Raw genomic sequence first — 72,089 nt, forward strand, 5'->3', positions numbered from 1 at the left:
CAATACTTGCTCTTGAACTCTTATCTTGAATTTGTTGGTTTCATAATATGAATTTGGGAACCAAGGTCATTGACTGGAGATATGAAAGTTTTTTCCAATCCACGCCCCTTGTATAGTATATGTCTCTCACTTCCTTCATTCTCTTTTGCCTTTTATCTTTGTCTTGCCCCTGGTATCGGTTATAGCGCTTCTAGATAATCCTCTTATCCTCGAAATGAGTTTATTTCGCGCTCTTTTGGAGGGTAATGCATTTCCAATTGGCATTTACTGGATTAAAATTTATGTGCCAATGTTTATCATTTTAATTTTCTCTTTGAGATGCTGGGCCCGGCACTCTTCCTCTTGTTTGAATATATGTTGCCAATCAAGGGGAGTTTCGTCGGTATCTTTTTCCTCATTTAAGGAGGGAGTCTCATTTTTATTTATTAAGATAAGAAACAATCACTGAAACATTATAGGGAAGCAAATTTCATTTAATAGAAAGACACTACAAATGATGACCTATCAAGATTCACAATTTTTGGACTTGAAAATAAATGCAGAAAAAGACTCACCCGGACTAGGTGTTGACTAACCTTGTAAGACTAGGCTCAATTTCTGAACTAACATATTGACCGACTCAACACAAAATAGTAAATGACTGAAACTTTAACTTTAAACGCTGCAAAGGTCTGTCTTTGTAGGCTCGGCAAAGGCGGCTCATGACTGGTACTTTCAACCCTCTTCCGCAACTGGACCTGTGCTTATTTCAACCCTGGGTTGTCTTAAATATTGAGATTTGCCGGCGGCGGTATTGCATGTAGGGCTGGCAATTTCACCCGAAAAAGCGGGGATCCGCCCCGCCCCGCCCCGTTTGGGGAGGGGATTCCCCGATTTGAAAGGGGAAGGGGAAGGGGAAGGGGAATATAAAAATTCCCCGGTGCGGGGAGGGGAAGGGGAAGGGGATGGAGTTGTCCCCGCCCCGCCCCGCTAATCAATGCCATTTTTTTGTAAATTTTTAAGTGTTTTTTTTAAGGAAAACTACTAGAAACTCTGTGGATCGGCTACAAGATTCCCCCAAACATAAACTTAGCTTGTCTTTTCCTTTTAATTAGCTTCTGAGAGCATTTTGGGAACTATAATAACCTTTTCACAGATGTTGAAATAATAAAGACAAGCTGAGAGCCTGAGACGCTGAGTGTATGCAATTATCAAAAAATCGTAGTGCCAACAGAATTTTAGGGTTGGATTGCAGGTTTTAATTTTCAACAAGAAAAATTTAGCTACTAGAAATTTGTTTTATGTCAGCACTAGACTGAATTGCAGTTAAAGAAATAAGTCATTTGTTGATTTTGTTCTCTTCTCCATTCTCATTTCTCATGCTCATCTGGGGGTTAACATGCTATACAGAATGAACTAATGAACATTATTTTGCGTGTGTGAGCGCCCACTTATCGACTTTTAAAGTTCATTGTGACTACTGAAATAGTTACTTTTTGCACATTGGCTGCCTGTTAATGAAGGTAATCCTGGTGCTCATTTCGTATTTATCATTCCATAATTTATGCAGAAAATTGCTGAAAGATGAGGTCCTGTTGTTATTTATGTTTGTTGTCTCATCCATGCATTTCTGATTTTGTCCATCTGTTTGTTGATCACATGAATAGAATCATAGCATTCATCACAATATTGTCTGTAATGGACGTAGAAGAAAGAAGCTCTGTTTGCTGGTTTGGTTGGGTTCCAAAGAGGGGGCGGGGCGGGGATTTTGTCCCCGAAGGATGCGGGGAGGGGAAGGGGAAGGGGAAGGGGATTAGATATTCCCCGCGGGGAGGGGAGGGGGATTCCCCATCATCCCCGCAGAGGGGAAGGGGAAGGGGAGGGGGAAAATTCCCCGCAAAGGGGAAGGGGAAGGGGACCCCAACATCCGGCCCCGACCCGCCCCGTTGCCACACCTAATTGCATGAGTCGGCATAGGATTATTGATGGCGTTCGGCCTCTGTTGAAATGCCATTTTTTTCTCATCAATCAACTTCTGAATCACATACTTCAAGGCTATGCATCGATCAGTGATGTGGCCCGGGCCTTGATGGTAATCGCAGTGCTCATGTGCTCTCCAACTTCGGGGTAAAGGATTGGGAGGTGGTCTAATGGGAGGCAAAATGATGCGTCCTGAGGCTAAACAATCTTGTAGGATTTTAGAAGGTGGAACAGGTAGAGGATCAAAATCCTTCTTTGGTTGCTACTGGGGTATGACCATGGGTTTATCATAATCCATGACTATAGGGTTCTGAGGTCTCGGCAATTGAGGATTGGCACGAGAGACACTGCCAACATCTTTGACCTGTGCGGGTCCAAGCTTCTTAAAATATCAGATATTATGATTGCTTCGGTTATACACCCCTTGTGACATTGCTTCTTCAATTTGTGTGCCAGCATTAATGAGGTGCTCAAAGTCAGGATAATACTGGAGAGACATGTGATAATAGAGCTGAGGGGACAGGTTTTTATGTATCATCTGAACTTGCTCTTTCTCAGTAGGACGGTCAATCATCTGTGCTGCCAACCCCCTCCATCTTTTCACAAATGTCAAAAAAGACTCCCTTGAATCTTGTTTGGTATTTTCCAAGTCTTTCTTAGTGATCTCTGCCCTGTCATCATACTTGAATTGCTTCACAAACTGTTCAGCAATGTCTTTCCATGTCCTATGGTGGGTCTTGTCCAATCCCAAAAACCACCTCCTGGCTACCTTAGTTAAAGAAATCAAAAAAAGCTGGGCCATTTGTTCAGGAGATAAGTTTTGAGGTTGGCACATGATAGTGAATATCTGGAGATGGGAAGTAGGGCACCCCGTGCCATCATACTTGTCAAAGTCTGGCATCTGAAAATTCTTCGGAAGCCGGATTGTCGTGAAGAGTGTGAGATCATTTAAGTTAAAGGCCCCTTGCTCTTGAATCTGCATATTATCGACATTCTTTGTTAGCTGTTCCAACTTCTCCATAACCGACTTATCAACTGGCAATGAGACCGGGTTGTAGTTCTCCTCACCATATTGTTCTTCATTAGTAACATCAAATGGACCTTGAGGAATGGGAATCACCATAGGCTTAGGATGAAGTTCTGACATGACAGGATTCATGGGTTCTTTACCCTTTGAAGGTGAAGGAAATGATGGACCAAACTTCTCGGCGAATTGGGCTTTAAGAAACTGATTATCTTCTTTGATTCCTTTCATTTGTTCAAGGAGTGCGGCCATCATAACTTCAAGGTTATTGGTCTGAGGGTTCTCAACGTGTTCTGCCATGGGCGTAGATGGAGATGATGGAGAAGCTTCCGAAGAAGATGGGGGAGGTGACTTCCTGACCAGATGAGAGTCTATTCGAACCCAAGTTGCTTGAGCGGGAACAATGGTGAATGCTCCTGACATGGAAACAATAAGTACAAGGTATAAGATTGAGATTCAGCATGTATTTCTTCTCAATGATTAGAGATGACTGTGGCCTTTGCAAGCAATGGGATGACAGAATGAATCCTGAAATGAGCAAGGTATGATAATTGCGACATGATAGTAAAGGGGAATGCCACTAGTCTAAGGACTATGAAAATGAACACTCAGTTATTAAGAGAGAAGATTTGAATAATACCCTTAGTGCAAAGTAACATAATCCTATACTAGGAATGCAATGAGCTCAAACTCGGGTGTCATGGAATAGACTTTCTTGACTAGAATGAGACCAATGAGTTCTTCTAATACAGCCTTAGGTATGAGAGACGAATAGACAGCCAATTGAGAGGAAATGATAACCGTGACAATGATCAGAACAAAGACTGACGAGGTAATAGACCTATGACATGGGCTTTCTAAACCTCAAGATGATGAATATTAAGCAAGAAAAATTTAGAAGATAAAACTAATGAAAGCTACGGGATCAGATTTAATGGGACCATGAATATGGAGATAAAATCATCGTTCTTGATAGATGGATCATTGATGAAGAAGGATACAATCAAGATGAGATCATACATAAGGGATAATCTAAGAAGATAACTTATGAGATCTTGGAAAAAGATGAGATTTATATCCTAATCTCAAAGGGAAATTTTTTTAATCTTTTTACATTTTATTCAATGTTACCTGAAGGCATCAGGTCCTAACCCTGGTCTAGCGGAGTGGAGAGAGGATCTCGACTCATGACTTGTTTGTGTACCTAAAACTGATCACAGCCATTGGAAGATGGACTGCGGCCTAATGTTAGCCCAAGGGTTCAACAAGTACTCCCATTTAAATGTTTTGATGATTAACAAACTCAATTTGTTATAAAAAAAAGGTTTTATACACTAATGATTTCCATTGGCTAAGTTATGGTGTTCATAGCGTAGCATCCTCAAGAGTGAATGACAAATGGCAAATCATTCAAGCTCAAAGTGATATCAAAGGCATGAAGAAGGCATCACCATCTCAAAGGTATTCAAAGATAAGGTTGAACTCTAGCCTAACAAGAATGGCAATCAACTCAAAAGTTCAAGCTTGGCTCAAGCATCAATGGAGTTGAGTGAAGACATGTCAAAGCCTCTACAAGGTGCCAATAAGATTGAAGACCAAGTAGAATTAAAATATAAATGGTACTTCATGTATAATCTAGGTCTGTGGCACAAAGGAGAGTTAAAATCAAACTACGTAGAACTTAATGGGTTTGTGAATGTTCATAGTGGTGTCCCAACAATGTTGGACCCTCATGACATTCCATTTAACTTGATAAATTAAAGTTCCAAAAGCCTAAACAAAGTCAGCAAAAAATATAAGGAAAAATTGTTGTGCATAGGCTTCTTGGAGCTCCGAGCTCGGAACTCTGAGAAAATTCTCGAAGCTCCGAGAATGGTTCCAGGTTTAAATTTAAAGGGATTTCGGTCCACTCGGAGCTCCGAGCCCAGAGTCCAAGAAGACTATTGGGGAGCTTAAAAAAGGTGTATTTTCTCCCCTCTATAAATATAAACCTTGGGACTTTTGGGGAACCAACCAAGGAGTTCAAAAAATATTCTAAGAGCACTAAAAGGCATTGATTCTCCTTCTCCTCAAGATTTTTCACTCTCCATCTCTCTCATGTGCCTTTACCTTAGATTATTTTTGAGAGACTTTTGGGTTTTCATTTGTTGATCATTTTCTTGTGAGAGTGAGTGAGCTTTACTTGTAATTAGCCTATCTAGAGGCAAGCAAGCTAAAACCTTTCATCTTCTTTGTATTTGGTACAAAGGGCGCCGTAGAAGACCCTTGGAGCTTGAAGCTCGATTTGTACAAGGCGGAAGGAACGCCGTATTTAAGTTCCTTGGAGAAGATAGTGGAATTCTCAAGGAGAGTAACTTGAGAAGAGTGGAGTAGGTCTTGAGCTAAGACCGAACCACTATAAAAATTCTTGTGTCAAAGCTTCTTTGTCTCTTCAGCTCTTCTCTTGTGGTAAGCATTTTACTATTGCTTTAAATAATATTTTTGATTTCTTATTCAATCTAAAACTAGTGCAATCTAAGTTTTCAAAATCCTTAAAATTTGAAAAGACACCCAATTCACCCCCTCTTGGGTTGCTAAGTGGAATTTCACTTGGTATCAGAGCATAGGCTTTTACATAGGATTTCTCTTTGAAAACCTACAAGGGAAAGATCCAAATGGCAACTTTTTCTCATAGCAATGAGGGACAATCCACTACTAGACCTCCCTTCTTCAATGGCTCAAACTATCATATTGGAAAGCTAGAATGAAAGTGTTTTTCAAATCTTTAGATTTTGATGTTTGGAGAAGTATCCAAAATGGATATAAAGAACCTAGTGTTGATATGGAACTATGGGATGATAATGAAAGAAAATAGTCCACTATCAATGCAAAAGTAATGAATGCCTTGATTTGTGCCTTATCTCCCGAGGAGTTCAATCGAGTTTCTACTCTTGAAACCGCTAAGGAGATTTGGGATATGTTAGAGATGGCTCATGAAGGGACAATCAAGTGAAAGACTCCAAGATGAATCTTCTCTTTAGAGAGTATGAACTATTCATGATGGACCCTAATGAAACCATTGCCGAAATGCATACTAGGTTCACAAACATAACAAATGGTTTGAGATCATTAGGTAAACAATTGTCCAGCAAGGTCTTAGTTACCAAAATACTTAGGTCATTACCTAAAGATTGGGATCCCAAGGTCACCGCCATTGAAGAACCAAAAGACGTATAAAAAACGGGCTTAGAAGACTTAATAGGTTCCTTAATAACTTTTGAAATGGTTTTAAAAGGAACAGAAACCTTAAACAAACAAAAGGAAGATACAAAAAGTAAAGGAATAACTATTAAAGCAAGAGTTGTGAGTGAAGAGGAAGAGAGTGAAAAAGACACACAAGATGATGATCTTCCTCTCTTCACCAAGAGATTTAAGAAATTTCTCAAGTTCAAGAGAGGAGGCAACTCTAGCCAAGGAAGAAATAGGCCTTCAAGCAAAGAGGAGATGAGATGCTATAAGTGCAACAAGGTTGGTCATATAAGGCTAAATTGCCCACTCATCAACAACAATGACAAGGATAAGAAGAATAGAAGAAATAGCAAAAAGGCTTTGTGTGCGGCGGCTTGGGATGAAGGGAGTGCTTCATCCGGAAATGAATCCAACGGAAAGGATGAAGATGACCTTTGCTTCATGGGACTCGCCGATGTGACACAAGACATCTCCGTATCCGAGGTAAATGATGCTGATGATATGTCTCATGAATTCTCTAATGATGAACTATTATTTGCTTGTGAAAAATTTCATGAAAATTTGGATTTACAACTTGCCAAAAACAAAACAATGAAAAAGTTATTACAATATATAACTAGGGATTTTGGGTTCTTGAAAAAGGAATTCGATTTGCAAACCAATACAAGTGAAAAATTGATTTTGGAAAACAAAGCTTTGAATGAAGAAGTAGACAAATTAATTTTTGAAAACAAAAGCTTGAAAGAGAAAAATGAGAAACTTGTTTTGAAATGCAAATAACTTGATTTAACGTTTAGAAAATTCTCATGTGGCAAAAATAAACTAGATGAAATTCTTGAAAATAAGCTTGTCTCTCTAGAAAAAATTGGTCTTGGTTACAAACCCCTTTCTAAAGGAGAAGCCTCATTCAAAAATAAGTTTATGATGAATTCCTCCCACATCCATGCTAACACTAGTGCTTTTATTCCTACTTGTCACTATTGTGGTAGAATAGGACACTTAAGGTTTGCATGCAATGTTAAGAAATCAAAAGCATCTAAATTTATGTGGGTTAAAAAGATGAGCTTTACGATGTTGCTAACCTTGAAGCACCCAAGAAAAAGTGAGTACCTAAAACTTCAATATGAATTTTGGTTCTTGTAGGTGTGCTTAAAAGGAAAACCCTCAAACGACAAGTGGTTCTTGGATAGCGGTTGCTCAAGGCACATGACGGGAGACGTAACCAAGTTCGCCTTCGTCACCATGAGTCATCAAGAAAATGTCACTTTTGGGGATGATACAAGAAGCAAAATCATCGGTGAAGGTACCATTAAAATTAAGGACATTAAAGTTGAACATGTTTTGCTCGTTGATGGTCTTTCATTTAATTTGATAAGCATTAGTCAACTATGTGATCTTGGTCACAAAGTTCTTTTTGAAAAAGATAGATGTAAGATTTTGAGTGCTAAGAATAATGAAGTTGAATTTGTTGCACATAGAGATGGCAATATGTATTCATTAGCATTAGAAGACCTTGAAAATCAGAACATCCAATGTCTCTCCGCCATGGATGATAACCCTTAGTTATGGCATATGAGACTTAGTCATGCTCATCTGAATTTGATTTCAAGATTATCTTCTAAGAATCTTGTGAGAGAGTTACCTAAACTCAAATACATTAGAGATAAAGTTTGTAGTGCTTGCATTCATGGAAAACATGCTAAAGACTCTTTTAAACCCATAAGTGTATTATCTACCTCTTTTCCACTACAACTCCTTCACATGGACCTATTTAGTCCCATGAAGACTCGTAGTAGAGGAGAAAGTAGATATGTATATGTGATTGTTGATAACTACTCTAGGTTCACTTAGGTGTTGTTTTTAACTAGTAAAGATGAAACCTTCAAGAAATTTGTCAACTTGTGCAAGCAAATTCAAAATGAACAAAGGGTTTTCATAAATGAAATTAGAAGTGATCATGGAACCGAGTTTGAGAACATTGAGTTTGATACCTTTTGTAATGAAAATGGAATCAAGTACAATTTCTCGTCTCCAAGAACTCCCCAACAAAATGGGGTAGTTGAAAGAAAAAATAGATCACTTACTGAAATGGCTAGAACCATGTTAAATGAGCACAATGTTCCAAGAAACATTTGGGCGGAAGCCGTTCACACGGCTTGCTATCTTTTAAATAGAGTGCTAATTAGACCTCACCTTAACAAAACACCTTATGAACTATGGAGTGGAACACCCCCCTAAGTTAGCTATTTCAAAGCTTTCGTTTGTAAATGTTTTATATTAAACATGAAAGACACCTTGCACAAGTTTGATTCAAAATTCGATGAAGGTATCTTCTTAGGCTATTCAACCCATAGTAAAGCTTATAGAGTCTATAACAAAAGAACTCAAATTGTGGAAGAATCCGTACATGTCAAATTTGATGAGTCATTTGAACCTCCTAAAGTCATTAATGAAGATGATGATGGTGTCAATCTTCTAGAGCCTCATAGTCAAGTAGAGTCCATTATTCAACCCTTAGAAAATCTTGATTTAGAAGGTCAAGCTATAGAAGAGCTTGAAGTAGAAGGTCTTCCCAAACATAGTAGAATCATGTTTAGTCACCCTTCTACTCAAATCATAAGTGAAACTTCACAAGGAGTCAAGACAAGATCTCACTATAGGAATGTTTGTGCCAACATGGCCTTTATCTCCCAAATAGAACCTAAGTCCATAAAAGAAGCCTAAAAGGATGAATTTTGGATGGTTGCTATTGAAGAGGAACTAAACCAATTTGAGAGAAACCAAGTATGGAGGTTAGTTCCTAGGCCTAATGATCACCTGATTCGATGAGCATGGAGATATTCAAAGGAATAAAGCTAGATTGGTAGCCCAAGGTTACAACCAAGAGCAAGGTATCGATTATGATGAGACCTTTGCTCCGGTTGGTAGATTGGAAGCCATAAGGATGCTACTTGCATTTGCCTCCCATAAAAACTTTAAGTTGTATCAAATGGATGTGAAGAGTGCATTCCTAAATGGGTATATTATGGAGGATGTTTATATTGAACAACCTCCCAGTTTGAGGATTTCAAATACCCGAATCACGTATATTGGTTGGACAAAGCCTTGTATGGTCTAAAGCAAGCTCCTAGAGCTTGGTATGAGATGCTTAGCTCCTTCCTATTAGAGAGTGGATTTCAAATGGGCACGGTTGACAAAACCTTGTTCATTAAAAGAAAAGGAAAAGATATGCTTATTGTTCAAGTCTATGTAGATGATACAATATTTGGTGCTACTAATGATAAGATGTGTGAAGAATTCGCACAATCCATTCAAAAAGAGTTTGAGATGAGTATGATGGGAGAGCTTACCTATTTCCTACGACTTCAAATCAAACAATGTAAAAATAGAATTTTTATCAACCAAGAGAAGTATACTAGGGAACTCTTTAAGAAATTTGGCATGGATGGCTTACAAATCAAGCCAACTCCTATGAGCACTTCCACCAAATTAGAAAATGATGAAATTGGCAAACCGGTTGATGAGAAGAAGTTTAGAGGAATGATAGGTAGTCTATTATATTTGACCGCTAGCCGGTCGGATATAATGTTTAGCGTGTGTATTTGTGCTAGGTTTCAATCGGCTCCTAAAGAGTCTCATTTGAGTGCCGTTAAGAGGATATTCAAATATCTCAAAGGAACTCCTTTAGGTTTATGGTATGAACGATCGAATGAATGCAACCTAGTAGGATTTTCGGATGCCGACTTTGCCGGTTGTAGAATTGATAGAAAAAGCACAAGTGACACTTGTCAATTTCTAGGAAGGTCTCTAGTGTCTTGGTTTAGCAAAAAAAAAACTCGGTAGCCTTGTCTACTACTGAAGCAGAATGCATTGCGGCCGGAGCTTGTTGTGCACAAATCCTATGGATGAAGAACACTCTCATGGACTACAATCTTGCATTTAGTAATGTTCCAATCCATTGTGATAATAAAAGTCCCATCAACTTGACAAAAAATCCAATTCAACATTCTAGAACTAAGCACATAGAGGTAAGGCATCATTTCTTAAGAGATCATTCTCAAAAAAGGGATATTGAAATTAAGTACATCCACACCAATGAACAATTGGCAGATATCTTCACAAAACCCCTTAATAAGGATCGATTTTGTGACCTTAGGAGTGGACTCAACATTTAGAGTTTGGATCAAGTCAAAGAGTTTGCACATGAAGCATGAATAGAGGACAAAATTCTCCTTGTATATATCTATATATATCTCTTGTTTTGATAGTGACTACATGGTTTCAGATGATCCAACCCTAACTCTAAAACTCACTCAATTGGTACTCATAGCCCACTTCATTTCAAGGGGGAGTCGGTACCATCACCCTTAATTAAGATACCTAAAACTTTGGCCATGTGCCATCATCTAAACCTTCGGTAAGTCATATATGTGATTCATGCATTGGATCATGGTTTGAACTTGCAATGTCACCTATATACATATCTATCTATGTGTATGTGTGTATAGTATTACAAGTAAGTGAATTTGAAAAATCACCTTATGCATATGTAACTATGTCCTCTTTACATTAAAATAAATAAATTCTCGAAACTCCGAGATTTTGTCTCTGAACTCCGAGACAATTTCTCGGAGCTCCGAGATTTCATCCAGGTACTCCTCGGGGCTCCGAGAAAATTTCTCGGAACTCCGAGATTCGGGACAGTAGAAAATAAAAATAAAAACCCGTGTGTTCTCGGAACTCCGAGATTTTTTCTCGGAGCTCCGAGAATCGGGCCAGGAGCGTTAAAACCCTGGACCCGGTTCAGTTTTTCTTATTTTTCTTCTCTTCTTTCCCTCTTCCTTCCACTTCTCTTCAAACCCTAACTCCATTTTCTTTTTTTCCTTCATTTTCCCCCTACATCTTCCTCCAAAACCCTTTTCTCCCTTCCAAATCCCTATCTTCTTCCTAACACCCTAGTTTTTTCCTTTAAAACCCTAGGATTTCACCCCTTTTTCATTTTTTCTTTCTTCTATTTCCTTTCTCTTGCCTATCTCCCTTTCTCTCTCATTTCGCTCTATGTTCCTCCATCTTTCTCCATTCTCTTTCTCTATTTCTCCTGTTTTTCTCCATTTTAGGGCTATTTCTCTATTTTTCTTTAACACATTATTTTTCTCTCCACCCAAATTTCCTCTCACCATGCCTCATAAAACCAAAAATCTCAACATTTGAGGCTCCTCCCAAGTTGCAAACCCCGAATACGTTCCTGAAGACTTTCCCGAGGAAGAAGGCGAAGGCCAAGGCTGTGGCCGCCGAGGTTGTGTCCAACTCTTATTTAATCGGGGATAAGGCCAAGAAACTCTAGGGTGACGTCGGCACTAGGGGCATCCTCACCGGTAGGTACATTGATCCCCTGGCCTTCAAAATTTTGATTAAAAGGCCAAATTTGATGCCCTTCATTGGACACCCATCCTTCACCTCAACGAACCAGTTTACCCTTGATTGGTACGTCTCTTCTATGCCAATCTCATCATTTCCCCTTCCTTCTTCAAAATCGAATCTAAGATCAAGAAAACTGTCATCAAACTCACATATCACACTTTTGCCACACTTCTTGGGATTAGCCATGAGGGCTTCTTACACTATTTTTGGCCGGCAGATGAGACACATTCACTTGATGATATTGATCATAACACTGTCTATGGTCGGATTACACGGAGCTACCAACCTAATTTGCCCGTACAAGCTGCCGACCTCATTCCGGTTGCGCGCATGCTCCATAACTTCATGTACGACATCTTCATACCTCGTGCTGGAATGCGTGAAGCCCTAAGACCCTTAGAGGTCTATATGATACTACAGCATCCTAGAGGGCCGCCAGCTTTGTCTGCCTTATATCATAGTTCAGACCCCTGGCCGCTACCGCTCTTCCTTGCCATATGGCATGATTCTCACCCGTGTCTTCCGTCACTTTGGCATCATCTTGGATGGAGAGATGACCATGACTCCTACTGTCCCGTTTGATGATCAGACCTTTAACCGCATGGCTCTTAATCAAGCAGCGATTGACATTGATTCTGACGATGGAGGCGGCTACAAAGCCGAGGACCAGGCTGCACCGGCACCCCAGCCGTCAAGAGATACATCTCAGTTCTGCACTCGCCAGGATTTGGCTCACATGCAGGAGGCCATTGAGCGATCCATGGCCTCACAGTTTGAGCGGCTGTCTACCCATGTCGACTCTGAGATTTCTACTCGCTTCCAGACCATAACTACCCACATTGATGACCAGTGGACCGCCTATTATCGCTACCTTTCCAGTGGCCAGTGGGGCCAGGCGCCGGGTAGTTCTTCTCATCAGCCACCTCCTCCTCCAGAGCAGTAGATGGCTCTCGTTCTCTGATGATGGATCCCGTTTTGCTCAGATTTCTCTTTATATTAGGCTTATCTATATGTTCCTATTTGGCTTGGTCGTCTTTGGATTATAAGTTGGTTGTATGGATCATATTTAGCTAGATGTTCTATGGTTAGTTGGATCTTTTTGGGATGTATTCGGTTTATATAATTCTGTCACTGCTATAATGTGTCGTGGATGCTATGTCATTTGACTGGTTGTATGCACTTCTATGTATGCCATTTCACATCATCTATATATATATATATATATATATATATATATATATATATATATATATATATATATATATATATATATCTTGGGTTTACGGTGCGGTGTGCTTCTCTATTCTATTTTTTTTTGCTCGCATACCTTGTCTTATGCCTGCTTTCTCTATTGCATTGCAATTCACTTGTCTCATTGGCTCTCACCTACCATCTTTCCTTTTGTTCCACCTTTTTGGTGATGACAAAAGAGGGAGAATATTTGAGCTCCTAAGTCATAATAATATGCATATATTGAGGAGGAGCAAAGCTCCATGCTTATAATTTTGCAATCAAATTTCCATCATTAAAAGTAATGCTTTAAATGTTCAATTAAATCAAACTCTTAGGGGGAGCACAAATTGTTTCATTCATCCCTAAAAGAGGAGCTCCTACCCTCAAACAAATTATGTTTGTCATCATAAAAAAGGGGGAGATTGTTAGCCCAAGGGTTCAACAAGTACTCCCATTGAAATGTTTTGATGATTAACAAACTCAATTTGTTATAAAGAAAAAAGTTTTATACACTAATGATTTCCATTGGCAAAGTTATGGTGTTCATAGCGTAGCATCCTCAAGAGTGCATGACAAATGGCAAATCATTCAAGCTCAAAGTGATATCAAAGGCATGAAGAAGGCATCACCATCTCAAAGGTATTCAAAGACAGGGTTGAACTCTAGCCTAACAAGAATGCCAATCAACTCAAAAGTTCAAGCTTGGCTCAAGCATCAATGGAGTTGAGTGAAGACATGTCAAAGCCTCTACAAGGTGCCAACAAGATTGAAGACCAAGTAGAATTAAAATATAAATGGTCCTTCATGTATAATCTAGGTCTATGGCACAAAGGAGAGTTAAAATCAAACTAAGTAGAACTTAATGGGTTTGTGAATGTTCATAGTGGTGTCCCAACAATGTTCGACCCTTATGACATTCCATTTAACTTGATAAATTAAAGTTCTAAAAGCCCAAACAAAGTGAGCAAAAAATATAAGGAAAAACTGTTGTGCATAGGCTTCTCGAAACTCCGAGAATATTCTCGGAGCTTCGAGAATGGTTCCAGGTTTAAATTTAAAGGGATTTCGGCCCACTCGGAGCTCCGAGCCTGGAGTCCAAGAAAACCGTTGGGGAGCTTAAAAAAGGTGTATTTTCTCCCCTCTATAAATATAAACTTTGGGACTTTTGGGGAACCAACCAAGGAGTTCAAAAAATATTCTAAGAGCACTAATAGGCATTGATTCTCCTTCTCCTCTAGATTTTTCACTCTCCATCTCTCTCTTGTGCCTTTACCTTAGATTATTCTTGAGAGACTTTTGGGTTTGCATTTGTTGATCATTTTCTTGTGAGAGTGAGTGAGCTTTACTTGTAATTAGCCTATCTTGAGGCAGGCAAGCTAAAACCTTTCATCTTCTTTGTATTTGGCACAAAGGGCGCCGTAGAAGACCCGTGGAGCTTGAAGCTCGATTTGTACAAGGCGGAAGGAACGCCGTATTTAAGTTCCTTGGAGAAGATAGTGGAATCCTCAAGGAGAGTAACTTGAGAAGAGTGGAGTAGGTCATGATCTAAGACCGAACCACTATAAAAATCCTTGTGTCAAAGCTTCTTTGTCTCTTCACCTCTTCTCTTGTGGTAAGCATTTTACTATTGCTTTAAATAATATTTTTGATTTCCTATTCAATCTAAAACTAGTGCAATCTAAGTTGTCAAAATCCTTAAAATTTGAAAAGACACCAAATTCATCCCCTCTTGGGTTGCTAAGTAGAATTTCACCTAATCTTGACACAAATGGGTAAGATATCCTAAACTAGGCTCACACACGTGATGCACGTGTGTTCGTATACTATATGCATGTTTGAGGTAATCTAGGGGTAAGGCGAAGAGTTCCCTTAGCGTGAATCCGTGCTCAATATACTGTACTGGTGTTCGGCGTATCAGTACGTGAACAAGAGATCTGTTTACGCACCATAAAGGTACTAGGCTAAGAGTGGAATGCCTCTCTAGCACAGGGCACCAAGTGATGAAATCCCAGTCAACCATGCTAGATAACACTCCGGGTTCTTAAAATAGGATGTGTGTGCATGTGAGATGCAAGGGTTTAGATGCAAGTGATGTAAGTGTGTGAAATAAGTTTGCGCAATCTGTGATGCCTTCAGATTTTGTTAGATTAAATTTAACTATGATGTGATGAGAAAATAAAATATAGAAACTAATCTATCAAGTATATAAGATATAAGATAGAGTTTTCATGAGCCAATTAAAATTAATTCAAATGAGTTATCCTTTCAAATTTTAATGAAGTTAGGTGGTACCCAGCAGAGTCGCCAGTCTATGGGACCCGATCCCACGAGAGGGGCTCTCTTGGTCTCTCGTACCCACGCAAATGGTGTGTGCCATTTTTTATTATTGATTTAATTTATCTTTTCCGTGAACTTGGGATCACTAAAGCAATCCAAATTTCACGCAAAAGAGAATGACAGAGTCGCCACCTAGATGAAAGATCTAGGACCTATAATTGACCAGAAATCTAGATTCGTTACCTGATTACGAGAATGGAATGTATGGGGAGTTACCACCACATGCACCATTCTTGCCCGATAATCCGGTCTTCAATTTCAAAAGTTAACTCTCTGAATTTCTTTTAAATGGCTCATTTAACTCTATATTAATGTGCGAACTATATGACATGCATCCTAAGATCTAATTTGAATGCATTTTCTAATGTGTATCTTGATTTTCTTAATTCGTATGGATTCATTATCTATGTGAATGTTCTCCTAAAATTCTAATTTGAGAGAAATCTTATATATTTAGTTAAGAATTTATAAAAAAAAACTAATATACAAAACCCCACCATTTATGGTGGGCCGACTCGTGCTCGGTATGCCATTCAAAGCATCCAAAGTTGCCTACGTATCCAAGCCTCACTGGAATCAGAATCGATCATAGTTCGGTGCCTGAACTAAGTTACATGCCTAAGACATCTAGAACATCAATCTAGACTGGAATAACTGTTTCAACAGTTTAAGAGAGATTATTTTGTTCAAGTTGAGTAGATTTTATTATCCTATGACTTCATCTAAAATGCTATACGGTCCTATTTAAGTGCAAGACAAACCTTAGACTATTGCAGGTGAACCTACATCCTAGGTAACTAGGCTTGACCTATGGAAATAATGGGTAATTAGTATAACTAGATCTATGACTCAATTGCTAATAATAGCAATCGGTCGTGATGAGGCTGAACTCCCTAACTTTAGGACACCCTAAAACCTAGGACACAACTTGACGTAAGTGTTCCTAATTGGTTCTAAAGGTTCTTACGAAGTGATACCGTTATCTAACAGTTCCAAAAGCATGGATCAAATGATCTTAATTTATTAATAATGATTTTTAATTTTTCAAAGATTTTCGATTCCTAACATTTAAGGAATACCAATGGGTTTATTATTGGCAAGTTTCAGCCTCGAGCTGCATTCATGGAAGGGAATCGTGCTTTCTACCCTTGCATAATTTAACACGTAAGTTATAGTATGTTATTGCCTGGCTTATTTCTCAGGATTTTCGTGGACAGTGGACCTCGGAGCCAACAACATACTATAATTTAAATGCTCAAATTATTAAGGATTGATCGCAATTAAGATACAATTATGAACGCAATCTTGGAGATTAAACTATCATAGCATTGTAAATTTACAAAGAAAATCAATAATTCCTAAGGTTTCTGTTTCAATAGTTTAAATATTGAATACATGATGTGGTATTAGAATTCTTTGGAAATTTTTATAACAAATTCAATTTATTTCGATTTTATTAAGGATTTCAAAATTTTCAGTTCAAATTATAGATTTACACATTAACTTATAGCAAATCTGTTCGGATTAAGCTGAAATTTGTACAATAGCTTTCTCTTAATCAGAGAAGATTACTGTAACATTTTCATGGATTACAAATATGTTTTCCTATCAGATTTACAATGTTGAAGGGTTCTGTCCAGATTATTGATTTACACAGTAACTCATAGCAAATCTAATCTAAATAAGTTCAAATTTTTACAGTAACTTGATCTTATCCAGACAAAGTTTCTGTACAATTTTCATGAATTGCAAATGTGATTTACTATCAATTTTTTATTTTAGAACGAACTATCCATATTATGAATTTTCAAAGAAATACATAGTAAATCTAATCGAAACAAGATAAAACCTTCACAGTAGATTCCGCTAGACCACAAAAGATTACTGTAAAAGTCTCATGAATTTTAAAGATGATTTACTATCAATTGTTGATTTTAAAAGTATCTGTCCAGATTATGAATTTACAAAGAAACACATAGTAAATCTAATCCAGCTCAATCCAAACTTTATGAACACATGTATTTACAGTATTACTTTTCAATAAAATATTTTCAAAAAGTTTCATTATAATTTGCTATTTTTGTCCAATTTACTATTTCATGCTTGATTTGGCATAAAAAATCATAAACAAGTATCTAACAGCAACCAAAAATCTTGAAACATTTACAGGCAATTAGACCAAGTCTTAGTTACTTGTCATCTAAATTTCATCTCTGAAAAATCTATATATCTTTCAAAAATTAGTTTTATCCAAAAATACCCGTAGGATTAAATAATTCTTTAAACCCCTTAAATTAAATAAAAAATTCTTCAAAAAATTCTTACTGTTTCAAAATATTACAATTCTATTATGATTAAATTTTCATTGATTTTTTATCTGTTTTGACATTTTTTTAAATTCGATCTTGAGAATTTTACCCCTTTAAGGGTAAAGTTTAAAAGGTCAAATCGTGGTCAAAACGGAGTCAAAATTTCTGAAAATTCTAGATTTCTATGCTTTTTAATACACAAAAGACTCAGAGATTAAAAAATTCAAGAAATTTCAAAGGTTTATTAAAGTTGCTTTGTAAAGTGAATTTAACCCTCTTGATTTCAAAATTTGGATTTTAATATTAAAAAATAGATTTTCTAAGAAAAATTTTAGATTATGAAATAACCTAAACCTGATCTCATCTCCTCAAATTTCACATGCAAACAATTTCATATTCATAGCTTTTCAAAGAAAATCACAAATTCAATCCTAGCATGCTTCTACTTTAAACTACATGAAAGAGGGTTTTAGAAGGCCAACCTTGCTAGCTCTCATTTTCTCTAGGGTAAGTAATGCTTGGATAAACGCTCTGACTTACCCTTTTAATCGCAAAAGAAACCCCAATGAATCATAAACTAGCCTCCAATATGTTGATTGTATTGAATATGTGAAAGCACTTTATGAGGAACCAAGTGGAAGAGATGAGCACCAAAGCAACAAAAGAGAGGAATGAATTCCGAGGAAGAGAGAAAGGGATGAATTTCCTAGAGAGATGCCAAAGGTTGTGCTTGCTTTGTTTTTATAGAAAAAGTTAGGGTTAGATTGGATTTGGAAGTTTCTAATGTGAGGACTCCTACCTTTAGTTAGTTTCCAATTTGTGCTTTGACTTTCTCATTCTTTGATTTTCATATTGAACTTATTTCTAAACCTTGTTTCTTGCAAGCTAAGCAATGCTAAATTACACAATGGAGATCCTTCAAGATCAATCTAGAAGCCTTCTCTGTAACGACCCGGATTCTCAGGCTAAATTTTGAGGCAATTCTGAGCCTAGCTCTTTATAAAACAGAGCAAACGAGCCCCGAAAATCCGGATTGCTACGCCTCTCAAAAAAATAAAAGAGGCACAAAACACATTCATTCTTTCATACAGCGGAAGTCTTAGTTAAAAACAAATCATTTATTTAATGAAATAGAGACAGAAATAAGGGAAGATAAATTTTATTCCATTAACCTTTAATAATAACATCCACGAATTTACCAAATAATATCTCTAAGTCCAAAGGACTTTTTAAAAGAAAACTAAAAGAAAAGAAAATAACAATCTAAACTCTAACATCTCTCCCCATCCCTTTTTGCCTAGGTCTGTTCATCAGCAAATGCTCCTTCGTTTTGATCGATTTGCTGGTTTTCCAGGTTATCACCGTTAAAGTCTGTAGAACAATTTTAAGAGTCAGGATGCAAGAATAACGGTTATGCAGTGTAATAAAACTTAACTAAGACAATTGAAAGATTTAAATATATAATCATCTCATGTTAGAGGATATCAAAGAATTTGCAGTACGAAACAAGAATATGATATTTGGCTTTTAATGTGAATCAATAATATAAAGGAATTCAAGTAATTTGAATAAATCTTCAGAATATGGGTTTTTCATGCAATTGGTAGGGTAGAACACTTTGTTCAATGTGAAATTCATTAGAGACTATTGCTCTAGAATCGTTAGAAACTACTGTTATGAAATCATTAGAGTCTATGCTCTTCCCTTTCCTTCCCCATTAATTCCTATACACAATGATACCCATGTAGAATTATAACCTTCGCACTGTTTTTGTACGAGGATACCTTTCGCACTGTTTTTGTACGAGGAGTTCACGTGGTTCTTTGACCTTCTCGTCCCTTTTCGGGTACGAGTGAGATGGTATCAAGGGTATATGAAATTATGGCCTTTAATCATCTCCATTATAGGGTTTTGGTTTTCAATGAAAAATCATGATTTGGATTCAGGAATAAGAAACAAAATCATAAGAGGTTTTATCTAAACTTTCAAGAATTCTAGTTATAGTGTAGATTACAAAACATAATCCGAAATCTTGCCTCTGCCTTTGAATGGATTGGTTTGATTGATGTGATTGATTACTTGAATTGAGAGAATTGAATGAAGCTTGATGGATCTTGGAGTTGAAAGCCCTTCCTTCTTCTCCCTTCCCTTGAATTCTCCTTTTCTTACTCTCCTTAGGTTTTAGGGTTTTGATTTATGAAGAACATTAGGTTATGATAGTGTATATATATAGTCATGAATCTTTTTAGGGTTTGTTTTGGTGTTAACTCACCCAAAAAGGACGGAAATCGGCACTTCATAGAGAGTTTGGAAACTCTCGGATTCTCAATCCGCGACATTCTCGGAGTTCCGAGAATTCTCGGAGTTCCGAGAAATGCTCTCGGAGTTCCGAGAACCGGATTCCAAAACTACTGTCCGATTTCTCGGAATTCCGAGGTTATTTTCTCGGAGTTCCGAGAATTATTCTCGGAATTCCGAGTTTTTTTTTTTTTTTTTTTTTTTTTTAGGGTTGTTACATTCTCACATAGGAAACTAGCTTTTATGAATGATTTTCGTCCAAAAAGGGTTGCCCGAAGTTTGAGCTCATGTTTGACCTATTTAGAAGCTGATTCAGGAAAAGTCATAAACTAGAAGTTGTAGATCTTTTCGAGACGTTCGAAACAAGTATAACTGCAAATTGTTTGAATTATAAGGTAAAACTTTATGGCCATTTTAGTAACCTAATCATACAAGCCCTTTCTAATTATAACTCTTCCTTTCTTTATTATTTTTTCAAAATAAATATGATGTCACCAACCACCTCATCCCATGTTGGACGTTTTTGCATGTGACCTCTTCATATGAGGCGCCCACTTATGTGGCCAACCCACATGGGTGGGTCCACATGGACCCCCACCTTGTGGGCTTTAGCCCAATGGTACTTATGACATGTATTTTGGGTTTTTTTTTAATGAAAATTCAATAAAATCCTTGAAATTTAAATTTTTTATTGATGAACCCAACCCATATGATATTTATGGTGTACCATCAACATATGGTCGAACCATCCCCTTTAGAGAAAATAATTTTTCAGACCAAAATACCCCTATTCGACCATTACACATCCAAATGCGACCAAAATACTCTCAAATTGGTTCACCCCTTAAAGGAGAAAGTTAAAAATGAAAAGTCTCTGTGGTCAAACTTCAAAAATAGAAAGTTTCAAAATTGAGTCCTTTTGGTGGGCAATATCAAACAGGATCATTTGGTACCCTTTGAAAATACCCAAAATGCACTTGACACATAAAATTTCCAAATCAAACGAAACCCCTGAGAGGTTTTAAATTTAGCAGGTTTTTCAAAATTCATAGAATCACTCAAGATTTCTCAGACACAACCCGGGGGTAAAATGAAACAAATTGGAAATGACCAAATTACCCCTATGGTGCAAACATTGATAAAATTAGGGAAAATCCTGAGAAATTTTAAAAATAGCAGGTTTTCTTACTTGATTGGAAACATGAATTCTCATCTTCCGAAGACTAATGGAACACCCTAGAAACCTTTAAGATTGTGAAAACACCTAAAATGAGATGAAATCTACCCTAGAATGCATAAATGCCTAATCTATTGCAGAATATCGACTCGAGACTAAACAAACCTTTCACTTTTAAAGCGTAGCAAAATGGGGGTGTCTACAGAAACTCATCAGAAACCGGACCATGTCCAACAAAGTCCTATTTCTACGTTCTGAAACACCATTCAATTCTGGTGTTGCAGGTGGGTCCATTGAGAGATTATTTCATTTTCCTTTTAATTAATCTCTAAACTCATTCGAGAGATACTCTCCATGTTTATCAGAGTGAAGAGTCTTTTTTCTTTTTTTTAACTAATACTATACTTCATTCTTGAACTCTTTGAACTTTTCAAAGGTGTCAGACTTACGTAGCATATGGTACAAATATCCGTACCTTGAATGGTCATCCGTAAAAGTCACGAAGTATATCGGCCCTCCTCTTGTCGGATGAGAAATGGGTCAACGTACATCACTATGTATAATCCCCAACAAATCTTAGGATCTTCCACTCTTGCCCTTGAAGGGAATTTTGGTCATTTTACCTTGAAGACATGGTTCACAAGTTGAAAAAGGTTCAACTTGGATAGAATCCAATGAACCATCTTTTACCAGTCTTGTAATCCTGTCTAGGTTAATATAGCCTATTCAAAGATGCCATAGATGTATGGGATTGGTCATATTCCTTGCCCTTTTGAGGTTTGGAATATTCTGAATAGGAATATCCTCAATGTTACTTGCATTTTCTAAAGCATTTACTATAAATAATCCGTCAACTAATGTACCTTCTGTGATCAAGGAATTTTCGTGTTTGTTAAAGAACACTACTTTTATTAAAAGTTGTTGAATAACCATCAATCAAAAGTTTAGATACTAAAATCAAATTCCTTCTAATGGAAGGTACATAAAGACAATTATTTATTATTTAAACGTAAATATCCTCCTGAAAATGTTAGTAGTAGATCACCCACAGCTTGGACTGCAACTGTTGCCTCTGTTCCAACCTTTAGGTAGAGTTTGCCCTCAGTCAACCTTTCCATAATGGAAGCAAGCATCATTGGTCTTGGTTGACTTCTTCTTGAAAGTTTTCTTGTTCTTGACTTTGAAAATATTTTTCTTAGAACGCTGACCTCTACTCTTTCTTTTTCCCTTGCCTTTCGGTTTGGGAGTTGAGACTACATTAGTTTCAACTAAGAAAGAGGATTTTTTATTCTTTTTTTGAAGATCCACAGTAGATTGAAGATGATTCAACAACTCTGTTAATGTCATTAACAATTTGTTCATGTTGTAATTCATGACAAAGTCACTGAATGATGGTGGTAGGGATGCTAACACCTTGTCGACTTGCGACTCTCCATCTAACATGGCTTCTAAAACTTCGAGATCATTTAGATAGCCCATCATCTTCAACATGTGAACTCTAACTAGGGTTCTTTCCACCATTTTAGTGGAAACTAGGCCCTTAATCGCTATTTGTCTAGCACTGCGATCTTGTTCTCCAAACATCTTCCTAAGATTGTGCATAATATCCATTGACGAAGCCATTCCAACAAGTTGTTGCAACACGTTCGACATCGACCCAAGGATATAACACTTAGCCATTTGGTCATCTTCATGCGATTTTGTGGCTCTGTCCCTCACATCCTGGGGAGTATCGGGACCAGCCAACTCAGGTGCCTCAGTAGTCAAGACCCAATAAACTTTCACTATTGTGAGCACTAGGGTTAAGTTCCTCTTCCAGTCCACATAGTTTGGACCAGTAAGTTTATTGTCTTCAAGGATCATAGCTAATGGATTGAAGGATGTCATACCGAACGCAAAGGAAAGGAGGCATAAAATAATCAAGACTACCCATGTTAGATTTTATCATGACATATAACTATTAGATCTGGATTTTTGATCTGTAATGGTACTGCCCATTGTATGCCTTATTTATGTGACCCTCAAACACATAAAGCAAGAGAAATAACATGATTTCTCCAAAGGACATCTGATCTTCATCAACAACAACTTTGTTGAGTATGAGTGCATTCATCTAATCCATCATATTATAATTATGATATCCGATTTGATTTGGCCTCCAAGCATCGCAGTGTATCTATCCTTTGGGCATCAACACTCTTTGCTTGGTTAAGCTAACACCCACTGCCTCGGAATCATTTTACAAAATATACTAGCTTCTGCTTTGGGATATGACTAATGTATTTTGCAAATATCCCTTATCCTTATAGGAATCTATTGGTTACTCGTTAGAAAATCAAGATTGGCTTCTACTTTGGCATATGACCGTCTTGTTCTCTATACTAGCCAACCAATAGATGGCTATGGAAGTCCAAGGAGATTAATACTTTCGATTTAAATCCCCATTTACAACTCAATATTTTATAAAGAGGGTTTCTTTTAAGTGAGAAAAACTTATTCATATGCATGCATCTAAAACAAACCATCAAATGGAAATACATACATAAGGAAAATGCAATCATCCATCACACATCCAAACCTCGAAAAGTAAAACAACCACATCCATAAGCTTAATTTTGGCATCTTGGATTTATAGGTATTCTCCCACTAACCTTTTAAGAATTATCTAACCATTTTAGAGTTAGTTAATCCCCATAATTCTATATTACCAAAATTAAGTGTGAAATTTGGGCAACTATTCGCTATTCGCAATAGGAAAACTCCATCGAGCTCAAAGCGATTTTTCAAAGGTATTGGTACTGATATACTTCATCATATGAAGTATTTTAGATCAATAAAAATCATGAAGAATGCGTCCGCCTCCATTGGATCGATAGAATCTAGGTCCGCCATCATCTATAACCTTCTTGAAGCATCGCCATGTCCAAGTTCTCTTTGATTCTTCGATTGACCACCTCAAGAGCGATTTTCTTTCTTCATTACTTCTGATGTAATAAAAAAAATAAACTACCTTAGTGTCTTACACTAGCCTAAATAATATGTACATAAAAAAAATTCTCCACGGGAACTAATTGTCCGCTCAATTGCCCAAAGGGTACATAAACAAATAAAATTACTAATTATTACAATGCGAACTTTTAATTGCTACATTCCAGCAATATCAAACAATAAAAATAAATAACATACATCCACAAATATTATCAATATGCATCTCATACTTGGATAGAGGTCGAATAATCCTTTTTTCCCAATTTTCATCAACAGAGATCAAATCATGCTGAAATTAAATTAAATAATTTTTAATTCAGCCATAAAAACTACTGACATATAAAGGAACATGATATAATCAATTCTTATGATGTTAGAAGTCACCACAAAAAATTTTGCGAAAAATGAAATCGTTTGAGCGAGAAAAGCTCAAAATAATGGTTTTCAGGAACCCTTTCAGAATAGCATAATTTTCGAATATTTTAAGTGGAAGAAAATTTTTTCGGACTACCATATTAGTTACTGATTATGCTTATAATAAACTCAAATAATGTTTGAAAATTTTAACTTGGGCTATTCTGAAATAAAACATGGAATTCCCGAAATAAAAATCAGCACAAGACTGCACTTTTGGCCTAACTTGTAAAAATCATATCTCCCAATCCGTTCATCGGATTTTGATGATTCTTGATGAGTTGGACTCGTATTCAAGTCTACTTTTTAACCATCAAGGTTGATCAGATCAAAAATTACATTGAGTATATCAAAATTACTGATCTTTACACAAAAGTCCATATGTTGATTAATTAACACTACGGACTAACAACCTTGGATAGCCGAGATAGAACGATCGGACTCACAGCGGATATACCGTATGATCTATTTTTGGTTAATTGTATCCCCTAATATGAGCCCTAGTTGCTCTGATACCACTTGAATACCCTTCCGGCAAGATCGCTATGCGCAGCGGAATAAAAATTACATAGAACTTAAAAATTTTCTTTTCGATCTTGCAATTTCCCAAGATCATAGAGTCTAGATTAGTTAATTATGTTAATCAAACATAAATAAATACCTCTTTGAAGAAGAAATCAAGGAACCACGCTGCTTGATCTACTCCTCGAACGGTTGCTATCGTTCTGAACGCCGTGAACCCCACAAGTTGAACTGATGGATTCTTTTTCGTTGCTCGGACTATTGTGGATGTGAATAACTCTTATTCACTTCTTTAGGGTCTGATCTAATCAGTACCTTTGTTTTAGAGAATAGAAAAATTGATCGGAAGCCTTTCTTTTTGAAACTATTTCAATTGGAAGAGAGATAGAGCGATAGAGAGATGAAAAACGATTTTTTCAAAGGGAGAAGCAAGGGAGAACAAATTTTGAAGTATTCCACACTTAAAATTTTGTTCAGCCCTCTCTCATTTACAGAAAGTAGAGTTTTGATTTGATAAATTCTTGTTTCTCTCTCCAGCCCTTGTGGCCTTATCACATAAGAGTTGGTGTTGGAAATAAATTGCTTGTTTTGTAGATCCTACAATTTAGCAATTCTTGTCAAACAAGGAGTTTAAGTGCAACTCAAAGTCCTTGAGCAATTGGGACTCTTTTTGCAGCTCTCCAACTGATTTAAGAGTGTTGTGGCCCCACAAATCTTATCCAAATGTGTAGTCCTATCCCAATTCCCAATTCCATTCTAATTCCATAACTTTTGCAAAACCGGTTTGGGAATAACTATCCTCATTTTTACACATTATTATGCGTATTATTAATCAAATTAATAATACATAATAATGTTTAATAATTAAATAATTAATTAACAATTTAATTAATTAATAACTCACATCCAATGGGAGTTATTTTGGATCCAATTTGTCTTCAAGAAATTCTCTTACTGTCTCTTGTTACTTACTTAACAAAAATATGTATATATACATACATCAACATATATATACTTAATTAATATCCACATTAATCTAACGGATGATAACCATCCGTGCAATTACATAAAATGCGGAACCATGATCCATTTGGATGTTACTGGATCATTCGAGTTATGAGTGGGATTGTCGCAGGGATCCGACGGTTGATCCTACAGAACCCTATGATGGGCCCCACTACGATCTTGCTCTGTAGTTAAACTACACTCGTATTAGGTCAGTGTCCACATCGTAACCCTGAAGATGACCATCATATCATCATACCCTTAATCACATCATGTATGTGCAAGTCCTTTCTTCGTAACTACATCCACTGAGTTGAGTCATACGGCAGGAGGACACCATTTACCCCCTTGGCCCACTTGAAATTCCAAAGGTAGGCCCGAGTACTTACTCTAATGGCAACAATGAGAAGGTAAAATTAGGTTACTAACAAGTTTTAATCTTTTGAAAACTTCTAACCCAATTTTGAAGATTAAGAGATCAAGGATGAAAATTAAGCACACAAGTTAAATCCTAAGTGCAATGCAAATGTAAAGCAAGATATAAGAGAGAGTGCACCCGAGATTTAAAGTAGTTCGGTCCTCAACCCGTTGATGGCTTCACTATTTGATCTTCTTAACTTCGGCGAAGATCGGTGCTGATTACAATTCCAATTGCCTTTAACCTTGGTGGCAATCCTCACCACGGAGAGTGGGCTCCGCTTCTCCGAACACTCGCCCGAATACAATCTTTAGAATAAAGAAAGAAAGAACAAAAAATCCCTCACAAGGGTTTACAAGATTTGTAGAATATGTACAAATTTGAGCCTAATGATCCAAATCCTAATTCTAGAGGATGAGAGGCATAAACAAGCTTGATTCACTCTTAGGATATTCCAATAGGTTTATAGAGTGTTAGGATTGATAATTTGGAAGTTTAGAATACCCATTTATATAGAAAAACCAAAATATGACCGCTTGGTGGCATAGTGGTAATTCTGGCAAAAACACCAACGGCTCTTTTTTCTTCCCGAAGTAGTGGTCTCAGAGTTCCGAGAGAATTCTCGGAGTTCCAAGAATTTCTCTCGGAGTTCCGGGAATACAAACAGAAGTTAAGAAAATGTTACTGGACCATTTCTTGGAGCTCCGAGGAATGTCTCGGAGTTCCGAGCTCAGAGCTCCGAGAATTCTCTCGGAGTTCCGAGAAGCCTATTTCCAGCAGATTTTCAATTCTGTTCATTTGGGCTTCCAACTCTACACCAAGTTGGGATTGTAATGAGGGTTCCAAATTGTTGGAACACCACAAGGACAATCTCTTAAACATTTAGGGGTGTGTGAGATTACTTTATTTATGCCTCTAAACACCTAAACTAGGATTGGATCTTTACATTCTAAAACGACTTCGATCTTCAATTGCGATACTTCAAGTCTTCATGCATCTTGGATCTCCGATGTCTTTGGCTTTCCTAATGTGGTCCAATGAGAGCTTCTTAGCCTCAGTCCAAGAAATCTTGTCTTAGCACAATTATAATCTACAACTTAGACATTCAAACACATTAGTAATTTAAAATCACTTCTGTATTGGAATCATCAAAAGAAGATGAGAATGCCAAGGTGGGAACCATTGGGCTTACACCACTCTTTGTATACCATTTTGATCAAGCGGTGCTCGGCCTCCAAATCCATTTGTAAAATCCTTTGAAAATAATTCAATATTTCATTAAACTTTCCGATAAACATTTTATCAAATCCGCCTGGCCAGGCTATTTAATAGGCCTACCGCTCTGACAAAATTGTAGATCTCAATCCCTAAATTTTAGGGCGAAGAATCCCTTGTTGAGTATCACTATTGGCCTAGTGGGTTTGCTCTAGGATATAGCTCTATCCGAATGTGACTCTAAAATAGAATCACTATAAGATAGACTAGACCAATATGATCCCTCAAGTCTAAGGACTTGTGAAGGGTCTTGTCTGGAAGAACAACTTTATACTTTCTTGTTCATAAGTTTTTCTTTATTTGATCCGGTTCGGTTGCGCGATCCAATCGTCGCACCCATTCTTCTTGCTTAGAGTCCACTACCCTGATAACCGAGATAAGTCACCTCACGACAGATGCATGTAGGCAAGACTGGTACTAGTTGTATGCAGAAAGAGATGTCTAGTCTCTTTCCCAACTAGGAACTATTAAGGCTTGCTTAGAACCAAGATGCCATATCTCCTTGCTCCCTTGGATCTATGAATCCTTTTAGCATGGCATTTCTACTACGCTACCTAAGGACGAACATGTGTTAATAAAATAAGCACATCGCACACATTCATAAATGTAAATACCCATTCATGTCATGAAATAAATCTTTATTGATTAGAAAATGTCATTCTACTGGCTTTTCAGGGCGTATTCTCTAACAGACAGTTGTACCCAAAAAGGCAAATATAAAAAATCCAGCAGCAAACTTGCATGCGACAGACCCTCCACAGTCGACCGGCACTGCGCGAGAAACTAGTCGCTGGGGCATAACGCCTAGTTGCTTTTTTACCCTTTTTATCTTTTCTTATCCAAACTACCCTCAAACCTTCATGACTCATTGTGGGCTATAAATATGAGGTTTCTTCATGGATTTCAAGACTTTTGGAAATATTGAAAATCTTCTTTGAGCAAAAACTTTCAAATCCATTAATTTCTTCAGAGAGCTTTGAACTCGCATATCTTTTTGAAGAAGATCTCCATAGGGCTTTTACATTGTAATCTTTTGGAGTAATTGTGAGCTTCCATCATTGTAAAATAGGCATATCAAGAGGCTTCGAGCGTTCTTCAAACTTCTTCATTCATTGTAATCGAGTGTCTCCGATTCGAACCGTCAACAAAGGTGAATCCGGTTTGTATTGACAAAGAGGAGTTATTCCCTTGGAGGCAGTTTGCGAAGAGGGTTAATCTCCTTAGAGGCGGTTTGCAAAGAGGGTTTGTTCCCTTGGAGGCGCTATTTATTGTAAATCTTAGGGATTCGGCATTTGTGGAATCCCATCATAGTGAAGGAAATCTCCTTGAAAAATCGACTACTTGGGTAGTGGAGTAGGTCCTTGAGGTTAAGGGGCTGAACCACTCTAAATCATTGTGTCGTCTCCTATCTCTTCCTCAACTCTTCTACATTTGGGTGTTTGGTAATATCTAACCATCTCTTCTCTTTAAGCTTCATTGAACAAAGGTTAGATTTAACTTCTATTGCTTTTCTAACTTCTATCAAATTTAGTGTAAAAATTTTAATCACCCAATTCACCCCTTCCCTCTTGGGTTGCCCTTTGGCATTTCAGAAGGGATGAGCAAGCCCTAAGTTCTTCTTCATCTCCACTTAATAGCTTGAAATTTTCATTCAATTCAATGTTCTTTATTTCCAACTTTTTATTTAATTCAACCAGTTTGTTCTCCTTGATTTTGTGTTGTTGTATGTCTTCTTCTAAGTTCTTTATTTCACTTAACATATAGTCAACGGACTTTTTGATTACATGGTCCTTTTTGTTTCTTTCCATTAACTCCTCATAAATATCACTATACCCCTTTTTAAATTATTCATACCTTTCAAGTTTACGGGGGTTTTCTAGTTCAAGTGAATTACCATTACATGTATTGTTGTTCTTATAGAATTCTTCAAGGTTTTCCATAATTTCTTAGTACATTTGCATGATGAAACATTTTCATAAATATTAATGCTTAGTGCACAACATAGTGTAATTAGTGCTTTAGAGTGCTAAGTGAAATTCTTAATTTCTTTTCCATTTGGTTTTATAGAGTTGGGAAAAGTATATCCTTTTTCTATTGTTTGTCAAACACCAAAATCTAAACTCTTGAGATACGTCATCATATGAATCGACCAAGATCCGTAATCCAAACCATCAAATACGTGTAGTCTAGATGCCATTAGTTGCCTTAGATCTTTTACTCTTGGAAGTTTTCAAATGAAAGCCTATGTACGAGCCTTAGCTCTGATACCAATTGAGATCCCAAGGGAAACCCAAGAAAGGAAGTGAATTGGGTAATTAAAATTTTCCCTATATAAAAAGGGAGTGTGAAAACTTTCCCTACATAATTAAAATTTTCCCTAAAATTTTTCCTATATTAAAATTTTCCCTCTAGGATTTCTAGGAGCTCATCCGCGGTCGACCGGGGTGTCACGGTCAACTGGACCTCTAATTATGGGTGGGTGCTGGAGTTCCAGCACCATTCTGTTGTCGACCGAGGAGTCGCGGTCGAGCAGCCCTATCTTAAAAAGTTGGTTTTAAATTAGGATTTCTTGGGGCTTTCGGCTATGGTCTTTGGGCTTTTGTCCAAGGTTTTCAAACATGTTTTGGGGTATGCATGGATGGTTTTCAAAGGTGTTAAGTTTGCTTTGAAAACCAAAACCATTTAAAAGTACAAAAACATTTGACAAGAGGACTCCGATACAATATATAAAATGTAGAACCTTGATGCTCTTGGATTGTATTGGCTCCGTAGGACTTTCTTGGGCATCTTCAACTTGTGAGTGAACTCTTCAACTTGCTTTGGGCCTTGTGACTTCCTCCATTCTTTGAACATCTTCAATGGTACATGAGAAGGTCACCAATACTAGTTCATCTGCAAGCTTCTCTTAGCACTTTGCAAGGCATGCTTATGGGATCTTTGACTTGAGCTCTTGACTTGAACACCTTCCAAGGATGATGTCTCCAATGTATGTACAGCTTGGTTGGTTCATTGTGTATGTTGATCCTCAAGCCATGTGTTGTGTTGTATTGTGCTAATGTTCTAGTCTTTGGATTGACATGTGACTTTGCAGTCTAAGGCACAATACTACAAGGCAACACATTAGTCCATAAAAACTAATCAATTTGGATTTGCAAGCATCAAAACAATAAGGAAAAGTTGATTAGTTGAACCCATGGGGAACCTTGGGCTAACAAGTAAGAAAAAGAAAAATCAATGCAAAGGCAATCTAATAAAAAAAGTTGAAAACCTGATTGAAAACCTGGGCCCACAAGCAGTCCAAAAGGCATTGAAAACCTGGGCCCACAATCTGGTCAAAAAGGTTGAACCTTGGGCCCACAAGTGGTCCTATAGATTGGAAACTTGAAAAAGCAATCTGGTCAAAAAGGAAATGACTTCACACAAGGGCAGATCATCTGAAGACCAAAAGAATCCTTCTATCAGCAGAATAGAAATTTAGAAATTGATTAGTGCCAAATAGGGGTGGACATGGGTCGGGTCGGTTCAGTTTTGCCCCAAACCTAGAACCGAACCGATCCTTTTCGGTTCCCAAATTTGGGAAACGGAACCGAACCATGGTTCCACAGAACCGAACCGAACCGGAACCAAACAATATAGGTTCGGTTCGGGTCGGTTCTGGGTTTACCCATTTTTTTCCCATTTGTTTTTTTTGTTTAGTGACTACAATTTCAATGGAATCTCCCAAAACATAGTAGCACTATAGCACACATAGATAAGCTAGCCTTAATTCTTCTACAAACAGGAATAATAATTATTTTAACAAAGGTTAGGACCTAAGCAGTAAGAATTATCACAATCTGACAATAGGCATTGGAGTAGATCTAAGCATTACACAATCTGGCAATTGGCATTGGAATAGAAATGAGCTGTGAATAACACAGATGAAAACAGTTCCTTGCAAACTACATAAATAAGAACAGAATGCAAAATCACCATTTCCTAATCTTTACTCTTTACTCTTTAGGTACAGAAATGAAATGCCCTACGAACAAATAAAATCCCTTATAACATACCTGTTGATAGAATGGTTTTATAAGAAAAATTCTGCAACAGAATGCAGAATCACCCCTAACTGTTGCACATAGATGAGGGGCAAACATTGGTTCATCCGGCTATACTGCTTCGAGACTCGGTAAACCGCCTCTAAGATTTACTCCATTTTGGCTGCATCAGACAAATTACCAAATGTCGCAGGAACATAGCTAACTAAATACAAAATACAATGAAATATAAGAGGCTTCAACTTCCACTAGGAGGCAGAAAAGCATTAAAAGCAAATCCAACTTTCACTAAATAGTTCCAACTTCAAAACATTAAAAGCAAAACATCAAAATTCCAACTTCAAAACATTAAAAGCAAAACGTCAAAAGTTCCAACTTCAAAACATTAAAAGCAAAACATTAAAAGCAAAACATCAAAAGTTCCATCAAATCCTCCAATGTCCAAGCTCAAGTTTCTTTGCATCATTTCCTCCTCAAATCCATATTAACTCCTCACACAGTCACGCTTCAAGGTCGGTCAAGAGCAAATTCGTATTAACTGCACAGTTATAATATAAATGAAATTTCTATCAAAATAAACAACATTTAATTATAATATAATAATTGAAAACATTAAAAAACAAATGAAATGTTACCTAATTCAATTTCTTCAAGTTCATCTAACTTTTCTTCTTCTTCAATGGGGAGTAGCGAAGCCCGTAACCAATCTTCTGTACAAATCAAGCACTCCACTAAGCTAGGGGTTAGAGAACTACGAAATTGATCAAGAATACGACCTCCAGTGTTGAAAGCGTGTAAGCCCAATGGTTCCCACCTTGGCATTACCTTCTTGTTTTGATGATTCCAAACACAAGTTGATTTGTGTTGTTTATCTAATGTGTTTGATGTTTCAAAGTGCATGTATTGGAAATCAAGAAATCAAACACCAAAGTCAAGGAAGCATGGATCGTGGGATGAACCAATTGAAGACATCTCATTGGAAGCCAAAGGAATTCGAAAGCTTGGATAAATCAAGGAGACATCCTGAAGAGCCAAAGAATCATGAGAAGATCCATGGAAGTGACCAAGACATGAAGAGCTTCAAAGTTGAAGATTTGTTTGTAATTGTCTTATGTTAGAATGTAAGTCTAATCCCACTTAGACATCCCTTTTAGAGGCACAAGTAATTGAGTTTCAAAGGCCTTAAAAACTATTTAAAATTAACTTAAAAACTATTTGAAATGAACTTGAAAATGTATTTGAAATGAACTTGAAAATGTATTTGAAAGCATAGGGAATAGCCCAAAGACCTTGGCCCAAAAGCCCTTGAACCCGATAAGGGCGGACGACCGCCACAACCCGGTCGACCGCGACCGCCTGGCAATATAGCCGTTGGAGCCTACGTGGCTTGACTTTTTCAACCCAGTTTTTGACCCTTTTGCCCTCAAACGGTCATATTTTCAAATGAGCTATATATACCTCATTTAAGACTTCTTAAGAGACAACTCTTACATTCCCAAACATGTTTTAATCTTGTGAAGAGTGATTAAACACCTTTGTGCCTCATTTGGGATATATCTAAAGGGATTAGATCAAGAGCTTATCTTTGTACATCTTTTAAGAGAGTTTTGTTTGTATGAGCTTGAGAGCTTCATCCACCCTTGAAGAGGGTTTTGTGAAGAGGGTTTTGTATTTTCACTTTCTTTTTACATTCATTTGTATATTTGGCGAGTGCGATGGGACGCGTAGCCATCCCAAGAGCGAGTGTTGGAGACGCGGAGCTTTCTCCGGTTCGTGGCTAGTCTTGCGAGGCGTAGCCAAACCAAGTTGTAATTGGGTTGATTCCTCGTCATTAAAGGAATCCGTAGTGAAGCCATCAACGGTTTTGTTGGTGGAGTGGAGTAGGTCCGAGGTTGGGACCGAACCACTTAAAAATCTCGGTGCACTCTCTCTTTACTCTTGCTCTTTAATTTGTTTTGTGCATTTGATTTTTACTTTGTGGGCTTGATTGTTTATTTGCCATTTGATTTCACTTCTACATTTATTTTTGGCAAGAATTTTTTAAACCCAATTCACCCGGTTCTTGGGTTGCCATCTACCCTGGGATTTCAAAGCGGACTCTGCGGCAACAGTAGACACAGGAATAGCTAGAACATCTCTTGCTATTTGGGAAATGATTTTGTATCTAGAAGAGTTCACTTTCCATCAACCCAATATTTGAATTTTGGGTCTTGCTTTTCACATCCTTCATCTAAGTACCTATCCACCTCAGACTTAGTATCCTCACTCTCCTCTTCTTCTAAGAATGCAACAAACTCCGAGTCAACAAAATCTATAGTTTGCTTACAAGCTTATAAGTCTTGCTTATCTATCTCCATCTCATCTAAATTTTGAACTTTACTAGGAGGCGGTGTGGAAAGTGATTGGTAATGCACAAAGAGGCGATATAATGCTCCATTGACTTTACTAGTTAGTGCACTAACCTTGTCCGAAGTATAAAGTTCAGAGTAGCAAAATCTAACATACTTCAATTTAAAACGAGGATCCAACACCACAGCAAGCAATAACATCATATTCACTTTATCTATATTCCCCCAATACTTGTCAAACTTTTTCTTCATTTTCAAAGCCATAATGCTCACGTAAGTATCTTCACTTTTTGACAACTCATGCAAAATACGTTCAATTTTGAAAACTTAATGAAAATATGAGTTAGAGGTGACATATAAAGATCCAGATAAGCGTAGAGTAGCCTCATAAAATGTTTTCAAAAATTGAGTCAACACTCGAGCATTATCCCAATCAACATCATAAGGAGACTCCTCCTTCAACTCAGTCAGAAAAAGTGCATCTTCCTCTTCAAACCGTTCAAAAGCTTTTCGAAACTTCAATGCAATTTCCAATATAAGATAAGTAGAGTTCCATCTAGTTGGGACATCTAGGCAAAGAGAACTCTTACATGTGATTCTCTCTTTCTCCACACATGACTTAAATCTTTGTGCTCTTGATCGAGAACTCCTAATGTACCTCACAACCCTATGAATTGTAGAAATTGAATTGGTCACCTCAGTCATCCCATCTTTAACAATTAAATTTAATATATGCGCACAACACCTCATATGGAAAAACTCACAATCTAAAATGAAACCATTCCTCTTGGAAATTTTTTTCTTCAAGTATGCAACAGCTGTATCATTTGAACTGTCATTATCTACTGTAATTGTGCATACTTTTTCTATACCCCATTGAATCAAGCACGACTCGACAGCTTGTCCAATTGCCTCACCCTTATGACTAGAAATCACACAAAAATTTATTATTCTTTTATGCAATTTTCAATCATAATCAATAAAATGGGCCGTGAGGCACATATAGGAAAGGTTTTGTAAATAAGTCCATGCATCTGTTGTTAGAAAAATTCTTTGGCCTGTTTTATCTAACGAGTCCTTCAAATTTTTTTTCTCACTTTCATACAATGCCAAACAATCTCTAGCCATTGTACGATGGCCAACCAACTTAAATCTAGGTTGCATGACACTACAAAAATACCGAAATCCCTCTCACTCCACAAACTTGAAAGGCAGTTCATCAATTATAATCATCCTAGCAAGTGCATCCCTACACAACTCTTGGTCAAATTTTCATGTGACAAGACTACTATCTCCTCCTTCTAATGTCACTGATTGATAAGAGGAAAGCAGCTTTTGCCTCTTATCTTGAAAATTTGGATACTTACGACAATTTTTTAAATGCTTCCATAATGTACTAGTCCCATAATACTACTACAACCATAAGCAGATTTGCAATAATTGCATGTTGCCTTTTCAAGTGTCCCCCCTTCCGGATTTGGGACTTTAGAAAAATGCTCCCACACCTCAGATGTAAAAGACTTCTTTTTACTTGGGCATACCTTTGCTTTAGATTGAGAGGAGACTTCCTGAGTTTGACTTAAATCTCTAGCGGGTTCGGCATTAGGATTGTTAGTATCTTCGATACTTGACATCTAACAAAAAAAAAATTGCAATTAATAAAGATGGTCCAAAATAGAAAGAATCAAATGAATCATGACATAAGGTTACAAAGAGAAAGGTAATAAGTAGAGGAAGAAATTGATCTTTGATAAAATCACTAGCAGGAACATCTTGAGCTTGGAGTTCTTTAAAAGGGATCAAAATAGTTCTACTATGCAAGACACACTAGGATCAAAATTCAAAACAATCACATTACACATGACCAATATCTTTTTGTATCAATAGGAATCAGAGAACCTACTTATGGAGTAACCGGTGCACATAAATGTTATACTAAACAAAAGGTAAAGCATAAATTGGAAGTATTTATATCACTTGTACTTGTGGAGTAACAACTAGTGCATTTAAATATTATATGAAATAAAAGCTAAAGCATGGATAGGTTCTTCTGTTGTTTGATCTACTGTTCATGTTTCCATATACTTGCATTAGATCCATATTTAAAACAAAGAAGGGCCCAAGTAATAAATTAAAACAACAAAGATGTCTTATTTAAAACAACAAATGGCCCAACAAAGTTGAGAACAATAATAAAGATGTCTTATTGCACTTTATTCCTAAACCCAGAATTTAAAACAACAAAGATGAACAGGGCCTCACAATTGGTCGTAATAATCTTAAATGAACAGGCCTCACAAACGGTTGTAATAATCTTAAATTAACAGGGCTTACAAATTACAATCGGTTGGAAACTTGGACTCACAGTCAATTCTCAAAATCCAAAACAAATAGGGCCCAAATAATCATATATTCACACTCACAGGCAAGAAAGAAAGAAAAAAAAGGGCCGAAGTAATCACCCCCCCCCCCCCCCCCCTTCATGTTTTTAGTGAGAAAAAGCATAAAATAAAGAGAAAAGAACATACCTTAGTGTTCTTGTTCTTCTCCTCCACGAGTTCAATGCAAGAGATGGGAAGGGAGACAAACAAAGAGAGATCTAGGGTAAGGGAGATGAACAACGAGAGAGAAAACGAGATAAGGGTTTTCTCTATTAGCAGATCTAGGGTTTTGAGTCTCTTGACTTTTTGAGTTTTTCCCCTTTGAGGCCTTAACGTGAGTATCTTTTAGTTGAATGGCCTGATTTTATCCTCACAATAAAAAAAAAAACGTTAAGAGTGAAGGGGGTGATTTTATTCGTCAGGGAGGGAATATAGGGAATATCATTGCGCTTTCTTATTTGCTTTTTTTAGTATTTAGGAACCGAACCGTCAAAGACTAGACCTGAACCGAACCGAATCATATAGGCTGGTTCGGTTCTTCGGATTAGACCCGACCCATGTCCACCCCTAGTGCCAAACATGCTTATTTTGATACCTCTCTAAACTACGGGCATTGAAATCAGCCCATCCAAAAGGGAATAATAACCATGACAGAAATACCAAAGGAGAAAAGTATATCCTTTAGACACGGTATTTGAAATTCTCAAAAAGTGGCTAGCCTTACTAGTTTAATCATTAAGATCCCATTAAGTCCAGAAGCAAGCTTAATTCTTCTTCATGTCCTAGTCATTCCATTTTTCGAGTCATTTACGATTCTCCCTATTTGCCTTCTCTTCCTAGAGTTAATGTGTCTGGTGTTGGAAAAATGGCGGTGTACCTTCCAAGAAATGAGAGAAGCTCAGAGTGACATCCATTTTTGCAGAACAGAATAGGCAAGAGGCATTTTCAAGAGGCTATGATATTCCCTATTGAAGCAAATCATGACATCTCACGGAAGCACTAATTTTTACCAGGAAAGTAACAAGAAAACTAGGGGCATTTTGTCACCTCAAGCAAACCAAGAAAAAATTGTTCATGAGTCTACCAGGAAAAATTATTCGTATCCAAAATCTTATTAGTCATCTCTAGTAAAAGAAATATCCAATCCTTAAAGAGAGGTTGTGTAGCATCCGAACCCCCGACAGAAAGAAATCCTTTCTTCAAATATCCTTCATAATTTCTCTTTACCAGAGCGTCAACTTTTGAAAAAATTTCTTGCCAAAGCGTCGATTGTTCGTAATCTCTTCACCAAAATGGCATCCTTAAAACTTTTTCTGGATTAGAAGCAATAGTTCTCTCATCTAGATCAGAATATTGTTTGCTATTACTCTAGATATTTGGTGTCTAGATCATCTTCCAGGCTCCCTTCCATGCACCCTTCCAACCTTCCAGGCTTCCTTCCATGCTTCCAGGCTTCCAGGTTCCCTTCCAGGTTCCCAGGCTTCTAGCCTCCCTTCTAGGCTTCAAGGATCCCTTCCACGCTTCCAGGCTCCCTCTAGGATTCCAGGCTCCCTTCAAGGCTTCCAGGCTCCCTTCCATTCTTCCAGGATCCCTTCCAGTCTTTCAGACTCCCTTCCAGGCTTCCAGGCTTCCAGGCTCCCAGGCTTCCTTCCAGGCTCCCAGGCTTCCAAGCTCCCTTCCAGACTTCCAGGCTCCCATGCTCCCTTCCATGCTTCTAGGCTCCCTCCATGCTTCCAGGCTCCCAAGCATTTTGCAAGCTCCCAGGCTTCCAGGCTCCCTTCCAGGTTTCCAAACTCCCAGGCTCCCATGCTCCCAGGCTTCCTTCCAAGCTCCCTTCCAGGCTACTTCCAGGCTTCCAGGCTCCCAAGCTTCCACACCTTCATGCTTCCACACTTCCAAGCTTCTAATCTTCCATGTTTTCAGGCTTCTAATTTTCCAAGGTTCCAGGCTCCCAGTTTCTCATGCTTCTGGGCTTTGAGGCTTACTGCTCTGGTCCTCTAATCCTCCAGTCCTCCTGTCTCCTAGTTTTCCACTTTTCCAGTTCTCCATCTTTTCTGTTTTCCAGTTTTGCACTGTTCTAGGTATCAGGATCTGGTATTTCAATTTACAAGGTTCCAGCTTGCTAATTTCAAGTTTATTAGTTTCCAATTCTTTGCTAAATCAGATTCCCAAAACTCCCTCAGTGGTTCCAATCTAGGGTCTTGCATTTTTAGGTAGCATTGCATGCATTATGATTGTATTAGATTGCACTCATTCGCATAGGGTTGAGTTGGTTCCCAAGATTTAAATCTACGTAAAATGGGACTCTCGCTTTGACTTTTGCATACGAACACTAAGTGACCTCTGCCAAAGAGGGGCCTCCGTAGATACCCCCATTTTGCTACACCTTAACTGACAATATCCCACGAGTTATCCATGGAAAATTCGCTAGTTTTACCCTGGAATTGATGAAAAACTGCATTCGATGACTTAAGTGTGCTAAATCATAGGATAAACCCTCGAAGATGATTTCGAGCACTTCGGGTCATCAAAACACTAATCTGACCGTACCAATCTTCAATCGGGACAAAATTACCTAGGGTTGCTTTTTGTCCAAACGGTCGATAACCTTCCAAAGCCCAGTTTTGAGAGGACCTTAAATCAAGGGCTAAATATTTTTGAGGATTTTTTGTACCTAGGATCATGGTAGGATCCCGATTAAAGGCTAGTGCAATCAAATCAGAAAAATCTAGTGAATAAAATTTGCGAATCAGTCTCAGCCGTCGGAATGCAAAAACAATGATTCAGGGGCAATTTAGGATCTTAGAATTGGCGGGTAAATGGTCCTCATCTCGAGTTTGAACAATGTCAGGTCGAAAGAACATCGGCTTGTCAAAATTAATGGGAGATCGGCACTAAAAAGTGGGGCCACAAACACACGCTACTTATATTGGCACTACAATTTCTTTTGATAATTGCACTAATTCATCTTGTCTTTTATTATTTAAAGCAGCTTTCAAAGGCTACTTCAGTCCCCAAAAGCTCTTAAAAATCAATTAAAAAGAAAATACAAGCTATGCTAGTGCAATTATTAAAACATCGTACTGTAAATATCATTGGCCATGATGTTTTCACCCCTTTTTTCTTCCTTGACCACCTTCCTTGTAGTGCAAAAGTAGTCAGGGGGTTGACTTAGGGAAGAAGAGGGGGCCACAACATGTTAATTCAATTGGGCCCACATTAGCCAATTAGAAGCGATTTTGGAGAAACAACAAAAATTCGTCCTGCCCCAGTTGGATGGTTCTATTCATCCCACGGAAATAATTTGTGGGGCACAATTAATTTACATTGTGGCTCATTAGTTGGACGGTTTGGATCATCCTATGGGAATGATTTGGAGGGCGCAACCAATTTACATCATGACCCCGGCAATTGGACAGTTTGGATCGTCCCATGGAAATGATTTGGGGGAACGGCCAATTTACATTGTGCCCTATCAATTGGATGGTTTGGATCATCGTATGGGAATAGTTAGAGGGGCGCAACCAATTTACGGCATGGCCCAGTTATTTGACAGTTAGATCGCCCTATGGAAATGATTTAGGGGGGCACGACTAATTTACATTTAAGCACTCATCAATTGGGCGGCTCGGATCAGCCTAAGAAAATGATTTGCAGGGCAGATCCCACTTGTATTACGGTCCGTCAATTGGACGGTTTGGATCACTCCATGAGGTGGACCATACAAACAGTACCCATCTCTCGCTCTCTCTCTCTCTCTCTCTCTCTCTCTCTCTCTCTCTCTCTCTCTGCATTCACACATCTCGTACACAACCTATCCAACTAACCACTTTAAATGAGCAAAAAGATCTGGTTGATAGCAATCTCCACCATCAACTTTCCACTTCTATAAAAAAGAATATATGAATGTTGGTATTTGAGGAGAACCAATAAGAAGTTACAATGGGATGTGACCACATCAACAACAGTCAGAGAGCTTGATTTCATCTCTTGCAACTTGTTGCATCCAGTTGTTGAGATATATTAAGCGACACCTTCGTATCTATATCTAGAGAAATGCTATCTTTATCAGCCTCCTCTTCTTATCTTGTTCTTATCTCAACAACCCCAAAACCACTATAAAAAGAGGGTGCCACTATTTGCTTGAGGGAGAGGAAAACCTCCATTTTCTTAGCCGAATCACCATCCTCCCCATTGTAGCAGACCACCCTTAGCCTCCCTTCTCCACCAGCAGCCTTCACCCTCTTTCACCCCCATTAACTACCATTTTTGCAGCCCACGCATCACCACCACCTCCATTCGCAGCCACCGCTTTCATAACCCACATCCATTAGTTGCATCCCTCACTCCCATATCCATTATTCGTAGTCACCTATAGACACTCCATTTTGACCGAACCCTAAATCCATTTGTTTGAATAAAAATTCTTTAAATAAGTGAATTAGTGTCCTAGAATTCACCCTAGGGTAGTTTAGGATCCCTATAAAGTCCCTGCAACATTTCATCTAAATCGGACTAAAATTACCTAATAAGACGAGTCAAGTTTGCATTACATCACCGCAAGGGGACTGTATTATCCAGTTAGTTAGCTAGCTAGCTAATACGCTAGAGTAGAAAGCGGGGTGTATTATCTGAACATGAAGAGCACCTTAGCGTATGATGTAAGCTAACTCTAGAAGGGGGGTGGTTCATCCTACCCTAATATTTCACTATGGATCTTTACCCTAGACCAACCTATTCAATATAAGCCATAGCTATAAAATTTACAAAGGGGGGGCTGTCCACGAAGGTTTAGGGGCCAAGAATCAAGCAACAACTCTATAAATAGAGGGCAAGGTATCTCATTTGAGCATCTCATTCAATTCTAGGGTTTTATTTTCCCCAAATGAGAGAGAGAGAGAGAGAGAGAGAGAGAGAAGATTGAAACCCTAACTTTCCCCTTTGGTTAGTCATCTTCTCCGGTTGGATTCCGGCTAGATTCCGGCCGAATTTTCCTTTCCACTTAGATCTGTAGAGTACAAGCTCAAATATGTTCATTTCAAGCTTAGATCTGTAGAGTACAAGCTCAGATCTGTTCATTTTAAGCTTAGATCTATAGAAACTGTAAGCCCAACGGTCCCAACCTTGGCAATCTTCTATGTTTTGATCATTCCAAACACAAGTTGATTTGTATTAGATTTCTAATGTGTTTGATGCTCAAGTGCATGTGTTGGAGATTCAAACAATCAAACACAAAAGTCAAGGACATTGCATGGATCGTGGCATGAACCAAATACCGAAGATCATTTGGAGCCAAAGGAAGATGAAGGCTTGGAGCATTTCATGAAGAGCTTCTGAAGCCAAAAGAATGGAAGAGATGATCCATGGCGACAATGAAGACTTGAAGAGATGAAGACATTGAAGAAATCGAGTGTTTGTTAAGTCTTAGAATGTAAAAGCCCAATCCATAGCTTTGTACCTATGAGAGGACCAATGAGCACTTAACAAGGTTTAAACATACTCTATTAGGGTCCTAAAACATGATAAATATCTTGGGACAACCCCTAGAGAACACACCCAAAAGATAGAAATGATTGGCACTTACTTAGTAGCCCACTTAGTGACCACATACCTTAATTTGATAATAATTGGTACTAAACATTTTCAAATATTTTTAAAAATATTTTTAACAGAAAGATCTTATTGTTTCTATTCAACTAGAGTATAAGATGTCCAAATCCGATAAGAAACGAGGGAGATATGAATTTTACAAAATTGGCTGAAAAATTATTTTTTTCTGAAATTCCAGCAGACCTTCGGCGGGCCACCGCCGCTAGTGCGCTGGAAATAGTCGTTAGGGCATAACGGCTAGCTCTAAAAGTTGTGCAAAATTATAGTTTTGCCCCTGTAACAGCTAGTTTTGACCCTAGGCTATATATATATATATATATATATATATATATATATATATATATATGAGTTTCCTAACCCTCCAAACTAGTTTTTCACACACTAAAACTCCATTGGAAGATATTTAAGTGTGAGGAAACCTCCTTGAGCCTCTTGTGAGCTATTTGTTAAGGATTGAGATAGGATTTCATTGTATGTCTTTGAGAATTATTTTGTGAGCACTTGAGAGATTGATATTGCCTTTGAAGAGGCATTTGTATTTTCATTTTCTTTTGATTATACTTGTAAATGGCGAGTGTGTGTGGAGTCGCGGAGCCATCTCCACAGAGGCAAGTGTAGGAGACGCAGAGCCTTCTCCAGAGCAAGTGTTGGAGATGCAGAGCTTTCTCTAGATTGTAATTGGATTGATTTCCCTCCATTAAGGGAATCAGATTAGTGAAGCCATCAAGATTCTTGGTGGCATGGACGTAGGTCTTGGTGTGGATCCTTGGACCGAACCACTTTAAAATCTGATGCACTCTTTCTTGACTCTATCTCTCTTTATCTTTGTGTGATTGTGCACTTGTGTTTTGATCTTCCATGTGCTTAAGGTTTTAATTTGCCATTGTTTTTAGCTTCCGCATTCATTTTTGGCAAAATGTTTTTAAAACCCAATTCACCCCCCTCTTGGGTTGCCATCACTCCTGGGTTTTCAAATACAATCTCAGATCTGAACATTGTATGTAAGGATTTTGATCACTTGATTCTCGCAAGCATCTGTTTCAGGGAGCTGATTGTCATCTCCTCTGTTCACTAAAATTCCAAAGGTCAGATTAATTAAAAAAATTTAGGTATTCTGCATTCTATTTTTTTGAGAAAAATAGATAACGATTGATATCCTAGTTGATTACTGAGTTGAAATTTTAATATAGCTACTTGAATCCAGTTTGTTTATCATGATAATTTTGACTTTCAATCACTTAATTTATACCAGTTTTGATTTTTAGTCTTCTAAAATCCTTCTAGTTTTCATGAGAAATTTTTTTGTCGTTGTTTGAATTCTAGATTTATTCTCTATGATCGAAAGTTTAAGTCTTAAGAATTGATTGTTATTATGATTATTTAATTGCTTGTAAATCTCTCTAGTCTACTCGTACCTCTTCTAGTCATGAGTATCTTTGTTTATGATATAATGAATAAAGATGAACTCAATTTCATTTCTTTTATGTTCATTTTAGATAGAAATCGTTATTAGGAATTCATAAATCATAAAATTAGTGTGTCATATAATTTGTTTTGTAAAGGAAATTGTTAGCCCAAGGGTTCCCCATGGGTCACTCAATCACCTTGTTTTGATGATTAACAAACGCAAATTGATTTCATTTATGAACTAATTGTTTGTCTTGAGTGTTGTACTATAGACAGGTAATTCACAGGTCAACCCATACTAGCACACACACGATAGCTTAAGCTTGAAGATGAACCAAACAAAGGACAAAGGAGCTAGAGCATACTTGGACAAACCATACCTTGGAGGATCAACCAAGGAGAAGTTCCACACAACAATCTCAAAGCATTGAACAAACAAAGGAAGATCAATGAAGGCCAAAGCTTGTGGATCAACAACTTTCAAATGAGCTTAAACCAAATGGTAGCATCATCCTTGGAAGGTGTCACGCAAAGAAGCTCAACCTTGAAGATCAAATGAAGATTGGCTCAAGAGAATAAGAGAGTACTTATAATAGTAGTATGTATCACCTTTCTCTCTTGTGTTTTCTCTTATCAAGGCACATCTTAAAACCCCTAAAAAATATGTTTTTCAAAGAGACTAATACACCCTTTAAGGACTTAAACAGATAAGTGAATGGCCATGGTGGTGTACTAACATGTTAGGACCCATATGGCATTCAGCACAAGAATGAACAAAACAGAGTTCTGAAGCAACAACCTGGACCAGCAACTAAACCCTATCAAAACTTGCTTAAACAATTTTCAAATATTTTTAAAAATATTTGTAACAAATAACTCTCATTTTTCTCATATCCGTAGAGTATAAGAACATCGAAATCCGATGAGAAACGAAGGAGATATGAATTGTTCAAATGGGACACTGTTTGCCGGAAATTCAGTCTCGGAATTCCGAGAATTATTCTCGGAGCTCCGAGAAATGCTCCAGGTTCTTAAAATTAAATCTCTGTTTGGTTTCTCGGAACTCCGAGAAAACCCTCGGAGCTCTGAGCTCGGAACTCCGAGCAGTTTATTTGTTCAAAAAATTATATTGAGTTGGGACACCATATATACCCATCTAATGGGTCTAAAACACTTGAGGAACATTGTCCAACTCTAACAATCCCTAGAAAATCATTTGTAAATCATTTTTGGGTAAAAACTCTCACCAAACTCATTGTGCCTTGATTTTGGAAAAATCATTTGAGATTGGTTTAGGCTTTCATTTGTAAATTATTCTTGAGAGAAAGTGTGTGAGCTACAACTTGTAATCAAGCCTAGTAAGAGGCTAATACTTCTTCTTCTTCTTCATTCGATCGCAAGGGCATCCGTGTTTAATTTCCTTAGGTGAAGCGCTTAGAACTCGGCGGAAAATGAGAGTCATTGTAAAAGTGGAAGGGCATCCTCATTTAATTCCCTTGAGAGTGTAATCGCCTCAGAGCCGGGTGTCGTGGAGGTCTCAATAGTGGAAATCCTCAAGTGCGACCTTGAGTAGAGTGGAGTAGGTCTTTGGCCGAACCACTATAAATCCTTGTGTCACTTGCGTCGGTATTTCTCGATTTCTCACTCCCTCTCTCACTCTCTTATTTGTGCTTGTCTTATTATTTAGAATTGAGTGAGTTAGCATTATCATCCAACGTGAATACCTTTACATTGCTAATTAGCCCACTAAATCTCTTAATTAAGTTGGTTGTTTAAACAAGGGATTTTAAGCTTATATACATTTGTGAAAATTGGTTAAGCTTAACTAATTCAACTTAATTAACCAAGAGATAAAACTAGGGTGAAATTAGTAAAAGTTTTCAAAAGCAAAAGTTTTATAAACATCCTATTCACCCCCCTCTAGGTTTCCAAACCAAGTCTCTACTTGGATTTCAATTGGTATCAGAGCTTGGGCTCTTGATGAAGTCCCTAATCGGTTAAGAATTAAACGATCTAGTTTTTTAGCAACTTAAAAGATGGGATCTAGACTACCTATTTTGGATGGTTCGGATTATATATCATGGTTGATCCATATGAAGACTTACTTAAAAGGTCTAGATAAAGATATGATAAAGATAATTGAAAATAGTTTTGTTTTAAATGTTAAATCTAAAAGATTAAATGATTATGATAAAAAATTATCTTTATTAAATACAAAAGCCCTAATTGCAATATGTTGTGCATTACCACCTAACATTTATGAAAAAGTATCATCTTGTAAAAATGCTAAAAACATTTTAGACTCTATTGAAAATCTTCAAAATCAAAACATGTGCTTAATGGGATTATCTAATGAAGACCCCTTGGATAATGCCCAATTCACATTTGAAGAACTTGTTGAAAATGTCCAAGAATTACATAAGAAACTTGAGGATCAACTAGCTAAGAATTCAAACTTTAAAAATAATTTAGCTAGTATTCACAAGGACTTTAGGTCACTAGAAATAGATCATGCACATCTTCTGTTTCGGTTTTTATTTTTGGCAATTCGGTTATTCGGTTTCGGTTTCGGTTATCTCCAAAAAAAATTCGGTTAACCGAAATAACCGAATTAATGATAAAAACCATTATTTTTTCAAAAAAAGATGTGATATGGGCACTCCAAAGGATGATCAAAACCGTCCATTTGATTGATCATGACTTAATTAGGCTATGCTCAAAAAATCATTTCGATTGGATCATCCTAGCCCTCCGATCGAAACAAAGATTTTGCTTTTTTCCCTCTTTTTCTCCCACTATTCGGTTATTCGGTTTATTCGGTTATAACCGAATAACCGAATTTTTAATCGGTTCGGTTTCGGTTCGGTTTTTTAAAATTTCGGTTCGGTTTCGGTTACCAAAATTTGATAACCGAAATTATTTCGGTTATCAAATTTCGGTTATTTCGGTTCGGTTATAACCGAATAACCACCCCTAAGTGATACCATTGCTTCACTAAGAGAGGGAAATCAACTTCTTAAAGAAGAAGAAGAGAAAATCAAAATGCTTTCATCTCTTGAATTAATAAATTTTAAAACGGAAATCAATGACTTAAACATAAAAAATGAAACATTAATGTTGAAAAATCATTATTTACAAGAAAGTGCAAAACATAATTTTCATCATAGTCATTCTTGTAAATCATCTTGTTCATCCCGTCCATCTACCTACTCATATATGTCTTGTGGTTTTTGTGGTAGATTTGGACATTACAAATCTAAATGTATGTTTAGATTTGTAAAAAGTAATAAATTTGTTTGGGTTAAAAAAGATACATCAACTAGAACAAACTTGCTTGGAACCAACATGGTTTGGGTTCCAAAATCCCCTTACTTGAATCACATCATATGATTAGTCGATTTAGGGGTAATGAGCTTAAAATGAAATATCATTTGAAAATAAATTTTTGATACAATATGCTTATAGTTGGTTAACCTTTTTGTATCAATATTCAATGTGCTTAATTTGAAAATCTTTTCAGAAAAAAAAATAAGTGTATAGATACTATATTCCTATCTCTGTTTGAATAACATGTATCTATATATCTTCTTGTAATTCAAAGTCTAGATGCTTAAATGTAGTTAATATGAAACTTTGATATATTGAGCTTAATTGAATATCATAATTAGAAACATCTCTCTAAGTGCGTACATTATGATTTAAATCTTCTTGCACTTAGTGATCATCCACAAAAGAAAGCCACTCTAGAGAACATTAGTGTGAAAATCATAAATTGTGCTTACATGATATTCAACCACACCTTTGTGCCCATGTGTTCAAATTAAAGTTTCAAGTACATCTTTAAAATTTGAACCCATTTTGGTAGTTGCTAGGAGTTAGGTTAAATGTCACATCATTCTAGTAAAACCAAAAGAAAAGAAACTCATACGTTTAAAGATTTGAACTTAAATGAAAATTTTTGGCAATCAAATAATACTTGAACAAAAATTTGAGAAAATGCCAAAGTATCATTCTTTAAACTCTATTTTTGGACAAATATGGCACTTGCTAGATAATTATGTACTTAAATTATTTTAAAATATCATTTATAGTAAAACTAAGATATTATATTCCATGTCTAAGAAAACAACTCAAATTCCTTCTTAGACATCTTTTTGTGCCCTAGGTGAACAAACATGTTTATTGCTTTGCACTTAGTTGTCCTATCAAACCCATTCTATTACATGCTTAATGATTTTCATCAAATACTAGAAGAATCATAGATGGATCAAATCTTATGTTTTTTCCAAAAGAGCTTTGATTGAATATCATTTTATGACTTAGATGAACCTTGAAATGTATAAGTAATGTTATATGTATTTTGTTCAAATAGTTATGAAAGTTCATGTTGGAATGTGTGCATCCAAGGTGGATTTTATCATGTGATATATATATATATATATATATATATATATATATATATATATATTTATATACTCTAAAATTCTTGGATTTTTCCCTAGAAACACAAAAGGATATAATATGTAGGGAAGTTGAAACATGAATCTAGATTCAATGTATGACTTGAAATGAAAATATCATAGGAATCTAGAATCATATTTGGGCATTTACTTACTTGAGTAAAATTAAAATTCACTAAGGTGGTTGTATACAGTAGATTGTGATGGGAATATGTGTCTCCCACACATTTTTAGTTTTTCAATAGGACTTATGCACCTTGTGCCTAATGCCTTGTCATTTTACATGTGGTTGTGGATGTAGATGTAATGTTCGGACCATGCACATTATGTGTCATGCCCTTTGTGTCCAAACATGGTAGATTATCCATGGAAACCTTGATGATCATATCTTCTCATAAGGTATACTCTCACCTTCATGAATCATGGATGTCTCTCTAAGACAGGGTATTTTATTGACCATTCTCACTATGTCTTAGTCCTATAGAATTGAACTCAAATTGGTATATACATATTCTATAGTTATCACCCCTTGTTTGCTAATATCTACACATATGAGATATTAAACCTTAATCTTAAAAGTCACTCAATTGGTGCCCTTAGCCTTCTTAGATTCTAAGAGGGAGATGGTACATTCACATTAATTAAAATATCTAACAAATTGGCCTTCTGCCAACATCTCAAACATGAATAGGTATACATTTATATGTGATCTCCCATGTTACATACTTAGGGAAGTAAAGCACGATTTGAAAAATATTAAATCACATTTAGGGGGAGCATGAGTCAAAGATTGAAAATCTTTTATGCTATGCTTGTTTATCATGATGAGCTAGACTATGGCTATCATTTTATCATGATAAACTGACACTTGGAGAGTAAGTGTCATTGTAGCCCAAGGGTTGAGTTTAACTTGATATCTTTTGAAAAATATATCCAAAAACATTTAGAGTCTATGCAAGGTCATTCCTTTGGATTCATGCATTGCATGACTCGTTTTCAAAGGAGGAGCTTAGTAGGATAAGATTTTGTCCTAAATGGCTTATCATATGATATTAAATGTGTCTATCATTATGCATATGATAAGTACACTCATTTGGAGCATTGTTGCTCCATATGGGTTATGACTGGGCTTGTCTTGTGTTTTCAAGTGTAGTTAAAGACAAGAAGCCCATAGCCTAGGTGTCAGTGTCATATCCTTTAGGCTTTTTGACTTGTCTTGGATGATCTAATATGATATAATTTATTCTAAGAATAAGTTTTGGTTGCCAAGTATTCCATTGTTATATCTTTGGCCTATTATGTCATGTCATGCCTTAAATCTTAGGTTTATCTAAGGCCAATGACAAATACTAAGGGGGAGAGCTAATTGTTGCTATCTTTATGTTTATATGGATCATTGTAAGATGCTTACACTATCCATTGAAGCATTTTTCCCACTAATTATGCTAAAAATTGCATATCATTAGATTAAAAAAAATGGAAGCTTATCTATCATTTTAAACAAAAGCTAAAACTTGCATATCTCTCTAGAGCTACATTCATAGGAGAAAATTATTCTTGCTAATCTTAATCTCTATGAATTTGAGTACTTGTCATGTGTTTTTCCTCTTGGCAATCCATATATCCATGATAGAGCTCACTGTCATGTCATATATCCTAATAGTTAGTCATATTAGGATCAAATGTCCATTTCTGTGCATGACAATTTAAGAGAATATTTTTAACTTGAAAAATATATATATTCTTGCTTATCATAATGAATAACTACACATCACCTCATGATAAGATTCTAATAGGAATTTCAAAAACAAAAGGGGGCTTATCATGCTAAACTATACATTTGCTTGTTTTCTTTCATGATAAGTAAAATATAAGCTTTAACTTGCTAATCTATTATTATATTACGGGTCATAGGGTAGATTTATATTGAATTTATATATATACTAAGATACACCCTAAAAATTTGTGCTAAAATTGAAATGTCTCTTTGTTTTGCCAACATAGGCTTGATTTGTTTAGTGATTATTCATTTTTTGTATTGATTGTCTCTTATCATGCCATATATACTTTGGATTATACTTTGATTTTAATTGGTAACTCATGATAAGAAGTTAGGGGAGCATCATATTCTCATTTAATATCTTTGATGCTTTATGTAATTGTGCTTAAATGCTTAATCCTTTCTTTTTGCTAATACCAAAAGGGGGAGAATTTGTGTAATTGATTAGATCAATAATCATATGCATTCTTGTACAATAATTTGTTAAATATAACTTATGCATATGTTGAGGGGGAGTAATGGCACGCATCTTGCTAATCTAATCCTCATAAGAGGATCCTCCCACCTCTCTAATCAATTTGGTTTGTCATCATCAAAAAGGGGGAGATTGTTAGCCCAAGGGATCCCCATGGGTTCACTCAATCACCTTGTTTTCATGATTAACAAACGCAAATTGATTAGTCATTTATGGACTAATTGTTTGCCTTGAGTGTTGTGCTATAGACAGGTAATTCACAGGTCAATCCATGTTAGCACACACACAGATGGCCTAAGCTTGAAGATGAACCAAACAAAGGACAAAGGAGCTAGAGCATACTTGGACAAACCATACCTTGGAGGATCAACCAAGGAGAAGTTCCACACAACCATCTCAAAGCATTGAACAAACAAAGGACGATCAATGAAGGCCAAAGCTTGTGGATCAACAACTTTCAAAGGAGCTTGAACCAAATGGTAGCATCATCCTTGGAGGGTGTCAAGCAAAGAAGCTCAACCTTGAAGATCCCAAAGCAAGCCAAGCACACCATTGAAGATCAAATGAAGATTGGCTCAAGAGAACAAGAGAGTACTTATAATGGTAGTATGTATCACCTTTCCCTCTTGTGTTTTCTCCTATCAAGGCACATCTTAAAACCCCTAAAAAATATATTTTTGAAAGAGACTAACACACCCTTTAAGGACTTAAATGGATAAGTGAATGGCCATGGTGGTGTACTAACATGTTGGGACCCATATGGCATTCAACACAAGAATGAACAAAACAGAGTTCCGAAGCAACAACCTGGACCAGCAACTAAATCCTATCAAAACTTGTTTAAATTATTTTCAAATATTTTTGAAAATATTTTTAACAGATAACTCTCATTTTTCTCATATCCGTAGAGTATAAGAACATCGAAATCCGACGAGAAACGAAGGAGATATGAATTTTTCAAATGGGACACTATTTTCTGGAAATCCAGTCTCGGAATTCCAAGAATTATTCTCGGAGCTCCGAGCTCGGAACTCCGAGAAATTTTTCAGAGCTCCGAGAAATGCTCCAGGTTCTTAAAATTAAATCTCTGTTTGGTTTCTCGGAACTCCGAGAAAACCCTCGGAGCTCCGAGCAGTGTATTTGTTCAAAAAATTATAGACGTTGGAGGCCCAACGGCTAGTTGACTATTTGACCCAAAAATAACCGTTTTGCTCGTAAAACTGTCATATTAAGTTGGGACACCATATATAGCCATCTAATGGGTCTAAAACACTTGAGGAACATTGTTCAACTCTAACAAACCCTAGAAAATCATTTGTGAATCATTTTTGGGTAAAAACTCTCACCAAACTCATTGTGCCTTGATTTTGGAAAAATCATTTGAGATTGGTTTAGGCTTTCATTTGCAAATTATTCTTGAGAGAAAGTGTGTGAGCTACAACTTATAATCAGGCCTAGTAAGAGGCTAGTACTTCTTCTTCTTCTTCATTCGATCGGTGACAATGGCATCCGTGTTTAATTCCCTTGGGTGAAGCGCTTAGAACTCGGCGGAGAATGAGAGTCATTGTAAAAGTGGAAGGGCATCCTCATTTAATTCCCTTGAGAGTATAATCGTCTCGAAGCTGGGAGTCGTAGAGGTCTCAATAGTGGAAATCCTCAAGTGCGACCTTGAGTAGAGTGGAGTAGGCCTTTGGCCAAACCACTATAAATCCTTGTGTCGCTTGCGTTGGTATTTCTCTATTTCTCACTCCCTCTCTCACTCTCTTATTTGTGCTTGTCTTATTATTTAGAATTGAGTGAGTTAGCATTGCCATCCAACGTGAATATCTTTACATTGCTAATTAGCCCACTAAATCTCCTAATTAAGTTGGTTGTTGAAACAAGAGTTTTTAAGATTATATACATTTGTGAAAATTGGTTAAGCTTAACTAATTCAACTTAATTAACCAAGGGATAAAACTATGGTAGAAATTAGTAAAAATTTTCAAAAGGCAAAAGTTTTATAAACATCCTATTCACCCCCCTTTAGGTTGCCAAACCAAGTCTCTACTTGGATTTCAATAATAATTATTTTGAAGCAAAATTTTGTTCAAGTATTAATCGAGATTTAGTTAAAAATATATGTGTGTTTTTTTTAAGAGATACTAATTTTAGAGAATGATGCATTCACATAATGTGTAATTAAAGTAATGAAATACTTTGAAAGCTAAAATGTTGATAATGATCTCCACAGAGAGGTGGTGGTTTGTAAATTAGTATTTTATTTTATGACTTGGCCGATAGACACTTGAGATTGTAGGCTTAGGATTACATCATCTAGATGAGTTTTCCAATTCGATTTTGTCATTTTTAAGACCCTATCATTTCATAAAGAGAGTAATTTTAGGTACTCAAGAGTTTTCAGTATGTGTTACAAATTGGCTTTTGTTGGTTGTGTATTAGGTTTGTCTTGATATTTGTTAAAAATGAGACTATAAGGTTCATTTGATTTCGTTTTTTTTTTAAACCAAAAGATATAGAATCTGTCTTGATTAATACATACAATACTTGATTACTGCACTTAATTGTCTAAAGAACTACCCAAACTACAATAATTTTTTAATAGTTAACTGGAATAGTGAATTATCATCAGAACATTTCATGCAGTTTTGGAATTATTCAAATGTAAACAACACAGCTATGCATGATGCTATCATCAAAATCAACTACTGAAGCATTATGTTTCATTGTATGATCAAAAGATGAAGAAGTTTTAGCTCCTTCAACACAACTAAATATATTTTAGTTATAAGCAAACAAATCATGCAAATACTTTAGTTCCTATTTATCATTGCATGGGCAATGATAATGTTACTTGGAGCCCACCTCTGTGTCTATGAGACTTGCCCGGTCTTATTAGCACCTTAGTTGTCTCATCTTCTTGTAGGAGACTTGCTTTAGTCTCATTAGCACCCTTGTAAGCCCAATGGTTCCCACCTTGGCATTCCCATCTTATTTTGATGATTCCAATACACAAGTGATTTATATCACTAATGTATTTGTATGTCTAAGGGGTAAATTATAATTGTGCTAAGACAAGATTGTTTGGATTAAGGCCAAGAAGCTCTCATTGGACTACATTAGGAAGGCCAAAGACATCGGAGATCCAAGATGCATGAAGACTTGAAGCATCGCAATTGAAGATCGAAGTCATATTAGAATGTAACGATCCAATCGTAGTTTAGGTATTGAGAGGCATAAATTAAGTTAATCTCACACACCCTAAATGTTTAAGAGATTGTCCTTGTGGTGTTCCAACACTTTGGAACCCTCATAACAATCCCAACTTGGTGTAGAGTTGGCAGCCCAAAAACAGAATTGAAAATCTGCTGCATATAGGCTTCTCGGAGCTCCGAGATTTGGTCCAGTAGCTTTTTTTTCAACTTCTGTTTGTATTTCCGGAACTCAGAGAGAAATTCTCGGAACTCCGAGGATTCTCTCGGAACTCCGAGACCACTATAACGGGAAGAAAAATATAGCCGTTGGGACATTTGCCAGAATTACGACTATGCCCCTCAAACGGTCATATTTGGTTTTTCTATATATATGGGCTTTCTAATCTTCCCAATAATCAATCCTAACACTCAAAAACCTATTGGAATATCCTAAGAGTGATTCAAGCTTGTTTATGCCTCTCATCCTCTAGATTTAGGATTTGGATCATAGGCTCAAATTTGTACATCCAATTCAAAGTTTGTAAACCCTTGTGAGGGATTTTTTGTTCTTTCTTTCTTTATCAAGAACATTGTATTCGAGCGAGTGTTCGGAGAAGCGGAGCCCACTCTGCGTGATGAGGATCGCCACCAAGGTTAAAGGCGGTTGAAATTGTAATCGGCACCGATCTTCGCCAAATTTAAGAAGATTAAATAGTGAAGCCATCAACGGGTTTGGTTGGTGGAGTGAAGTAGGCCTCGCGTTTTGAGGACCGAACCACTTTGAATCTCGGGTGCACTCTCTCTTTTCTCTTGCTCTACATTTGCATTGCACTTAGGATTTAACTTGTTGTGCTTAATTTTCATCTCTGATCTCTTAATCTTCAAAATTGGGTTAGAAGGTTTCGAAAGGTTAAAACTTGTTAGCAACCTAATTTTAACTCCTCATAAGTTGCCGTAAGAGTAAGTACTCGGGCCTACCCTTGGAATTTCACTTGGTATCAGAGCCTTGGCTCTTAAAAGATTTTCTTTTCTTAAAATCTTTGATAAATTGTTTTTTAAATTTTAACAAGGGAAAGATCATAAGATCTTTAGCAACTTTCTAATTGTGAAATGGCAAATATAAATGGAACCGGACTTCCGAAAGGCCATTCCACAACTAGACCTCCTTTCTTTGATGGGTCCAACTATGGACATTGGAAGACAAGGATGCGCATCTATCTTCTTTCGATAGATGTGGAGCTTTGGCATATTGTGATAAATGGATACACTTTGCCTTCCAAACCATTTGAAGAATGGAATGTTGTAGAGAAAAGGCATGCAAATTTAAATTACAAAGCTATAAACTCTTTGTTTTGCGCCTTATCTACGGAGGAGTTTAATAGAGTAGCTCTTTTTTATTCCGCCAAGGTTATTTGGGATACTCTTGCCGTTACCCATGAGGGAACATCACAAGTCAAGGATTCCAAAATAAACTTGTTAAAGAGCAATTATGAAATGTTTAGAATTGGTCAAAATGAAAGTATTTCCGAAATGTATACCCGATTTTCTAAAATTTCAATTGAATTAGCTAATCTTGGTAAATCTTATCCTACTGATGAGCTTGTGAGTAAGTTGCTTAGGTCACTTCCTCCTCATTGGGATCCAAAGGTCACCGCCATCCAAAGATCAAAAGATCTCAAGACGCTAACTATGGAGGAGCTTGTAGGATCTCTTATCACTCATGAGATGCTTCTCACTAGCCGTCAAGAAGAGAAGAAGCCGAAAGAGAAAGAAAAAGAAAGTCGATCTCTAGCTCTAAAGGCCTCCAAGACGGACTCATCATCCTCAAGTGATGCGGATAGCGATGAGGAAGAAGCGTTAAAAAAATTTAAAAGCTTATGGAGAAAGAAGCATAAAAAGGATAAAAAGAAGAAGAAAGAAGAAAATGAAGTAGAATGAGGAATAAGGTGTTACAATTGTAAGAAGACGGGACACAAGAGACCGGAGTGTCCACTTCTCAAGTCATCTTCGTCGAAGTACAAGGGAAAGAAGGATTGGAAGAAGAACAAGGGTCTTATAGCCGCTTGGGATGCTTCTAGCACCTCGGGAAAGAGCTCAAGTGAAGGGGAAGCTAATAAGGATGATCTTTGCTTAATGGCATTCACCCATGAAGATGAGGTAAATTCTAACCCCTCTTGTAATTCATCGAGTAGTGATAGTAGAAACATATCTTATGATGAATTGTGCAATACCTTGCATTCTCAAATTTCAAAAAATTAAGTTCTTAAAAAATCTATTTCAAAATTAGAAAATGAACTTGATGTTTTGAAAAATGAGTCATCATCTTCCATATCTAAATCTCAAGCACAACTTGAAAATTTTAAACTTGAGATTGAAACCCTTAAGGGTATTTTGGATGAGAAATCTTGCCAATTAGCACAATTTCAAAATGTGGCAAGCACTTCCAAATCTTATGAAGATGAATTTAATAATTTTTTAAATCAAATAACACATCTTCATAATAAAAATGAAAGGTTAAGATTATGTCTCCATGGATTCCTAAATGGTGACAAAATTATTGGCATAATCTTGAAGAAGACTAGTCATAGACCTAATCATGCATTTTATGATAGGGCTAGTCTATCTAACCCTCATGTTAGATGTCATTATTGTGGAATCAATGGTCATTACCAATTCCAATGTGCATCTAAGATTAGGGATTGTGGTGGAACCAAGAAGACTTGGGTTCCTAAAGCCCCCATATGATTCTCTTCATATGTGCTTAGATTAGAGACTAGCACTTAAAATTGAATATCTTTTTATGGTTTGTTAAATATCCCCTCTTGTGTTGAATAAAAACTCTAAATAAGGGGAGTTTTATGTTTGTCTTTTTCCTTGAAAAAGCGGGAGCTTTAAATTGTAAATTTCATCCCTTTGATTTTTTTACCCCAATCTTTTTGATTGATGCCAAAGAGGGAGAGAAATCTAGTGTAAGGAAATATATGCATGCTTTTATTGAAAAATCTCATGTGCTTATCATCATCAAAAAGGGGGAGATTGTAAGCCCAATGGTTCCCACCTTGGCATTCCCATCTTATTTTGATGATTCCAATACACAAGTGATTTATATCACTAACGTGTTTGTATGTCTAAGTTGTAGATTATAATTGTGCTAAGACAAGATTGCTTGGATTAAGGCCAAGAAGCTCTCATTGGACTACATTAGGAAGGCCAAAGACATCGGAGATCCAAGATGCATGAAGACTTGAAGCATCGCAATTGAAGATCAAAGTCATATTAGAATGTAACGATCCAATCCTAGTTTAGGTGTTTAGAGGCATAAATTAAGTTAATCTCACACACCCTAAATGTTTAAGAGATTGTCCTTGTGGTGTTTCAACACTTTAGAACTCTCATAACAATCCCAACTTGGTGTAGAGTTGGAAGCCCAAAATCAGAATTGAAAATCTGCTGCATATAGGCTTCTCGGAGCTCCGAGCTCGGAACTCCGAGAAATCCTCGGAGCTCCGAGATTTGGTCCAGTAGCTTTTTTCCAACTTCTGTTTGTATTCCTGAAACTCCGCGGAACTCCGAGACCACTATAACGGGAAGAAAAATATAGCCGTTGGGACTTTTGCCAGAATTACGACTATGCCCCTCAAATGGTCATATTTGGTTTTTCTATATATATGGGCTTTCTAATCTTCCCAATAATCAATCCTAACACTCAAAAACCTATTGGAATATCCTAAGAGTGATTCAAGCTTGTTTATGCCTCTCATCCTCTAGATTTAGGATTTGGATCATAGGCTCAGATTTGTACATCCTATTCAAAGTTTGTAAACCCTTGTGAGGAATTTTTTGTTCTTTCTTTCTTTATCAAGAACATTGTATTCGGGCGAGTGTTCGGAGAAGCGGAGCCCACTCTCCGTGGTGAGGATCGCCACCAAGGTTAAAGGCGGTTGGAATTGTAATCGGCACCGATCTTCGCCGAAGTTAAGAAGATCAAATAGTGAAGCCATCAACGGGTTTGGTTGGTGGAGTGGAGTAGGCCTCGCGTTTTGAGGACCGAACAACTTTAAATCTCGGGTGCACTCTCTCTTTTCTCTTGCTCTAGATTTGCATTGCACTTAAGATTTAACTTGTTGTGCTTAATTTTCATCTCTGATCTCTTAATCTTCAAAATTGGGTTAGAAGTTTTTGAAAGGTTAAAACTTGTTAGTAACCTAATTTACCTCCTCATAAGTTGCCGTAAGAGTAAGTACTCGGGCCTACCCTTGGAATTTCAACCCTAGTTCCCCTTCTTAGGGTCATTAGCCTAGGAGTTTGTCATTAGCCTAGGAGCTTGTCCTTTAACTTAGGTGTCTGTCCTTTAGCTTAGGTGTCTGTCTTATAGTCCAGGAGTCTGTCCTTAGCCTAGAAATTTGTCCTCTAGTTTAGGAAGTTGTCTATATGTTTGTTTCCCCTACTATAGAGACTGGCTTAGTCTATACCTTCTTGGGATCATCATATCATTCATAGTGGGACTCTAGTTCACTTATTTAGGGTTTCTCTTAGGCTTCAGGGATTCTGTCTTTAATGTTGACACTCCACCAGGCTGTAGATCACGGAGTGTTGTCTTGTAGGTTCCCTTTAGCTGAAATGGTGAAAACACTTAAAACTACAAAGATACTGAAAATTCTAAAAAACACAAAAAAAGAAGCTAAAAGACATTAAAAACATATTTCAAGAAGTTGTTTCCGAACTACGTTGGCTTGATCTCTTTTCATAGGGTACGTAGGCAGCTTGGGTTCTCCCAAGTCCAATCAAACTTTTAAAACAAAAACTTTTCAAGCATTTCCAGCAAACCTTTCTAACAAACCTCTTAAACAAAACTTTTCAAACTCCCTTTCAACAAAACTTTCAAATAGAAAAATCTTTTTCAAAGCCAATAAAATATTTTTCGAAAACCTACGAAAAAACAGTTTCCAACAAGGAAGAAAAGGTTGTTGTCGACGGCACTATAAAGTCAACACTCTTATGAGAGTTGATTTTATTGGACACAGGCTGTAGGTAAGGACGATTACCCTCTCGAGCCTATAAGCCCATTTTCTTTCACAAACCCTTTTTATTAATTCTTTGACATGTGTGTTGACATGTTTAGGCATAGCTTTGCTTTGTTCACATGCTTAGCTGTAGTATCATATGTTTTCTTATTGCCTTGATCACATGCTTAGCTGTACCATATTTGTCTATTCTTGCTTTGATCATATGACTATTCACATGCTTAGCTGTAACATTATCTACTTGCTTTATCTCTTGATTTATTACTTATTTTATCTCTTCATTACCTGCTTATTAGTTCTTTATCATCAAATCATGATATTTGTTTATTATCTGCTTATCTGCAGCATGTTGTGGATGCTTACTGCTTTCTTAGATGAGTTGTGTTAGGCTGTAGTGGAGACAGGTATCAGGGTCATCTAATATTGGAGTTTGCACTAGTTCTTCCCGCCTCCCCATGAGTGATGTGAGGTTATGGACATATTCTGTATGTATTTGGCCTGTATATATATTGAAAGGGGCAGACAGCGGACTCTAGTGTTTCTTCTAATGTCATATGATACTGGTATCAACCCTCCTTAGGTTATGGATGATTCTCTTTTCTTTTGTGGACGTGATTGCTCATCCCTTAGCTATGTATGTTGTAGATAGGTCGTCTTCTCGGGGATGCCGGTTCTCATTACACCTTTTTCGCTCAAAATTTTTAAAAGTAATAAAAATGGCATTAGAGACCAAGTTTTCTCAGGCGAGTGGGGTGCCTAACACCTTCCCCACACGTAACTAGGCATGGACCTATTCTTTTCTAGTTATCCATTGCACATAGATCAGGTCTTAATCCTGGATGACGACTCTTTTATTTTCAGTTTCACATCAGATCCTTGGATCTGTGTGGGGACACTTAGTCAGGTATGACTTGGTTTCGAGTTTTTACTCGAAATCAAGTGGTATAGCACGCCATGAACTCATGCTGTGAAGGCACTATTTGAGAGCCACTGCGGAGCTCTCCATCTCATGTGGAGATCGAGGGGTTCCCATCTCCCTCGAGGGTCCCACATCACCGCCCTCATTTCCACATCATCCATTCACAGCCACCGCTCACACCACCACCACCACGACTATTCGCAACCACCGCTCTCAATCCCATTACCACTGTCTGCATTCCAAGATCGTCACCACCATTCTTCAAAAGCACACCCACTCTCTCCCTCTCTAACAGTAGCCCATGGCTCCACCTTAACCCCACAAGCCCTTAAATATTTCTCATTTTTCGATATTCGGTCATTTTTTGGATCACTTCTGCCAAATCATTCGAATTCCATTCAACAAGAGGTAAGCAGTCGTTGTTTTTTTTTTCTTATATCACTCCATGACTGTGGACCCCGATCCTGAGAGAGAGGTGGGGGACGAGCCCCCAGCGGCCTCTAGGATCATCCACACGTGAAGGAGAGCTCTACCAAGGAACTCTCGAAACAAAACAAAACTCAGAGTCGCCATCCATGGTATACGGCCATGGATCCTAAAAAAATATGCTCTGTATACCATTGATAACCATAAATGAATGGGTTCGTACCTGATTACGAATGGAGAAGGTCCGAAGAGCGCCTCTAATTCGTCCGAGTGCAAGCACTTGGTCTCTTAAACGCCATTTATTATTAGATTCTAAAGAATTTTGAGTAAAATCATATGAAATGGGAACAATCCTCAGGAGTCGTCTACCTAAGCATGCATTTCCTGAGAATAGAAATAATAAGCATACAAAAGATAAATAGAAGAAGTGTGCCACCTAAGCATAGCTAGATTATGAGTGACATTCCTAATGAGTGTCTAAGTTTTGGTGGACAAACACATGCACGCTACAGGTAAAAGTATAGGATCTGTACATGAAAGTAAGAAAACACAACAAAACACACAACATAATTCAACTCTATATATGACTCAATAAAACAAATCCTAAAATTCTAATGTAGGACTTGACTCGGACCAAGATGGCCGTCCATCCCAGCTGCTCTACGTATCCCGGCCTCGGAAAGAATCGGAGTCAACGTAGTTCGATGACCTATACTAACTACGATGCCTAACCATCTAGAACCGCTATCCTAGACTTGATCCACTAGACTCGGCTGATTTTTAAAGTTTTTGCACAATTTACTTAAGTTCAAGTGAATTGTAATTTTTAGGACTCTCTATATGCCCTAACTAATGCAAGTTGATTAGCCTTAAACTAATGCAGGTGGACCCTACATCCTATGTGTATCCAGGCTGTGCAACCTAATGAAAACCATAAGCTGACTATATGCTTCCTAGTCTAGCCAGCGGTTCGACTAAATATCTAACCGATCGACTCGAGGCCTCCTAACTCTAGAGACACTCACACGACAGGACACACTATATCAGTACAAATCATGACAGTCTCCTAACTCTAAAACACCCTAAACAGCTAAGACATACTCCTAACTCTAGGGGAAGATCTTTTCGAAAAAGGTTTTGAAGAATTTTATATTTTTTAAAGGTTTAAAATGTTTATGTTTATTTTTTTTTAAAAGGTTTGGCTGGACCTGAGATGTGGATCTCAAGCTGCACTACGTAGCCTATGGAAAGGGATCAAGCCAACGTAGTTCGGAACATATTCCGAGATAAAGACACTAAACAAGTACACAAGGGTGATTCACAAACAAGTAAACTAGTGTGCTCACAAACAGGTACACCAGCGTGGTCACAAACAAGTAAACTAGCATGATCACAAACAAATGAAACATCAATCGGATAAAACATGTCTAAAGGGAATATCTGAAAGACTTGGAAAGTCTTCTAAAATGAAGAGAAATGGGTACTACAGGACTTAAACAATTTCTCCTAAAAGAGGGGCTTGGGATGACTCCTTCATCGCCCTCGCAATGAAGGGACAAGTGTCTAAAGACATCTAAAAGGCTGGGCTAGCCTACTAAATAAAAGATGGGAGAATGCTACTAGGACTTAGTAAGTCCCCTAAAGTGATGGGCTTGGGCTAACGCCTTCATCGCCTGGGTAAGGGTCTAATGACTAGGCAAGCCTTCTACATCAAAAGAGAAAATAAAGGAATGCTACCAGTGAGGCTAAACAAGCCTCCTAAGAGGGTATACTTCTCTAAAATGAGGCAAAACTTATTTTCTAAGGTAAAAACTATCTAAAGAGACAAAGCATGTCTCTTAAAAGGGGAGGCTCTGGCTAGCGCTATCATAGCCTTGCAATGAGGAAAAGATAAATGTTCAAAGATTAAGTAAGTTCTATAAAGGAATACATGACACATATTAAAGAGTTTTAACGCGCACAATTATGAATGTTAATGACAACACAAACACCTAATCTATATGAATGTTTTAAACTTCTTGTTTATAAACAACTAATAAGTACTAAAGTTTTCTCTTCTTTCATAATTGTAACAAATCATACGTGAAAATTTCATACCTCATAATTAAGAGGTTAAAAGATATATGCCGTACATTTATCACCTCTCAAAGAAGTTTTCTCTTTTATATTTGCAAATTAATCATATCCATATCAATATTAAAGCATCTGAATAACTATTTTATTCACAGTTAAAATATAAAGCTCTAAAAGATGATACTATGTTGCACAATATAAGACTTTAATAAATTTCTTCTTCGAGACCCAAACTAAAGGGAAAGCAAAATTTCTCTTAAGCTACCCTTATTTTTTTTTCAATAAATTTTAAATGATGATTATGATAATGGACAGTAATATCAGCCTTGCTATGATTTAATATTCATATGAAGGCATATAGTTTGACATCATTAAAAAGAAAACTATCAACAAATTATCACAATTCCCAAAGGGCTCCTGTAACCTTACTAAAAAAATAAGATGAGTTATATACCTACCAGAATACATTCAAAACAATGTCATTTTCTACAGGCCATATGATAAGAAAGGACATCCTGATCATACATAAAGTTACAAATGAAATAGGAAACCCCATCTTTATCCTATTTAAGAAAAAACAAATAATAATAATAATAATAATATAAACTGAACTCTCTTTTATAGAAGCAATCAAAACCATTAAATGAACAAAGTAATCAATTTAAAGCCATTGGTCATTTTCTTTGTAAAAAAAATGAACTTATTTTCTCATAAGATATAAATCCACTAACACTACATTCACCTGTTCAGAACTGAGAATTCAAAAGAACTCTAGAGAACATAGACATTTTACATCTTCCAATAAATTTAGAGAGATTTTTTTTATGGATATTTCAGTCATTGAATTGGTTAAATGACCTTTCATGTAAACTTACTTTAAACCCTGGAACTGTACTCACAGCTTGTCATATAAAAAGAATTTGATTCTTGTTTTTACATAAGTCGATGAAAGCATTGTATATCCAATCATACTCATAGGACAAAACATAATGCCATTATCAAAATATGGTGTCCCTAGCCATACCATTGTCAAAGTAAAATAGAATGAATACATGCTCCTCAAGGGAGTGACCTTATCACAATAATATCTCTACCACTGAACTGATCATACCTTCATCTAATAATTTGAAAAGAAAAAATCATCAAGGTCTATTACAAACATGGCTAACTTAGATGTGAACAACCTGAATTTGTATATCTCTAAGAAAGCTATATTATTATTATCACTTATACAAATAAGGTAACCCAAATAACAAAAAAAACAACACAGATCACAACACTAACACAGATACCTATGAACACTCTATTATAATGATTTCCCTATACTAGAGACCGCACATCTTGGGTCCGAAAGAGGTAGAATTCAGTAACAAAATATAAAAAACCTCAACCACTAAACTGAATAATATAGAAAATGGATATCCATTTTGAGTCAATACAGTTGGTACTCTTATTAGCACAAAATGTAATAATAGATTTAATATTTTAGAGGAATGATAAATGCAAGTTCTGTGCTAAATTAACTCATAGATAATATAGAGCTAAACAAATTGTGTACCATTGCTAAAGCTACACATAGTTCATCATTCAAGAATAAAGCATAAAAGCCTTGTAATACAATTGGGAAGAAAAGAGACAAATTGGGCTATGCGATTATCAAACATGGTTGAGCTGACATCTTTCCCCAATAACTCCACCACATAAAAACTCATTTTTAAACCCTGTATATGGGCATTAACACGTCTGATCTTTCAAGTATTTCAGCTAAAAAAAAAATAGTCCAAAAGACCAAATACCATAGCTTGGCCTTGCTGGGGAATTTCATTGAAAAGCATTTCACAGCCAACATTTGGGTAAAAGAGTAGCCAAGAAAAATGACTTTCCAGGTAATAAAAAGGATCCGACATACATGGATGAAGCTTTAGAAAAAAAAAATTTCTTTTAATTTAAAATTGGACAGAATCTCAACATGATGATATAGGGAAAACAGTTTCTCATAAAAAATATGCTATTACTTTAAACCTTTTGAAACAAATCATTTGATTATTAGCTGGAAACAAACACTAATTCAACCCAAACTATAACTATATAACACCAAATAATCAGCAACAAAATCAGAGGATAGCAACCAATAAAAACGCAAATAGAAAACTCAGGAAATAGAACTCAAAGGAAAAAAAAAACTAGGATTAACAGACACAGTCTACCAAAACAGCCATAACTTTTTACCCACGGCTCCAAATTTCGACCATGAGTACTTGTTAGAAAGATATCAAAAAGACCTAAAACTTTGTAGTTTACCATTTTTCCTAATTCGGTCATTTACTCACCCAAAAATGTGATTTAAAAACAGCCCAGAAGCTTATAGCGGGAATTGCACAGATATGCTATCTATATAGCCCTGTTTTTACCATTATCCTAACCTACCTTGTCTTTTAGCAACCATACCTGCTACAAATCTCCTGCTCAAGTTAACTTATTGAGATTAAACAATATGCAATCCTATACAGATTCAATGATTTATAGCATGAATCATAAAATTATGCAATCATCAGATAATTATTCCCGACAGGAACACTAAATTGTTCGGAAAATCTTACCTTCTGTAATACAAAAAATCATTTTAATCTAAGCCTCAAATTTCAATCTAGACGAAAATGAATGAAGACTCTGTTTTTCATGAGATCGACTAAAATTTTCATTGAACTTGCTTTTCTCACATGGAATTTACTTACAACCTGTAGCAATAAATCCAGTTCTTCATAAAACAAATTAATAACTCCCATCTATGGAAAATCAACTTAAATAGAATCCATTCAAAACTTAAAAATCAAAAGCAAATGATCATACATCATCAAATCAATTAGAGCTACATCCATTAGAAGCACATAGAACAACAGATCCATATATATTCTCCATTTTAAGTCACTATTTCCAAAAAGAAAATATCATATATAGTACTTACCTGAGCTCTTGATCAAAATTTTCAGTTCAATCGAAGCTTTTTGAACCAAATGATGTGTTGATTCTCAAGATCTCAAAATTGTTGGAACTAGCACAATTTCCAAGACAAACTTATCTCCTTAAACGAAATCTGAAAAAAAAATGATTTCAACTTCTCAGATATAGGGTTTCTTAAGCCTGAAGTTAGGGTTTGATTAGAAAAAATCTCTTGCTAGAATGAAGAACAAGGAGGATTTTAAAAGTATAGATCAGCCGGAGCTCCGGCAAATCACCGAGATAAACGATCGGAGAAGAGGAAGAAGGAAGAATTAGGGTTTGGAAAGAGAAGATCGGACCAGATTAAGCTCAGATCAGGAAGGAATCGGTAATTGTAAAACAAAACAAAGAGGAAAACGAGAGAATCATGTCACTCGGAGCTTGCCGGAGCTAGCTGGAGAATGACCGGAGAAGAAGAAGATAATCGGAGCTAGGGTTTGGGTTTTTAGGGAAATTTGGGGGGAAAAAATCCCTCAGCTCCCTCCCTTTTTCTAACGAATGAAATTTTTTTTTTTTTTTAAATGAGGATTTGGACTGCTATTTATAGGAAAACTCCCCTAAGTTTTAGCCCTATAAGTTCCCTCCAAACACCCCTCTTTATGTTATTTCAACTTGATTTATATCAAAATGAGTGGCCCGCAAGTAAAAGTCTTAATGAAATATTAAGAAATAAATTCTTATCCTTTTTCATTGCCCAGGGACACCCCTCCCTGCAGATTAGACACGCTTTATTTCCGCCAGGCCACCTCCTAGCCAGGATAATGCACACCCCTGCTGCTACACTATTTTACACTAAGCTACCTACCTCGCTTGTTAGCTAGGCAAATCGCGACGGATTTTTCTGAAATTTTAGAGGGATCTAAATGGGTCTCTAACCTGCCCTAAGGACGAATTTGGGTCACCAGACCATAGATTTACTTGGGTTTTAATCAAATCAAGTGCAAAAGGGGTTCGGTCAAAATAGGGTGTCTACAGATGCCCCTCTTTGGCAGAGCATGTTTATCGCGCGAATGCCAAAGCTGAACAAACAACACATTTTGGCCGGCCCGAAAATAATGTGAAACAGATTTTTGGGTTTTGACTTTTAAATGATTTTCATAAAAACAAAACAACAAAATGACTCTTGTAACAACATTCAAAATTCGCAAACATTGGGAGATGGTATCTCACTGACTCTAATTATGACAATCATGACATCTAAAAATGAGATAGCCCTTGTATATCGGTTAGCAAGGGCTTTTATGAAAACCAACATGCACAAAACACACATTTTTTACTTGTAAACTAAAATTCTGATAAAACACAAAACAAATCATTCAAACAATAGAATTGTACTGCAAACACGTACTTGTATCGATGAATAAGGATTTTTGCTGACAATCAGACCGAATATCGCTTAGTCAATTGCCAAAATGATATCATTAAAAAGAAAGAGCAAGTCTTAACGATCAGACCAAATATCGCTTGGTCAGTCGTCAAAACTACCTCAAAACAAAAGGGCGATAACTACTCAGACCATTGCTGAAAATCCGTCTGTTTAGCCATCCAGATAATTCTGACTCCTCTCTTTCAAGGTAGCGGGTCATCTAAGATTGATATGGTCCTGTGAAAAGGGTTCCATATAAATCTACGCAGATACCTGACTCCTAACTCGTTAGATAGCGGTACATTGCGGAGTAACAATTACACAGGCCAAAATTTGGCATTTCACTGTAAATTATTACGGGCGAAGAAGAAAAGGCCAGACTCCAAACACAGGGAGCTCAATTTCACTGGTAGTTTCTTACTTCTAAAAAACTCTTCATGGTTAAAGAAAAACCCAGACTCCAAACACGCGGAGTTGCTTCACTGGAAATTCCTTTAAGAAGAAATGCTTTTCAAACGAGCTGAGAAATGCCCGGACTCCAAATTCGCGGAGCTGTTTCACCGGAAATTCCCTTCTTTTTAAAAAAAACTTTCAAATGAATGAAAAAATAACCAGACTCCAAACACATGGAGCGACTGACAATTTCCTTTTAAAAATTTTCAAATGATGAGAGAACCTTCTCAAATGGTGAAAGAAAATGACCAAACTCCAAATCACGGAGCCATTGGCGAAAATATTTTTTTTTAAATCTTTCAAATGATGAAAGAAAAGAACAATCTCCAAATCACGGAGCCATTGGCGAAAACATTTTTTAAATCTTTCAAATAGTGAAAGAAAAGACCAATCTCCAAATCACGGAGCCATTGGCGAAAACATTTTTTAAATCTTTCAAATGGTGGGAGAAAAGACCAATCTCCAAATCACGGATCCATTGGCAAAACATTTTTTAAAATCTTTCAAATAGTGAAAGAAAAGACCAATCTCCAAATCACGGAGCCATTGGCGAAAATATTTTTTAAATCTTTCAAATGGTGGAAGAAAAGACCAATCTCCAAATCACGGATCCATTGGCGAAAAAAAAAATTTAATCTTTCAAATAGTGAAAGAAAAGACCAATCTCCAAATCACGGAGCCATTGGCGAAAATATTTTTTAAATCTTTCAAATGGTGGAAGAAAAGACCAATCTCCAAATCACGGAGCCATTGGCGAAAATATTTTTTAAACTTTTCAAATGGTGAAAGAAAAAGACCAAACTCCAAATCAAGAAGCCATTGGCAATTTTTTTTTTAAAACCTTCTCAAATGGTGAGAGAAAAGGACCAAACTCCAAATCACGGAGCCATTAGCGAAAATATATACAACATTATGAAAGAAAATACCAAACTCCAAAACACAGAGCCATTGGCAGAAATTTACAAAATGATAAAATAAAATGCCAAACTCTAAATCACAGAGCCTGTGGCAAAAATATTTAGAAAATGATGAAAGAAAATGCCAAACTCCAAATCACGGAGCCAATGGCAAAAATTTACAAAATGATAAAAGAAAAGGCCAAACTCCAAATGTAAAACAAAACAAAGAGGAAAACGAGAGAATCATGTCACTCGGAGTTTGCCGAAGCTAGCTGGAGAATGGCCGGAGAAGAAGAAGATAATCGGAGCTAGGGTTTGGGTTTTTAGGGAAATTTGGGGGGAAAAAAATCTCTCAGCTCTCTCCCTTTTTCTAACGAATGAAATTTTTTTTTTTAAAAAAATGAGGAGTTGGACTGCTATTTATAGGAAAACTCCCCTAATTTTTAGCCCTATAAGTTCCCTCCAAACACCCCTCTTTATGTTATTTCAACTTGATTTATATCAAAATGGGTGGCCCGCAAGTAAAAGTCTTAGTGAAATATTAAGAAATAAATTCTTATCCTTTTCCATTGACCAAGGACACCCCTCCCTACAGATTAGACACGCTTTATTTCCGCCAGGCCACCTCCTAGCCAGGATAATGCACACCCCTGTTGCTACACTATTTTACACTAAGCTACCTACCTCGCTTGTTCGCAAGGCAAATCGCGACGGATTTTTCTGAAATTTTAGAGGGATCTAAATGGGTCTCTAACCTACCCTAAGGACGAATTTGGGTCACCAGATCATAGATTTACTTGGGTTTTAATCAAATCAAGTGCAAAAGGGGTTCGGTCAAAATGGGGTGTCTACAATGACTAGTCAGTTGCATACTTAATAAAAAATATAGCTTTCATGTTAGGAAGAAGGTCAACAGTTTGTTTGGTTATGTTGAGTTCAATTAATAGTTGTAGCTTCATTTTCCTTTGGAAAAATCATCAAAATATTAAGATTAGTACTCTTTCTATTCCTTCATTAGATCTAATCGATGCCAAGAGGTTAGCGCCTTTTCTTTTCATTAGATCTACTTGATACCATGAAATTAGCATTGGATAAAATTAATTCCATCAAATCAATACTTTTCATTAGAATTAGCTGGTCTTACGGAACCAATACTAATTCTATTAGAAGCTATGAAGTCAATACTTTTCTTCTTCTTGTATTCATTAGATCCAATTTGATGTTAATAGAAAAAAGCCATGGAGCCAATACGTTTCCTTTCTTTCATTATTTTACCAATTTAATAAAAGAAATAAAAGTCAATATTTAGGAGAAAATGACGTCAATGGAAAATGGAATAAATCAGTAGACCCAAAACCTAACCCGAGTCCGACTTGGACTTGAACTCAATCTGAGGGCCTTCCCGGCCAATAGAAACCCAAACTTGAACCCGAGTTACACACCGAGTCTAATCCCGACCCCAACCCAAATTAGAACATGAGTTACAAACCAAGTCCAACTCGGACTCTAACCCAAACCCAGGGATATCATATCCCAATTCCCGAACCCAAACCTAGGATCCCTTATCCTAGAACCTGAAAACTAGGGCACAATATCCCATAACCCAAAACTTAGGACCCTTATCCTAGAACCCTTAACCTAGGATATATTATCCTAGAATCTGAAGCCTAGAACCATTAACCTAGGATACCATATCCTAGAGCCCAAACCCAGAATACCTTATCCAAGGATGGCCAATACCCGGTCTTCAATCCGTACCTCAAGCCTTAGCCTTAGCTTAGGCTCATTAGGCTCCTTCTCAATTGTCCAGGACCATTCTAGTACCACATATGAGGCATATAAGAACTAGTAATCACAAGCACTTAGCACCCAGAATATCCAACTTCAATTCTCATGCATAGTGAAACCATACTTAGGCACTTAAGTCTCATGCTAGGAACTTAGGCATTCTAGATAGGCATTTTAGGACCGTTTGACCTACATTGATGGCTTGATCCCTAATGTTTAGGGTACATAGGAAACTTGGCAAACCCAAGTTCAGTCGCACCCTTCCCTCTCTTTCTCCATTCCCTTCACCATCCAGATCCTATTTCAAAACCCCTGGCCCGCATGAGTCTAAACTGTGAAAGCCAAATCCTTAGGAACCCTTAGGTTTATTCAAATAACACTCATATTTATCCATTTTAGTTAGGACTTAAATAATTAAAACTTTTAAAAGTAAAGACCGACATTTGTCGGGCAAGATTGGCGCCTAACACCTTCCAATCTTGTAACCAGGTTACTTACCCAACTTTGATTTGTAGACCAGACCTACAGAGTTAATTATGGGGGTCCTAGGCCCTAACCTAGATGGCGACTCTGGTCAAGTTGCTTCTTTTGTGAAATTCGGATTTTTATCCCAAATTCACAAAACAGCATTCAACTTCAACTAAAAATACATAAAAAAAGAAGAACGCTACAACCCTTTTGCGTCATTGAAGGGACGACCTCCCGACGGGATCCACAGCTTCGTGACGCGCTCATCACATGGTGCAATCCGTGTGGCTCACCGAACAACGTGCCTTCATTACGAAGACCGCCATTATTAAAGGTTTGCGACGATTGAACTTCTGAAGCGTCATGACGGTTCAACTCTTGAGGCGACATTCCAACTTTCGAAGATTGGCTCCCTACCATTATTCATATTTTCACAAGACATAGAGCAAACCGCTCCAAGCCCGCAATTCCTTAGAAGATCGGACAACTCGAGACTGATGATTCACCAAAAAGTGATGATCGAAGTCGGTAGTTCGGCTCAATGGCAAAATATGGCATAGTTCGAAGAAACTACTTCCCCGGCCTCAAAGGGATCAAGCAAGTGTGGGGGGGCATTATGTTAGGGGTAAAATCTGTTCGACCAATTAGCACATGACGCGTGGCATGTATTCGACCTTGACGCTGAACTTGCCACTCATAGAATGAGGGCAAGAAGGTTATTTCGCCTACTCTCCTTAAATAATAACTCCAAGCAAATAGGAAAGTGTCCTAGAAGGGAGATTGAACCCAGCACATCAACCTTCCTAAAAGCTCGTGTAAGCCCAATGGTTTTTACCTTGGCATTCCCATCTTGTTTTGATGATTCCAATACACAAGTGATCATTTATCACTAATGTGTTTGATTGTCTAAGTTGTAGATCTTGATAAAGTAAGATCAAGGATGCTTGGATTGAAGGCCAAGTGTGGGACATGATCCCGCGAGAGGGGCGTGGGGCGCGAGCCGCCGCGCGCTCTCCTTTGGTCTCTCGTTCCCACGCGATTGGCGTGTGCATTTTATTTGTTGATTTGAATTCGTCTTTCCTGTGGACTTGGGATCACTAAGGCAATCCGAATTCCACACGAAAGAGACTGACAGAGTCGCCACCTAGATGTGGGATCTAGGACCCATAATTAACCAGAAATCTAGACTCGCTACCTGGTTACGAGAATGGAAGGTATGGGGAGTTATCCACCACATGCACCATTCTTGTCCGATAATCGGTCTTCGATTCCAAAAGCTAACTCTTTTAAATTTATTTTAAATGGCTCATTCAACTCTATGTTAATGTGCGAACTAAGTGACATGCATCCTAGAATCTAATTTCAATGTGAATCCTAGATGTGTATCTTGATTTATTAATTTGTCTGGATTCATTCTAAGTGAAAGTTCTCCTAGAATTCTAATTTCATGGAAAACCCTAACTGATTGGATTAAGTATTTACAAGAAAATTAATATACAAAACACCACAATTTGTTGTGGTGCCGACTCGCGGGTGGTATGCCGTCAGACATCCAAGCTGCCTACGTACCCAAGCCTCACTGGGATCAGAGTCGACGTAGTTCGGTGCACCTAAGCTAAGCTACATATGCCTAACTCAACTAGGACACCGACTTAGACGGATTTGACTGTTTCAACAGTTTTAAGAGGAATTATTTAATTCAAGTTGAGGATTTTATTATCTTAGAATTTCATCTAAGATGCTATATGATTCTTATCTGAATGCAAGTTGTCCCTTAGACTAATGCAGGTTTGCCTACATCCTAGTTTACTAGGCTTGTCCTAGGGAAGGATTGGGTGACTAGTGTAACTAGACTTATGGTACGGTTGCTATCTATAGCAAGCGTCCGTGATGAGGCTGGACTCCTAACTCTAGGACTCCCTAAAACCTAGGACACGGCACGACACCAGTGTTCCTAAATTGGGCTCTAATGGTTCTTAGATTGGAAACCATAATCCAATGGTTCCGAAAGACACAAGATAAATCGATTTAAGTTCTCGAGGTTAATGAGTTTCAGATTTCGAAGATTTTCAGTTTCTAGACATTTAAGGATTACCAATGGTTCTAGGGTTCACCAATTTCGGCCTTGAATGGCATCCAAAGGAGGGAATCGTGCGCTCTTTCCTTGTGCAATTTAATACTTAGGTTATAGCATCTTATTGCCTAGCAGAATCTCAGGATTTCCGTGGACAATAACCTCGGAGCCAACAACATGCTATAACTTAAATATTCAAATTGTCAAAGATCAAGTTGCAATTGGGATACGATTATGGATGCACTGGCCATTTTTCCAGGAAAATCTAAAGATCCTAAAATTTCTGTTTCAATGGA

General features: G+C 37.1%; 2 protein-coding genes across 2 annotated transcripts; both read right to left on the bottom strand.

Moving 5' to 3' along the window:
• Positions 1–22,087: 22,087 nt before the first annotated feature.
• LOC143891094 (uncharacterized) lies at positions 22,088–22,873 on the bottom strand. Its single transcript, XM_077395742.1, has one exon. It carries the CDS (start codon positions 22,871–22,873, stop codon positions 22,088–22,090), a length of 786 nt encoding a protein of 261 aa, XP_077251857.1.
• An 11,450-nt stretch (positions 22,874–34,323) lies between these two features.
• On the bottom strand, positions 34,324–35,124 carry LOC143891095 (zinc finger BED domain-containing protein RICESLEEPER 2-like). The gene is made up of 2 exons (XM_077395743.1): positions 35,069–35,124; positions 34,324–34,921 (listed from the first exon to the last, which is right to left on the bottom strand). Exons 1-2 carry the CDS (start codon positions 35,122–35,124, stop codon positions 34,324–34,326), a joined length of 654 nt encoding a protein of 217 aa, XP_077251858.1.
• Positions 35,125–72,089: the final 36,965 nt, after the last annotated feature.

The sequence above is a fragment of the Tasmannia lanceolata genome, unplaced genomic scaffold (genome assembly GCF_043159265.1).
Source record: "Tasmannia lanceolata isolate RefF3 unplaced genomic scaffold, GAP_Taslan_0.1 ptg000013l, whole genome shotgun sequence".
Taxonomy (NCBI): domain Eukaryota; kingdom Viridiplantae; phylum Streptophyta; class Magnoliopsida; order Canellales; family Winteraceae; genus Tasmannia; species Tasmannia lanceolata.

Excerpts from the sequence above, each read along its gene's own strand:
- LOC143891094 (XM_077395742.1), bottom strand. The coding sequence starts at position 22,873 with ATGACATCCTTCAATCCATTAGCTATGATCCTTGAAGACAATAAACTT.
- LOC143891095 (XM_077395743.1), bottom strand. The coding sequence starts at position 35,124 with ATGGCTAGAGATTGTTTGGCATTGTATGAAAGTGAGAAAAAAAATTTG. Across the intron at positions 34,922-35,068 it reads AAAAAAAATTTGAAGGACTC|TCATAAGGGTGAGGCAATTG; the intron begins GTTAGATAAAAC and ends TGTGATTTCTAG.